This window comes from Embiotoca jacksoni, unplaced genomic scaffold, assembly GCF_022577435.1.
Source record: "Embiotoca jacksoni isolate LCO1_2020_lvr unplaced genomic scaffold, fEmbJac1.0.p SCAF_5, whole genome shotgun sequence".
NCBI classification, from domain to species: Eukaryota; Metazoa; Chordata; class Actinopteri; family Embiotocidae; genus Embiotoca; species Embiotoca jacksoni.
The window spans coordinates 9,166,956-9,227,903 of NW_027185403.1; the positions used below are offsets into that span (position 1 = coordinate 9,166,956).

The 60,948-nt window shown below is 42.5% G+C and overlaps 6 protein-coding genes across 14 annotated transcripts in view; 4 read left to right on the forward strand and 2 right to left on the reverse strand.

Moving 5' to 3' along the window:
- Positions 1–4,953, reverse strand: part of slc43a3b (solute carrier family 43 member 3b) — a 14,124-nt gene extending 9,171 nt beyond the window's left edge. For 3 of the 4 annotated variants that reach the window (XR_011179308.1, XM_069170622.1, XM_069170620.1), the window contains exons 1-2: positions 766–792; positions 95–380 (exon numbers count right to left, since the gene is read on the reverse strand). Coding sequence is in view for 3 of the 4 variants with exons in the window: in XM_069170622.1 (XP_069026723.1) it covers positions 95–260 (166 nt within the window). In the remaining variant the exon portion in view is untranslated. Of the gene's footprint in view, positions 1–94; positions 381–765; positions 793–4,800 lie in introns of those variants that run through there. The other variant, XM_069170621.1, reaches the window with a different exon arrangement.
- A 7,068-nt stretch (positions 4,954–12,021) lies between these two features.
- Positions 12,022–16,413, forward strand: smtnl1 (smoothelin-like 1). The gene is made up of 5 exons (XM_069170626.1): positions 12,022–12,332; positions 13,899–14,530; positions 14,640–14,754; positions 14,887–15,038; positions 15,786–16,413. The coding sequence occupies exons 1-5, from the start codon at positions 12,246–12,248 to the stop codon at positions 16,162–16,164; spliced, it is 1,365 nt and encodes a 454-aa protein (XP_069026727.1). The 5' UTR covers positions 12,022–12,245; the 3' UTR covers positions 16,165–16,413.
- A 1,268-nt stretch (positions 16,414–17,681) lies between these two features.
- On the forward strand, positions 17,682–22,038 carry LOC138211052 (uncharacterized). The gene is made up of 4 exons (XM_069170629.1): positions 17,682–18,037; positions 19,753–19,853; positions 19,930–20,005; positions 20,249–22,038. The coding sequence occupies exons 1-4, from the start codon at positions 17,740–17,742 to the stop codon at positions 21,046–21,048; spliced, it is 1,275 nt and encodes a 424-aa protein (XP_069026730.1). The 5' UTR covers positions 17,682–17,739; the 3' UTR covers positions 21,049–22,038.
- A 757-nt stretch (positions 22,039–22,795) lies between these two features.
- Positions 22,796–42,225, forward strand: LOC138211040 (catenin delta-1-like). 6 transcript variants are annotated; one of them, XM_069170607.1, is made up of 22 exons: positions 22,796–23,095; positions 27,956–28,102; positions 29,598–29,761; positions 32,132–32,200; positions 32,306–32,425; positions 32,540–32,802; positions 33,483–33,764; positions 33,865–34,105; positions 34,223–34,445; positions 34,839–35,031; positions 35,161–35,278; positions 35,394–35,547; positions 35,760–35,777; positions 36,115–36,183; positions 36,608–36,735; positions 36,872–37,022; positions 37,607–37,796; positions 38,126–38,334; positions 38,442–38,483; positions 38,596–38,663; positions 38,859–38,913; positions 40,427–42,225. In XM_069170607.1, the coding sequence occupies exons 3-22, from the start codon at positions 29,603–29,605 to the stop codon at positions 40,483–40,485; spliced, it is 2,811 nt and encodes a 936-aa protein (XP_069026708.1). In that variant the 5' UTR covers positions 22,796–23,095; positions 27,956–28,102; positions 29,598–29,602; the 3' UTR covers positions 40,486–42,225. The 6 variants fall into 6 exon arrangements, with proteins under 6 accessions (XP_069026708.1, XP_069026709.1, XP_069026704.1 ...); XM_069170604.1 differs by lacking the exon at positions 22,796–23,095 and adding an exon at positions 26,360–26,601 and having other exon boundaries at positions 38,859–38,967; XM_069170602.1 differs by lacking the exon at positions 22,796–23,095 and adding an exon at positions 26,360–26,601.
- A 13,364-nt stretch (positions 42,226–55,589) lies between these two features.
- Positions 55,590–58,039, reverse strand: cryba1l1 (crystallin, beta A1, like 1). Its single transcript, XM_069170641.1, has 6 exons — positions 57,912–58,039; positions 57,394–57,476; positions 57,167–57,285; positions 56,695–56,836; positions 56,459–56,601; positions 55,590–56,214 (listed from the first exon to the last, which is right to left on the reverse strand). Exons 2-6 carry the CDS (start codon positions 57,466–57,468, stop codon positions 56,067–56,069), a joined length of 627 nt encoding a protein of 208 aa, XP_069026742.1. The 5' UTR covers positions 57,469–57,476; positions 57,912–58,039; the 3' UTR covers positions 55,590–56,066.
- A 1,564-nt stretch (positions 58,040–59,603) lies between these two features.
- On the forward strand, positions 59,604–60,676 carry crybb1l1 (crystallin, beta B1, like 1). The gene is made up of 5 exons (XM_069170642.1): positions 59,604–59,696; positions 59,822–59,940; positions 60,022–60,154; positions 60,257–60,399; positions 60,505–60,676. The coding sequence occupies exons 1-5, from the start codon at positions 59,604–59,606 to the stop codon at positions 60,674–60,676; spliced, it is 660 nt and encodes a 219-aa protein (XP_069026743.1).
- The last annotated feature ends 272 nt before the right edge of the window (positions 60,677–60,948 follow it).

Below are 60,948 nucleotides of genomic sequence, written 5' to 3' on the forward strand. Positions count from 1 at the left end.
ATAAAATGTCTTCTTTCAAATTAATTTCTAACTTTTTACAGCATGAAATGACATCCAGAATTCAGAGGAGTGAAGGTGAGGACATCAAACTGACCTAAAACCTGCGTTTCATTGACTCCTGTGGCGTTGACACAAAGATAGCTGAAGTATCCCTCCCCCTTGAGGACAAAGACAAGAGAAGCCCATCCAAACACAGCTCCTGCGAAGCACAGACATTCGACCAGACCTGTCGCAAAGGTGAGGCACCGCCGTGTTGACATGCTGTTCTCAAATCCAGGGATGGTCCCACACACTCACACAAGCAGACAATTAACAAACACTGTATTCACACCTGCGTGGATTTACACACACATTCACACAAGTGGCTTTGGTCACTGCACCTGCCGAGAAAGCAAATAAAGATGAGAAATGTTTTCAGTTCTTTTATACCTTTAATCCTGCCACGAGTCTACCTTCACCTGGAAAAGCATTGACTTATTTTCATCAAAAACAACCTGTCATGACATAAAAAAGGAATTTAAAGTTGCATAAGGAAGACATGCCATTATTTCACTCATCCTCTAAAAATCAGATGGGCATTGTAAAAATTCAAACGCTATAATAGCTGACCACAAAACTGCTATTTTAACAGAAAAAGGAAACACATAAATATGGATTGTTAACAAAATGACCTTCTTGTGTTCCCACAAAGGAGAACCCCCTGAAAAAAAATAACACAGTTGTTAAGTTGCACTATTACCCATCTTACTGCGGTCTAGTACTCACAGTTCAGCCTCTGAGGATCTCTCAAACCACACCACTCTGCTCAAACCTCACTGTCTGCCTTTATATGCACCAGCACTTTCTTCTTCTGCTTCTTCAACAGTTCTCTTTCCTCTGCTCCCTCCCCAGAGTTTTTATTTTTCTCAGCAGAGAAAACCCTTCTCCTTTGGGGAACCGATGGCTGCAGAAAATAAACACTCCTGCGTTCTCTGCAAGCCAGCCAGCAGAGCCAGAAGCTACGGGACATACTCCAGATGTGGATGCTGGTACCGTTGGCCAGGCCGGTTTAGCCAAAAACGTCATGTGACTCGCACAAGATAACAACCCTGGTGAGTGCCATGTGGAGACTGACCCTCTGAGTAGTAACTGGGTCCATTCGAACAAAGCATCGTTGATAGGCCTTATCACTCATTGACAGGCTGTAAAAGGATGCTGCAGTAACTCATGACTGCACACGATGCTACGGGCTTCTCCACAGTTAGCTTTTATCCCCTGAGAAACAGATCACATTTTTGCAGAGACAAAAAGAAGAGAGTTAAAAATAAGAGACCTTCTGGTTGTGTTGGGATTTACTCTCCATCTGTACATAAATAAGATACTTCAATTAATCAGAGGTCAGATCTCTCAGCAAGGCCAACAGAAAAAACTGAAACACCTGATAGAGCCACTTTAATTTTATTCTGATGGCTTTAGTTAAAAAAAAAAAAATTAAAAAAAAGAGCTGAAATTAGGGAATGAAAGTGAAAATTGGTGCAGTGTGGGATATTTTTGCCAAAAATGTTTTGCTGACAGAATTACCAGGAAATATCCGTAACCTTTATTTTCTGGAAGGGTCTCAGCTTTTGGTCCAGGTTGATGAAGAAAAAAAGAGATCAGTCATTTCTAAATTGTTCTCTGAGGTTTTCTCCTGTTGAAAGGTAGTTTTTCTCTCCCACTTAGTTTTTTCTTCCTTTTAAAGGTGTGTTTTTTTTTTTTTTTTTTCATCCCAGGTGTAGCTCTTGTGGAAGTTGTTGATTTGGTGGTTTCTTTTCTACAATTTTGTACGGACCTTCCTATGTTAAGTGCCTTGAAATAACCTGTTTTCGTTATTTGGCGCTATATAAATTACATCTATAATGGCCACAGCGATATTACTGCAAAAGGAATCAAGTTGATTGGTCTTGTAGTTGTTTTTAGCACATACAGCTAAAATGTCGTTGCTATGTCACTGTTGCTACGGCAGATGAGCGATCAGGGCACATACGGTTACATGATATTCATTAAAACGCCCAGATACTTAATGCTGCATTATGCGTGCATAATGTTATAAAGGTTCATTCACTTTGATGTTGTCATTTTGTGCCAGTGGGCTCCTGCTGGTGCTGGAGGTTAATGAAGAAGTTGGGAGTTGCTGAGGGCAGAGATGCAACTCACTGCTGGAAGTCTTGCTCATACTCATACCACTTCACAATGTGTGGTTAAACACTATCATCCTCTCATCACAAGACACAGTTCTATTTATGCTCACACACACTTTGAGGCATGCCAACCAGATTCTACACACTTCCTTAAATCAGTGACCAAACGTTAGCACATGTTTGTGTATGTGTAGCTATCTAAAAACTCGATTTCTCTCTTATTACAATCCAGTCACGAGTTTAAAGGAAAGTGCTGGTATTCATTTTTTTTTTTTTTTTTTTACAAAAACAACCCTAATTTAATCCTAATAGAAAGTGTTTTCAGCCCACAATTAGATGAGGTTTGTCCCTCTGTGGCACAGATGTGTAGCTGTAGCTTAGCATAAAGACTGGAAACAGATAGCTTGATTCTGGCAACACATTTTTTTAAATATCCCCCAAAACCTCATTAAATGACATGATACACATCATTTGCTTAATCTGCACAAGCCCAAGGTGTAAAAATCATCAATTCACTGTTTCACATTGGGTTACATGGCAGATTATTTGTTGGCCAGGAGCAGTGACATCCTGGAGTCTCTGCTGGCTGCCTTTTAATAAATTCAATTAGCTTGTGCTAAATTAAACTAGCCACCTGCTAGGGTATAGATTAGTTTTCACAGGCCAGAGATGTTGTCTCATCTGACTCTGCAACAAAGCAAATAGGCTTATGTCACAAAATGCCACACTAATCCTTTAAAGCTAGATTTTGACAGAAGACTAATCATCATTATAGGATCAGGTACTAAAGTACGATGACCCTCCTTATCATGTCAGGTCACACTGCGTTTTACACAAGTGATTCTTCAAGGGACCCTTGAGGGTCCAGAGACTCAGACAGTTTCATTTGTATGGTTAGTGATCCGGCCTTGGGTACCAGGTAGGTTAGCCACGTAGTTGTGTGTGTGTGTGTGTGTGCTTATATTATTTTAGCGTGAAGACTTAGTCTCAGGTTAGGCTTAGGTTTATGTGTAGGTTAAGGAAAGTTTCTAGAAGATTAATGGAAATCAGTGTATTGTCCTCAGAAGGGATGAAGACGCGCATGCATGTCCTTGTGTGTTGCATAACCGGCACTCAAACACACTCTTCATTTGTGCCAACAGGAAAAGTTTTAACGTCAGCAACTTCTGGGACAGCGAATGGTCAGATGTCATCACTTTTTTTGAAAATGAAGCTAAAATAAAGACAAACCATGAGACTCTCTTTCACAATCACACTCATGACTTCTTCTTTCTAAAATGATTCAGGGTGAAGAGGAAAGTAATGAAGTGCTGCATATGACTTATGAGATCATTTCACAACAAAATCCCTTGACAATGTTCAGATTTTTGCTAATAACTGGTGAGCATGTTTGAAATGTAGCATGCTGCATAGTTTTGGTGGATGCTCTGCTTGTTTCTCTCTCAGACCTTTTGACTGAACTGAACTGATTTGTGTAAAACCTAATGTAAAATGTATTGAGCCAAAGGGAACTGCATGAGAACTTGGTTTGATTGAACTGAACTGAATGTGGACGTGCAATGCAAATAGAGATCAATGTTAGGACCTTCGACAGGGTTAAACACACAACTGGTTAATGTTTAGAAGTCCTACGGCAGAAAATTGAAAACCCAGAAAATATAAGAGTCTCCTCACTCACAACACTTACACATTGTGTGCACGATGTGACACATTATATGTTGTTTTAGCTGTAATATCAAAGTGCTGATTTACAGTTTGGCTGCTGTTGTATGGCACACATCTTTATCAGATACAAAATCAAGCAGTGCCTTGCTCAGAGGACCCCAATGCTGCCCCAAGTGCCTGTCTGAGCTTCTATTCATTTTAACCATAAATTAACCTTCTAAAATATTAGTTGCTATTGCAAATGAACAAAGTAACAAACCAAAACAACAAAACTAATAGCCTACATGAGAATAGGGAGTGTCCAGTGTCCAATAAAATATATATTATGTGAATATTAAGCTTCAGCATCATTTTACCAAGTTATGGTATTTTAGTATGATTCCCCACTCTGCACTGGAAGACCAGTGAGACAAACAGGGGATTATTTTTTTGTACCATGAAGACCGAAACTTTGGAAGATAGCCTCTTGATTACTTTGACTATTACAAACCGCTGAAGCCTCCTGGTATCTTCAGATGAACTTTGGAATATATTTACACAGAATGAGTACGGTGGATTTTGTCCGCCATCACTGATATTGAAATAGTCTTGAATAGATCTTTTCAAGGCTAGTGTAAAAAGGAGGAATGATTTCAGAGAGAACAACATGATGCAGTAGTAAGTACACGACTGTAGTTTTCAGACAGACTTGAAAAATTATGAACCTACCTCTCAAGCAAATGAAGATAACTGTATACAAGAATGACGTAAAAGTTGGGATTTAGTTCACATTTAAACAAATCAACATTTTTGTGTCCATATCTGCAGAACATGTGTGTATCAAACACCTGACAAAATATTATTTAATATTATCTTACATTAACAAGCGGTACTGCTGTATAAGAGTCCTGCATTGGTATCTCACAGCAGAGAGACTCTAATCTATTTTCAGTGTATGGCGTCTCTGATGTCTTTGCATAAGAGAATGTATACTTACATGATGTTGTGATCTCCTGTGATCCCAGTGTCTATAAGACCCACACATTAATACACATGCCTGCTCTGCTGCTCACGTCCCTGGACCCTGTTTGTGCTTCCTCCAGGTCCAAATGCCCTACAAAACAAATAAGTCCCTGAATCCTTGTGTAGGTCTATGTAACACACTAGATTTCCTGTGTTAAGTTTAGGACTGTCTTTAGGTCGCTCTGGGAGTGAATGAAACACGGCAAATGTTTGCAGTTTAAAACAAGGAACTGAACTGCAATTTATTATAGTTATTAACACGCACAGAAAATCAAGGGAACAACATAAAAGAAAAATAACAAATTCAAATAATAACCCCAATACCGGTATTTCTCCCACAGTCAGTCAGTTTCAGTCTATTGTCTTTCAGTCTGCTACCAGGTAGTGTATGTCTGTAGGCTCTCAGACTAACTCTTATCTGAATCTTTTGCTCATCGGTGCTCCGGCAGGAGAATCCAAGAAGACCAAATGCAGCTTCACCCACGGAGAAGATGATCAGGGATCGCAGGGTCACTCAGCTCCAGCGCTCTGTGGAGGTTTAGTGGGGATCGTTGTCTCCATCACAGATCCATACAAAAAAAAAATCTGCATGCAGCAGAATTGAATACGATGTCAGTACTATAATTTCTAAACTCTATTGTTGGTGTAACAGTAAATGACAAGTAAAATAGTATTACACACACACACACACACATACATACATACATACATACATACATATATATATATATATATATATATAATATTCACTATGGTCAATATTAACATACCAACATATTTCACACACACATGTACTCATGTCTCAGTGACATCTATCACTTATACTTAACAGACATTATTTAAACGTCTACAGTTACTAAGCAACACACTCAACACTGTTCTAATCTGACCGTTTACTTCTGGCGCCAAAACAAGAAAATGACGTCACCGTTCCCGCTCGCCTCAACAGGTCCCGACGCATTAACCCCCAACGCTTCGCCAGCGCTTACCTAGCCCCGTCACGTACATGTAGCTCCACAATCACAGATATCAACCACGTAAAATAATATTCATCAACAAATTAATATTTATCTCCGACTGGGTTTTTTTTTCTCTTCTCTCCTGATCGGTATCTTCAGCCCAACTAAACAACTGTCCTCCTTTGTAGCTCTACACCAACGGCTAACTGTGAGCAACGCATCCGTCACTCACCGGAGATTCTTCTCAGACTTAAAAGAAACTTTTTCCTTCGGAGTCGGTCTGGTTAACGATCAAATAAATAAAGCTCCTCAAAAGCAGTGAGCAAAAATCAACCAAATTAAATTCTTCGGTGGTGTCGCTCATGACGCTGCTGTTTCATTCGCGGCATAAAGGGTCGTCTCCCGGGAGACGGCTTTGATCTCCCGACGTGCACGACAGCGCCTCTCTGGTAAACGTCGGTATTGCATGTGTGAGTTAACCCTTTAGTTGCTGGTAAAACTAATGTTAGTTACATCTGAATTGAAGCTTTAAAACTGGTTTGCTGTCTTTGCTGTTTTGGAAATATTTTTGGTCTTTTAAATAACAAAATTTAGCCCTTTCTGTGATGAATTTATTAAACTAACCTCATAACCTCCAATTTTGTTTTGAAAGTTTATCTAAATTAATTTATGGCCTGCATCTAACCAACTGACTATTTTCCAGATTTGATAAGTAATATCTTACCACAAGTAAATGTAAACAAAAAAAAGAAAAAGCCCATTGAATTTGGGATAAAAATGTCATTATATTAAGCGGTCTTTGTGAAACAAGACAATCACGCTTCACTTTTTTTGAGTGTTTGGTCTGTTGGCGCCACCGTCTGACCATAAAATAAAATTTCAATGCCTTCTTCGTTTAGTTAAATATATTTACTATATTATACATTTTACTCCACTAAATATTTTCCATTTCTTTAACAGTTGCAGGTTATTCTGATTATTCACATAGGATTAGAAAAACACGTAATATAAAATGTAATGTAAAATCAGACTAAATATGATATAGATCTCGGCATACATGATTGTTCACGAGCTCCACTTCTACCATTTATAACACGAATGATTTTTACAGTAACAACAAAATAAAACAGGAAAGAAATACCTGAATATAACACATAATAATGTGACTTTCCTTTTGATTCTTACATTTTGTTGCAAAGACTTCTGTCCTCTCTCTTCTTGCACCTTTCTGCCTGTGGCCCTGGAGCTGCATGGTCCTCTGCAGTTACTGACACTAACCTGCTCAAAGTTTATGGTTTGTCAGTGTTGTCTCTGTCCTCTCTCCCCTCACCCCAATCAGTCAAAGCCCACCTATGAGTTTGGTTCTATTTTTTCCTTTTGTTGAAGTTTTTGCTCTCCGCTGTCACCAAGTCTTGCTTTCTATAACAGATCTCTATTTTACCTCTCCTTTCATGTGAAATTTCTGCATACAGTTACCTTTCATTTCTTTTATTGTGAAGCTATTTGAGCTGCATTTCATCTATGAATGATGCTATGCAAATAAAATTTGTAACATATTATTAGACAACCAGGAAAATTTCATTTTAAGCAGTGTAATGGTTTTCACCACAAAGACTGTAAAATGGTGGAACTGACTTAAACTGTACATTAGACTACAAAATTGAAGACTCCATGAGATGCATATTTATGTTTCCCATCAAAGTGCAATTTCTTCCAATATCTTCATGTCACAATTAGATTTTTCTTCATAATTTGATGATGTTACAAATCTGTTAGAAAGGTCAAAAAGGTCCAAAGAACAATGCAACGAGAAATTAAACTGGATTTGATGTCCACAAAATTATAAATATCTGCCTGGATAACAAGAAAATGACAACCACAAAGAACACTTGTTAGTTTTTGCATTCAGCATCAAGGCAGACTGAGATTAACTCTTCACACCTGGACTTTGTTTGGACAAATTATTGAAATTTGCTCCACTTTTCCTGAGAGCCTCCCACCAGCAGGTGTCTGTTGTTAGCTCATTAAGCTTTGATTGATCGGGGCTGCTCTCTGGCAGCATTTATAGCCCTTCAACTTTCCCAGGTTCTCTACAGTTGGCCTTCAGTATGATGACTGCACGGTTCTTCTCGGGGTAAATCACAAACTTGCATGTTGACTTATTATTTGACTTGTTGTTTTCGCTGTTCATCGCAAAACTCTTTTTTTTTTTTTTTAAATGGTTTCAGGGCTTCCCTCTTTGTTGTGCTCATTGTGGATACTTGCAGTACACCTGTTAAGAAAGGTAGGGTATATTTATTCCTGTAAATAGACTTGTATGTGTTGGTGAATCCACTTCTGATTTTCCTTTTTCTCACCCAGGCCAGAAGTTCAGCAGTGACCAAAATGTTGCTGCCAATTTTGCCTCTAACCAGGGCACACCGTCCAGCCACGTCTTAACTGGACACCTGCTTCACAATGCTCAGCCTAGCTATGTCTCCATGCCTGTGGCACAGCCCAGTTTCTCTCAGCCTGCTGTTCAGGTAGAGCCAGCAGCATCTGTTGATTCCAGTTATTTGAGACCTGTTCAGTCAGGATATTCTGTCACCACACAACCAGGAGCTGCAGCTACTGCTCCTGCTCACCCTGAAATACCAGGTAACCAATCGCATGGGCTGACAATCAGAAACTTACTTGAATTTTTGCCAATCTATTACCCTCATCACTACAAAGTCCTGGATTGACCCATGTCTTGAAAAGACTCCTTTCATGTTGGCGCTTGTTTAAAATTCTTTCTCTGCCCTCACTCTACTCAGCTGACTGGGTTCTTCCACCCCCTGCCATCTTCTCCAGAGGTGAGGAAATGTCATGTGGCGCTTCCGCCAGTAAACTTGAAGAGCTGAGCCAGTTCCTCCCTCCTCCACCACCAGGACCTCAGTATCAGCCAGGAGAGTTGACCCATTTTGAAAAGAGTGCAGAGACTGGGGACAACCAGTCGGCGACTGACGAACAAGGCTACCCAAATCTCCCTCCCGCCGTCCCACTCAATCCTGGACTTGGCTTCCCAAGTCAGCTTGTACCACAGTACAGTATGGGTGGACTCTGGGGTCCCTATCCTTTTCTTTACCCTTACTTTGCCTTCAGGCTCCTGACTGGCCAGTACCCACCTGGTATGGTCAGTCACTTTAGCGACAACTTTGCGCAGGGGAAAGACTTCTGGGACGACACTCACTACATGAAAGCACATGCTCCCACTACCTCTGGTTCTGAACAGCAGATAAAGACCTTCCCCGGTGACTTTAAGGATCCCAGACCTCGGATGCAGAATGCACAGGCTGTTTCTTCACTCAGGGGCCCCACGCTGCCAGGAGAACGATTTTAAGAGCCGAGCAGGTGGCTATAATCTGTCATGGTATGAGGCAAAATTCATCTGCCAGTCAAAGTCCCAAGTCTTGTAACTTGTACTAAATGTTGCTCTTTTTGTTTTTCAGGCTCTGGTGATGAATCCCAACAGCATGTTTCAACCACTAAATTAAATCTCTTCACTAACTTGTGTTTAAAGATTTGTTACTCTGGGAAATTGTGCAATAAATTGGAAGCCAAACATGTCATGGGTCAAAAGCCTGTAACAAATTAAACTAGTGACTTTGCAGGCTTTAAACTCTTATGCTGTAACAACCATCTGCCTGTGACTCAGACTTACCTCTGCGCTACTTAGAGGTTCTTAAAGTTTAAAACTTGTGCAAAATGCTAAAATTAATTTCCTTTTGACCCACTGGGGAAAAACATTCAATTGACCCAAATATGCTGTAGCTTGACTGCTCTATGCCATTTCCTTGGTACTGAATGTTGAGGAACTAAAGTCCAACAACTGCATTCCCTCTCGGTGGTGCATTATCACCATTTTCCTGTTTTACATGCAACTCTAAAGTAGTGGGTTTCAACTCGGAAACTTTTTATACAGAATATTGAGACATGACTAACTCTACTAGTTGAGCACATCGCCAGAAGGATGAGCTCAATTCTGGACTGTACGAAACCTTCACGGCTTCTGGGGGGGAAAGGTCTCTGACGAGAGCAAACAATGTAACTTATCTGACAGTAAAAATTCAAAAAGGTAATGAAGTGAGAAGCTTAAAATTGAAGCCTGTATTATGCAAGGTTAAGGTTATTAATATGGGATATCTCCTGCAGATCATGTCGAGGTCAAACAATTGTAACTTCAGTACCGTGCATCACGAGCACTGACAACTAAGGAAGGCTTTTCACCTTTGTTTGACCTGCCGACTAAAGTTTCTGACTCTGCTTTGCTCTGTGTAAAAACATTGAGCTCATACCAGGATGTTGCCACTTTTAAGCAGATCAGAAGTAAGAAACAAGGAATAGTAGTTCACCACAAACTGTTATAAAACAAAGTATCCAATGCAGCCTCTGTTGTGGACACACACTTACATTTCTACCACTTCAAAGCACACTCCACCCCATGCCCCCTTCCACCATATACATTGTTATCCATTACAATTTAATGGTAATAGGAGCCGAAATCTGAATAGCTCAATTGCTCCTTATTGTCCCTATTTAAAAGCATCAGGCCCTCTGGTATTCATCCAACATCCAAAGTACAACAGATGAATACAGTGGTTAGGCTTTAATAGTTGTGCTATTAGCAGAGGGAGTCGCAGAGATACACAAGAAGGAGTTGACATATTTATAGCCGCCCAAGACAGAGACAGAAGGGAGGAGAAGATAATGACGGACAGACAAGGAATAAAGATAGATCTTTATTTTTAAAGACATCTGTTTTGTGTTGAATGAGTAGATACAGTGTTTTGCTGAATGGCAAATTGAGACGCTCTACAAGTCTTGTTTAACCATGTTGCCACTATATACTGCATGTATATTCAATTTGAACACTATATAGAATGTAAAGTGAAAGATAAAAGGAAATAGGAAAGAAAGTCATTGGTAGAGAAGCCAGAAAAAGGTGGACAGATAGTCAAATGGAAACACAGATAAAGATAATCGACATTACAAGTGTAAGGTTATATTTCCTAAGAGACTTTATTCTATTGAAGACAAATACATAAGACAAATAGATTATGAGAACAGAGAGATGAAACATTTACATTTCAAGGTTTTTGACATTTTTACTTTTTAGTATTGCCCCCATCTGACGCAAAAACTAAATTAACTATTTTTAGGTTAAATAAAAAAGACTACAATTTAGGATTTTTAGATAAGATAGCCAGCTTCAGCAGGTCTCTAGAAAAGAAGATTATCGGTTACTAGTGGGAGTTGAGACAGATTACAATCCTCCTAATCCAAATGAAAGTTTTGAGAGTTTGACAGGAGATTACAAAACAAGAAGTGTGAAGAAAAGTTCTCGCTATCAATTAAGACTCAAACATAACAACATTTACTTGAGTAGTGTTTACAATTGCACTTTTATATACAGTCAACGGTTCCCAGACATCAAGCTAGGCTAGCGGCTAGCCTATAGGGCTTGATATGTACGACTTGAAACCTTTCTCCTGACTGCCGGTGGATGTAGGTGAAAGGCCGCTGACAATTCCATGCACATTGTTGACGTTTATCCATAGTAATTATTGCAGGCATTGGGAAAAATATGCTGTTGGCGCTAGCATGTGGGACTGCCACAGTGGTCAGCGCAAACCCCCGCCCAAGCCCGAGTAAAAGCAAAAGCAATAAGGCTAAAGAAAAGACAATGCTCTTTTATTCTATATTTGTTTTTATTTTTCCACATTTTTTATTTATTACTTTATTTGTTCCCCTCTATGTTTCCACATTTATTTTCTTATTCTTTTACAGATATATTCTTTTTCATCATTCCATAGCAGGTTCATGTCTACTGTACAAATATGAGGTATTGATCAATTTGATCTAACTCTTGGCAATAAATTGAATAAGAGTATTTCCCCAAATGTTGAACTACTTCTTTTAATTTGACTGCACTCATTTAAACATCTCAGCATTAAAATACTGCATCCAAATCAACGCTTTACATGAAAAGCCAAGGGGGCAGCCAGATTGTATGTATGTGTTGTATAAGAGAGTAGGCATGTTTAATGGACGCCATGCATAGACCCACGTGTGTGTTCAAGTGTGTGTACAACCACGGTTTCCACAGCAGACGCAGCTGTCTGGCCCGTAGGACCGGGCCTATGTCCCTGTAACTCTATTTTGAGAACCTGTGTTGTTCAAAAGGTCAGATAAAGAGGCAGAGGGATCCTCACAAAGCAGAGGGTGGGGGTGATATCCACAAACCAACACATTCAAACACAAGGGAGCCCTGACAGAGAGGAAGAGAAAGTCTTGGAGTAAGAAGCAGAGAGAGGGACAGAGGAGTAACCCTTGACTAAATTAAAAGTTTTTTGGGAAGGCAGAAGAGATTGTTCAAAAGTCTAAAGGTATTAGTTTGACAGAGACTTTGATCTGACCTTTGATCCAGTTTGTGGACATAATGGATGGAGAATCACAAACCCAGGAGACCTCTGGGTCTACAGAGGCGACCAGTCAGACTGACACCAACAACAACAACAACAACCAGGTCTGTGTTGCATGTTCTTATTAAATAGCTGCACAAACGTTTTCACGTTTGTAAAACCCACAATGATTGGCATTATGTTCTGTATACCAGGAATAGGTCGTAAGAGTATTTGCAGCCATGTCAGGTGTTGTATTTGGACAGCAGGGCAGGAGAAGTGTTGTGCTACACCTGTTCTAACTCCTGGCTGAAGAATGACACGCACACACAGACACACCAGGTCAGGCCTTGCGATGGTGACTCATCAGTGGGAATAGGAAACTCCTGTGTGTGTGTGTGTGTGTGTGTGTGCGTGTGTGTGTGTGTGTGTGTGTGTGTGTGTGTGTGTGTGTGTGTGTGTGTGTGTGTGTGTGTGTGTGACATATGCATTACTCTGCATAATCTGTGTATGTGGGCCATTAACAAACAAGCTACATGGGCATATTTATACTGATATATTTATTGCTATAAATATCACTTTGAATTATAGTTGTAGTATTTGGCCATTTAGGCTCTGATTCTGATCTTTGGGCATTCTTTTTTAAAACCTTGATATTAAGATTTAGAGTGAACTATTTTGCATTATGAGCAGTTCTTATTTGGATTATGTTCACTTGTCTTTTCATATGCATATATGATGTGGCTTAAAAACTGAAAAAGACAAATTTTCCATTTAAGGTTTAAGCTCTTCCAGATCTAAATGTGAAACAAATCCCAGACTGGAGCTGCAGGTCTCACATTACAAGGACCATTGATCCTTAGAGTGATGTATGGTCACTAATTTTAGTAGGCCTGCATCTTACGTAATGTTGCTGTTTAAAAAGAGGCAGGTAGTGTTCCTAATTATTCAAATAAGCCAACAGATCAATTAAATCTTCTTTGTGTTTGAAACCAAATAAACTGAAACTTACACTTATCCTGAAGCAGGACAGAAGCCAAATAAGAGCAAAATGTAGGCTTCCACTTGTATATCTTTTATTATTGTGTCGATATCTCTGTTTGATCAATGACAGGCCAAAACATTTGCAAGGATTCTTGACAGGACGATGTAGTAAAACTTTTCTCAACAAGACAGAGCGATGAACAAAACGGCCGTAAATGTTCGCAAATAAACAACTGAATGAAATAAAGATGCTGCTTTGAGTTACACTAATGAGACAACATGTGATGTAGACATCACAAACATGTTGAAAATATTCAATGGTAGAAGCAAGATGTATTATTCACCCAACATTTGGAAAACTCAACACGATTACACAAGTAAATGGTTTGGTTTTCTCTGTAGCTGATCTGTTTAAAGTGTAAAACCAGATGCACAAAGTGGCAAATTACAGTGTAACTGATCGATACCAACAGTGAATCCAACCCTCGAATTATGATATGTTGCTATGATAAGAATATAGAAGTAATGAAGTTGATGCCACAAATATTTGCAATTACTACGGTATAGTGTTGAGGTTTGTCATCATATCTATAGGTCAGTAAAAGATGGTGGTTATAGAGTACCATATCTACACAAATGTGTGTATGTGACTGAATTATTGCACAAAATATACAATGAAACACATTTTAATTTTTCTTGTTGTCCAGGCGGGTGAGACGGGGCCGGTGGAGAGTAAAGAGCCAGCAGAGACAGCAGAAGGTCAGGAGGTAATGGAGGTGGGGGAGAAAAGTGCAGAAGATAAAGCAGCTGAACCGGCAGGAGACGAGAAGACTGATGTTGGAGATACAAACGAGACCCAGACCGTGTCAAAGTCTGCTGAGGGGTTCACTGAAGAGGCTGGACCAGATAATGAAAAAGCATCTACTGCTGTTGATGTGAAGGATACTGATACGCCAGGCGGAGAAAAAGATGGAGAGGGAGAGGTGGCTGAGGACAAGAAGGGAGAGCATGAGGAAGACATCCAGAGTTGTGAGACTGGGAGAGATGGAGGGAAGATGGAGGACAAAGAGATGAGTAAATGTAAGAAAAAGGCAAAGGAAGAAGAGAAAAGTGTGAATGAAAAAGAGGCAAAAGGAGTGGAGAAGAAAAAACAAGTGAAAGAGGTGGATGCAGAGGCAAAAGATAAAGGAAAGATTAAGGAAGCAGAAAAACAAGGGAAGCCCAAAAAAAAGAGTGGTCCTCCCTCCTCTGCTCTGTCCCGACCAAGACCTTCTGCACGCTCTATCAGAGCATCCACTAAAAATGAGATCATGGCCAAGTTCCAACAAGGTGCATCAGAGTGAGTCACTGCACGACAGCCAATACCTCAAAAATGTCTCGAGAATGACAGCAGAATATGCTCTGATAAAGGTTTGATTAGAAACTGTGTGATGTTGTGACTTTTTTAGGACCCCAATAGCTCGTAACTTCAAAATTCAGAGGTCATCTGCTTCGATGACTACAGGGGCTTCGATCAAACAGAAGATGCTTCAGTGGTGTCGCAGTAAGACTCGCAACTATGAGGTGAGTTCAACATGAAATCTTTACCTATGTGTCAGATCTACGTAACTTCCAGATTTTGTCAGGACCAAATAATGAACGAGAGAAGACGTTGATGATGCTGTATAGTCAGTTGCTGTCCCTGGATCTTTTTAGGGCGTCAACATAGAGAACTTCTCGTCGTCCTGGTGTGATGGGATGGCCTTCTGTGCTCTGATCCACCGCTTCTTTCCAGAAGCTTTTGACTACAGCTCACTGAATCCACAGAAGAGGGAGAAAAACTTCACACTGGCCTTCCAAACTGCAGAGTATGGACTATTTTATTATCTCTCTCTCTCTACATCACTTAAATAAATGTACTTGACAAAATATAAGGAACACCTCTCAGTATAAACCACTAAAGTTCAACTGTAACAAAAAGATTCGCTCCAAAATCAACACCTCTCTGAATCAGACTAAATAACAACTGGAAATTATCCCAGTAGCTCCTGATGTCCTACTTACTGATGTCCCAGTAACTCCTTATGAAGCCTCTACCTAATCCAAAATGCTGCAGGGACAGTACTGGTGGGATTTAGCAAGAGTGATCATATTTCTCCATCCTCCATGCTGCCTTCACTTCTTATTTCATGTAAAATCAAGAATAGCATTTGAAATCCCTCGCCTTACATACAAGGCACTTAATGACCAACTTCTATCATACCTTGAAAACTTCGTAGCCCCCCAATTAGGCTTACTTGTGGTTCTTTGAGTTTCCAAAAGACGAATAGGAGACAGAGCCTTTAGCTTTCAGGCTAAAGGCTTTCCTCTCCAGTGGAACCATCTCCCAGTTTGGCTTCAGGACACAAAAACCCTCCTTATTTTAAAGATAGAGGCTTAAAACTTTAATTTTTTGATAAATCTTATAGGCTAGTTAGGGCTGTCCCATATTACCCTGAATCATCCATTATGTATGCTGCTATAGGCCTAAGTAGTTAGTTTGAGTCACTGCTCTGTCTCACCTCAACTCTCTTCTTTCTTTTCCTCCGACACCATGTCACCTCCGTCCCTGCCAGGTCCCTGGCTGACTGCTGCCCTCTGCTGGAAGTGGGTGACATGATCATGATGGGTAACAACCCGGACCCCATGTGTGTGTTCACATATGTCCAGTCCCTCTGCCACGGCCTCTCCAAAATAGAGAAAGAGAGGAGGGACAAAGAAAAGGAGGAGAAAGACAAGGCTGGTAATGAGGGAGCGGAGGATGATAAGGGAGACGGTATAGCTGCAGAGATATCAGTGGAGAAGAATGAAGAAGAGTCTGCTGAGAATGAGACGATGGACAGCCAACAGGAGAAACAAGGAGATGGTACAGAGACAGAGGGGACTGGTGAAGAGGAGGATGCTCCAAAGAGTTGTGAGATGGCGGAAGGTGAGGGAGTGTTAGTAAAATACTGACAGCAAACAAAGAGACTGAAGAGACCAAAAAGATTGATGATACTACAAAGAGTAAGTCTTATCTGTTTGGCGTTGGATCGACAACTGTCACAGTAATGAGGCCTATCAGGTGAAGTTCTCAACTCAAGTGCTGGTAATTTGGTTTTCCAGTTTATGTTTCACAGTTTATAATGGTGTGTGTGTGTTTTTTCATTCACTGCCATGTTGATCCTTGTTTTGAGCACATAAAACAAAAATGCTCACTCCCTCCATCTATGTGTGTTTATTGAAAAAAATGAATGAAATTATGAATTTGTTCATTTAAGTGTTGCGCAACAAAAAAAAAACTTTGTGTTGAAGGGATATGTGATGGCAGTTTGATTTTTCACCAGATATATAGCAGTATGCTATAGTGAACTAATTATATTACTTTATAATAGTAGGCTATAATGCCAAAAGATCATGTCTTGTGATTTCTGTCTGAGAAAAATCATTGTGTAGAGTTTGAGCCAGTTGAGGCAACTACTAGCCTATTTTCTGGCCTGTCAATGATAAAGCTATTTTTGTTGTATGGTGTTCAAGGGATGACCTAGAAAAATAACTCATTGAATAACTCAAGCCCTGCACTCGAGGTAATTGAATATTTATTTTGTGCCACTTGCGACTTCCACAACATTATGATGCAGAGCGAGATACTGTTTTTGTTACTACATTACATTACCTACTTTTTACTTTGCAAAGGAAGTTTTTACATACAAAACAGACAAAGTAGATTCACCTCAACCAACTAGGCCACATGTGGAAAATTATGCAATAATGCATCCATCATAGTTGTTTAGTGATATACTAATACAATATCAATACGGGTCACCAACACAAAATGTAAGTTAAGGTAAATTTCTATAGCTAATTTTAATGAAGGATTTGAATCCATACTAGGAAACGGGAGTAAATGGGATATGATAAATGCCTGGGAATAAATAAATGAATAAAACACCAAAAAAAACAACAGTAAAGCTCAACAGATATAAAGAAGGAAAACAGAATTACAATATATAACAGCCCAAGGAATGAAAGTGCAAAACAGCCTTCAAGTCATGCATCCAACAACATCAATCCAAGCATTGACACCCCAATGGCTCCATCCTGCTCGTTCAAAATTGATTTAAAAACAATCAGTCACAGAGTTTTAAAACTTTCTTCAACATATTCCAGTCCGATACTACAATCAGGAGAGGTTTTTATGAATTGTAATTAATAATATGTAAAATATTGGCTATAAGTTGCCTCTAATAGGCCTATCAATTAGGCTTAGTCAAAATATTTTTGATTGTAGCTGAATAGCTGATTACTAGCGGAAATCTGAGCCTAAATCACGAAAGGATTTATACGCTGATCAAACATCAACATTGATTACACAGAGCAAGCAGGGAAAAAAAAAAAAAGAAATCACTTCAATGTGCCTATTTTCTAGGACTTACGGTAACCAGCGTCATGCTACCAGGAAGGCCATTGTGTTGTCTCTTTTGTAAGCTAAGCCACCGACTGTGTTTCGCTTTTTTTCTACTACAATTCTCGGCGGCAGCGAAGTGAAACATGTCTACAAACATGCCGCCGGGCAGCCTGAACCTGGAGTCACAGCTTTTGTCCATCATGGACGTGCTGGTGAAAGCGGCGGCGGCGGAAATCAGTCAGCTGTTCTCGGAGAGCTCAGCGTCTCTCTGCATGCATTTGACCCAGAGCTTGAAGGAAAACGAAACGCTGAGGATGAGGATGAAGGTGATTAGGAGCGAGCTCTTCTCCCTGAGGCTACAGACCAGGACAAACCGACCGGCGAGTCGGTTTTTTCCGATCAGAGGAAATATCTCCAAACCACGGGCTAAGTCATCACAGGGTAACGATATGTTCACTTTAAAATACTTCATACTCGAGTACGTAACGCTCCCCTCTAAGTAGGTTTAAACGCCCCCTTTCTTCGAATAACAAACTACTTTCTGAAACTATTTAAAAGTGCTGCAATGATTTCTTGAATGAGTTTAAATACAACAATGCAGATGTACTGAATCAATTGCAGCTGCTGATCATATGGCACATCAGGGACTCAATGGGTTCCACTCAGGACATGATCGATCAGTTTAGAAAATATGAACCCCTACATGCCTTATGCATGTTTTAATTCAATTCTGACTAGTTTAAAAAAAAAAAAAAAAAACCATGTCAAAATAACTTCACATTTTGACACGTTCAAAAAACCCTTAAAGATGGATAGATAGATAGATAGATAGATAGATAGATAGATAGATAGATTTTGTGACGGTCCCTATTAAAATAAATGCAGTTTTACATAGGATTTGTCTGATTAAAATATGACAATTCCACTTTAAATTTAAGATATTTATCACTTTTTTTTTTAATATTACATGTTACCTCACAATACGTCATTACCTCACAATTGTATTAATGCATTAAGAACCAAAATTAAGTCAAAATACTAGACAAACAACTTGTACAGGTTAGTAATGTATATCTTGAGTCGATGTTCATTTTTTAGATATTCCTCTCCTCTCTTTTTATCTTCCTGGAATATGTTATATTTTTGTCTCAATTTACTATTCTAACGAAGTGAAATGCAGCTATACATGTTAAACATCATCATTTTAAATCAAATGACATCAGAGCACTAATATAATGTAGAACAGTGGCTCTCCACTGGTAAAGCCTCAGGATCTTCACACCCTCCCAGCATGGAAAATTTAGTGGTATCTAGTGGCTAGGTTACAGATTGCAACCAACTGAGCCTCACCCTTAACTTCAAAGCGTGTAAGAGAACCTATTGAAACATGTTGCACTCCATGAAAGGAGACCTGCTACCTCTGTAGATATGAAGGACTCACGATAAGAAAATCTAATTAAAAAAAAGGTTGTTACTTTCAGGTGATTACACTCCAATGAAAACCTGATTATAATATTACATTCAATTTATGCCAATAGATCATCCTAAATCCTTGACACTGTTACTTTATGTTGCAACAAAATTTTTGGCGTCACTGAAGTTTATTTCACACAAAATAGTGCAGTGATACACAAACCCTTCATACTCCATTAGAATGATTAAACTACAAAAGTGCACAAAGGGCTAACACCAATTAAAATAAACAGGCCGATTTAAACTCTGGTTTACTCCAAATGAGAGCAGGAATTTTGTAGACTTTAAGATAAAAGTTCTCAACTTTTTTTTTTCACAGACACATCTGACTTAAAAACTTAAAAACCAACTTAAAATGTCCCTGCCATTCACACATTTAAAAAAAAAAAAAAAAAAAAAAAAAAAAAATTCTATCTCCCTTAATCCTCCATGATGATAAACTGAGTATCTTTTGGTTGAGGACTACTACAACCAAAATTAGGTTGGTTTTGTGATTTTGCAAAGCTTTGCAATTAAGGTCATGCCATTCACGATATACCTAGGTAGTCCTTTTCTAAGTTGTTTATATGCACTTAATTCATAATTCTGCATTTAAGGACAGTAATAGTACGCTCCTCCTCTTCACCCATTCTACAACAACACTGGTCCTGACTATTAAAATGTCTTTTCTTTTCCTCCTTCAGTTGTCATTAAGGCACAAGTGACTCAAAAAGCTGCTGGGGAAGCTGCCTCCATCACTCTGCAACCAGAAAACAAGACTCCCACCACTGCCATTCAAGTGCAGGTAAATACAGCACATACTTGTATTTACCAATATTTGTATTTGTGTTTGCTCATGCCCAATTGTTTTTATTTGTAAGGGTGCAGATGTGGAGAGTCCGGATGTCATTCTGATCAAAGATGAAGATGACATTGGAGGATGTGGGCCAGTTGAGGGTGAGCAGATTTTTTTAAATAATGTAGCAGCACCGGATTGTCTGTTAGTGAGTCACACTGGCTGATGGGAAATCTGTCGTACTCACTACCTCATTCTGGTCCTTATTCATTTGATCACGCTATTGATTCGATTGCAGGATGTTTTTCCTGCTTCCGAAATACATTTCAGCTCAACTAAAGCTGCTGTTTTATAGACACCAGCCCTCACAACTGTTAATTTGTTGTAGTTTTTTGTCCTTTTAGGTCAGGATGACTTTGGAGACCACAGTATGCGGGGTGGTGTTGCCACAGGGGCTCAAGATTTAGAGGCAGCTGGTTCCTCCTGCTTGACAGGCGATAATGAGGAGCTGAGAATCGTGAGTGTTCACGGCCGAGGAGAAGGGCCTCTGCAGGAGGAGAGTGACGCCCTCTTCTCGCCCTCTGAACTCCAAGCTTTTAGCTCTTTGTCTGACCACAGCGACAGTCTACTGAATTTCTCCTCTGTTGCGAGTAACAGAGCACCAATGAGAGTGATGCAGGATAACAGTGTTGGACTGGTGAGAAACAGCCAACTTGAAAGAAATCATTCCACTCCAATGGCTTCAGCAGCATTGAATCCTGCATTAAAACCGCCATTAGTCGGAGCAGACAGTCAAGTGGGGCACCCCAGTCACAGCAGCCAATTCTCCCAGCAGCAGAACGTCTTCCCTCACACCGTCAAGTCCCTGGACTGCAGCTTCTGTAGCGAGCGCTTCCTCAGCCGTGAAGACCTGATTGTACATCGGGCGACTCACACCGGGGAGTCGCCCGTTCTCTGCTCCTTGTGCGGCAAGTCGTTCGTCAACAAAACCACGCTGAGCATCCACATGCGCATTCACACTGGGGAGAAGCCGTACGCTTGTCCGCAGTGCGGAAAACGGTTCACGCAGAACGGCAGCCTGAAGATCCACCTCAGGACTCACTCCGGAGAGAAGCCATACACCTGCAATCAGTGCACCGCCAGCTTCAACAACCCCAGCAACCTGCGCAGACACATGATCACACACACCAACGGGATGCTCTGACCATGAATGATGAAAAAGATTTAACGAGTTAACATGGATTTTACATTTCTCGGCATGTTGCTTTTAATCTTACTTTCGCTGCCATGTATTTTTTGGGGGAAATGCGTTTGTCACGGGCTACCTATATGTACGCCAGTGTATCTTAACAACTTCCCACTAAAATGAACAAACCAAACACAAACAACCATAATCTCTACTCAACATGATGACCAGAGTCGGGTTCGTTTTCATTCTAGAAAAAAACAGCATTAGACAATAAACGACAACACAAAGCATTTTATTTTTTGTTATAGTAAAGGTTTTAAACTGTGTGAAGAGCAGACAAACATGGATGTCTCATGTAAACTTAAGGCAAATATACCTGAATGTAACTTGAGTACCAGCCAACTCGGCATTTTTCTCACCTTGTGTGCGCAAAAGATGTTGACGCTGAAATGTCACTGAAATAAAGAGGAAATGTCACACAGGTGGGTGATATGGATTCAAGCTTTTGTAGTGTAGGCTGTTTCTTCATAGGATATCATTATACACTGTGATTTTAGTGCATTTTCTGAAAACTCAAGAAACAACATTTATTGCGATTATAGATAAATACCCAAATTGTTCTTCCAATATCTTAAAGCAGTCCAGATTGATTGATCCAATACGAGCATCTGTCAGGACAATATCTCAGTTTATTCTGTTTCTGTGCTTTTGCAGTTTATACTTTCATATTACCCAACCCAGATTATAAATTTCAGATGTTTTTTTCATCAATTTTAAAATTAAAACTAATTAGGATTTGAAAATGTCTAACTTACAGGAAAATGACAAAGGCCGTTTCCCTCTCTGGGATATATGTATGTGTTTCCTTTAAATACAAACTACCTCTACTCTTGTCTCTGTTGGAGCTCTCTTTTTTCCTCTTTTTGTACTTCCCAGATGGTTTCATACTGGGCAATAATTAAGTTAGTGTGGATTTTTATTGTGTATATGCAGTTATGAATAAATATTGGGGTTTTTTTAACAAAAAAAAACAGCTTTCAATGTCTGACAAGTCATTTTGTACCTCTAGAGTGCAGCATTGTTTTCGTTTCCAACATCTACTGTGTCTCAGGTTTACTGGGACTGAAGCAGTGTGGGGGGACTCTCAAGGAAATTCCTTGCATTGTTCTTCTTTCCACCCTGCCCACACTGAAACATCTATCAAACATTTATCAAATGTCTAGTTGCCGTGCTTTGATTTAATCCAAAATGCTAGAAAGTCAGAAATATATATTAAACTGGAAAGAAACTGGATTTAAAGTGTAATAAACCCTGTTAAATTTTAAAATGCAAAAAAAAAAAAAAAAAAAAAAAAAAAAAAAAAAGTAATTTGAATGTTGCTTTAGAAGGGCAGTCATGAGGTGATCTTTAAAATAGTTAAGGTCAAGCATGATTCATGTAAAAAAAAAAAAGGGGGCTGTTTTTCAGCACTGATGGAGCACATGCTGAGGATGTGATGGTCACCGTTAATGGTTTTATGTGCCAAAAGTTTTTGTCGTGTTAGTGTGGAATGCTGTTGTTGTACTTCCCCCATGAAATGCAGCTTCCTCCCAGACTATTGTTCTTGGGCAATCAATGAAATGACATCAGTGAAATAAATGGGAGGAGAGAGGAGGCGGTGGGAGGTAGCTTCTTTACTCCACACGCAACTCAATTTAAATCCCCGTTCTTCCATTTTGTGATTACAGGCTTTCTCACATCAGGCTGTTTTTAATCTGGGCAGGTAATACTTTTGCCCCCCCCCCTTCCCTCCTCCTCCTCCTCCTCCCCCTGGTACGGGTGTGGACCACAGGGCCCGCCTGGGAAAAACGTGCGGAAAACACCTGTACGAGAGAAGGAATCCTGCTCTGCGCCGTGTTTACGGTAAAGCCGCTTGTTGATCCCGCCCTCTCTGTGAGAGAAAACTCGGTGATGTCGCTTCGTCTCCAACGAGTTTGACCCAGAAGTCCAGAGAAGGAGGGCAGAAAACAACGAACAACGGAATAGTCTGGAAGGGGTCGGGGGCAGGGTTTCCGAAAGCAAGGTGAGTCAATGCACAAACGTGAGCAGATATATCGGGGAAGGAGGGAGGGTAGAGGTTTGTTTTTTTTGTTTTGTGTTTTTTTTTTTGGTCACATATAGCGGGTGCACTGCAGCGTTGGCAAGGAGTGGTCACATCATCGACAACACGACTCCCCCTCGGCTAACCTTAGCCACCAATGCTAACTTTAAAGTTCAAGCCGCGCCTCCTCGTGATTCAAACGAGCCTTTTAATGGCAGCAGATAAACAAGACAACGTGGTCTAAATTAGATTTAAAATGCCGCCGGGCTTGAACGCTCGTCCCCCCCACCCCACCCCCCCGACTCCGGCTCTCGCGGCTAATCTTTGTGTGCTATGCTAACGCTAGCCCTATGTGGGTTATTGTGATGCTAACGGAGCAGGACGGACGAACCAGGTCACACGGGAGCATTCAAGCCCACCTGGGAGGAGGAGGAGGAGGAGGAGGAGGAGAGAGGAGGAGAGGGGGGTGATCTGATCTACAGCATCCTCGTTTATCTGGCCAGAAGCGTTTTAGCACAACTCAAATGCGTGTTTCTTTGTTCGCGGGAGTAATTTAATAGCGACGGGGCATTTTGTTTTGTGCCCCACAATTATGATCTTACGTTAGCGGGAGGAGGAGGAAGGAGGAAGGAGGAGGAGGGGGTGCTAAGTGTTAGCTGCTCCAGATGGTTCACGGACAAGATCTCCAAAAGTTGACAGGACACCGTGACGGTCAGGCGGGTTTACACAGTGGTTCCTCAGCTGTGTACATTTACTGTGCTTGGACCTGGTTACTGACACAGCTGAAGACTCATCGGACGGTTTTCATCAGCTGGAGGAGGTGAAGAGATTTCATCACCTCGCTGGGAGGAAAACCTCCAGGGAGCTGGGAAAGGTAGTCGGTTCCCTCTCCCATTACAAAGCTTAGGTGGAGCACTTAATGAATGCAAATGAATGCGAGATCCTATTGGGAAAAACGTGGGAAAGACTTTTCCCACTAAAACTATACATGGGTGTTGTTATTTATTACTTGTTCAAGCGTTTAAACATTTTTTTTGGAACATCCTGCACTGATTTGGAAATAATAATGGACAATTATTTTGTGAAATTACTTGTTTGTGTTTTTATAAAAACGTGTAAAATCCTCCCCCCTCGACCTCCCACCAAACACATGCACCTTCCAAGAAACTTGGGGAAAACACTGGACCAAACATGTGTATTGAGTCTTACTTGTGTATTTGACTGGTGGTCTGCCATTTGTCGTCTGTCACAGCCTGAGATTATTAGCGTGCCCGCCCCGTGAACCTGTTGGGTTGGTCCTGTGTGAACTTGTTTTGTCAGGGAAATGCCTGGGTGGGGATAACTGTCAGCCAGAGTGTGAACAAGTAAACTTGCTTTTCCCTTGTTGTAAACACTGGTTTCATGGAGTGTGATTAAGTGCCTTCATGACAGTCCTGGTTTATGTTGTATGTCTGCTTTTGGTATTACTAGATCCTGTCTGCAGCTGATTTTAAGTGCCACAGGTGCCCCTTTCCTGTGTCCAAGTCATTGTTTGATAGTTGATGCATGCTCCCAGCACCGACTTCAATTGTGTCTGCTCTCTTGAGTCCGTAGGTTAATCCACAACGGGCCTAATGTGTGTGTGTGTGTGCGTGTGTGTGTGTGTGTGTGTGTGTGTGTGTGTGTGTGTGTGTGGCGTTAACATCACGTGTGTATGTGTTAGGAGGTAAGTGGATTAGGGGGCTAAAGCTTCAATCCCATTACAAACCGTGCTCATCTTGAAGAAGCACCGGCGTGCCTTTACACTGATCAGCTACCTTGGATGTGCCAACAGATGTGCATTTGAACAATGAATGTGTTGTTACTGGTGGAGTTTTTGCTGCTGCTTGCAGGTGTAGACGCTTACTGCAGTAGCAAGAGTTTTCATTAAGTCGACAAAGGCTGAATTGTTGGTTACATGTGCGTATGATCGCAGATGTCTTTCTGACTGGGTTGAGTGAGTCATGCTGACTGATGGCAGCAGAATCAGATGGAGATATCTGACTTATGGTGTGTCGGGGTTTTTGGTCAAGTGTTGTTGTTGACCTTAATGATGCTTGACATTTTGAACTTATGTTACCGGGACGGTAACATAAGTTCAACAGGGCATGACTGTGTTTCCTCACCCTTTCAGAGAAACCAAAAAAAAAAGTCATTTATTTTTCAAAAATAAGCGAAAATGTGATCCATCGGCTGTGCAGATTCAGAGATTGCTTCCAAAAGGTAATGAAAGCAGAATTGTAGCTGGAGAGCAATATTAGCAAAATGGGAAGTGGTTTGTGGTCATATGATCTCCATATTGCCAGTGGGGGATTTTCACCACAAAAAAAGCACTCTGTTAAATGGAGCACCAGTGTTCATCTTATAGACTCTCATGGTTTGTGTAAAAGCAGTTATGTTGTGGAAAAAGGCTTCTGGTGAGCCAAAGAAGCCATCACATCCCTTTACTCATCTCTGATGTTCAATCCATAACATCCTGTTTCTCAGGAAGTGGGTAAGGGAAAGGGGAAGGGGTCTGGCTACAGGGCGACATTGATTGTTTTCATTGTTCAACGAAACTCACTGCTGACTTTCAAGGCCAAAAGTAACAGCTGTGAGGGGGGGGCGGGAGGGGGAGGAGGAAGACGGGTGGAGGGTAGAAGTCATGAGTATGTGATGCACACACACTCAAATGTGTCCAATGATGTTCTCCGTGCTCTCCAACTCTTTTCACACTTGAGCTAGTTGCTCTCATTTGCACAAACTTTTCATTGTTCCACCAACCTCCTGGACTGACAGCTGCAAATTCCCTCCTGAATGCGGTCAAACCACAGACACCCCCACACACACAGACCCCCCCCCCCCCACTCACACACACACACACACACACAATCACATTCTCATGTACATTTGCCAATGAATATCAATCACAGTTTGCAATTTATCTTGTCTAAATGACAGTCGTGCCCATTAGTGAAATAAGATCGCTTATAGACCATTAATGATTATGAATTTCTGCGCGCGAGATAAGCGGAGGAGTTAGACTGTTTATGCGTGGAATAAAATTATGGGAACATACTCTCTGAGGAGAGATGGTTTGTTTTATTGTGTTTGGGGCACTGTGACCCATCAATTTACCTTGAAATGCCACAAAAGGACAGTAAACACTGATATCTGAATGAGGATTAGCCAGTGTCTTGCTAAGGTCCTTTCACAGTGGATGAGTGGGGGGGGGGCTGCTGTGATAATTTGGCAGGAGACAATGCCAGGAATGCAAGATTAGCTTTTATCTTTTGTTCAGCACTCCTTACCTTATCTCAACCCCTCTCTAGCTCATGCTTACCCTCTTGTTACCTCTCTTTCCTTAGTCCTTATTTGTTTGGGGCTCTTCCACTTTTCCCATCTCTGTCTGCAGGTAATATCAGCCATGTACTGGAAATGACCATATATAGACATGTGTGGTACAGCCCAGCAGTTTGTAATTTCCTCAGGTAGGAGGTTATGACTCCGGGTGAGTGTGTCTATGTGACATCATGTCTCCCTGTCAGTCTGCCTCATCCTGCATGCAAATCCTGGTTTCGGTTCTTTCAGATTCTTTTGTCTTGGGAAATGCACTTTGGCCACTCCTCGTTTTCTCATCAGGCCATTCCCACTTTTCCTCAGTTTTTTTTTTTTTTTTTTTTTTTTTAAGAAGTAAAGTCATTTATGTGGAAGTCTCTCTGTGTGTGTGTGTGTGTGTGTGTGTGTGTGTGTGTGTGTGTGTTTGTGTGTGTGTGTGTGTTAGTCATTAATGTGATGGACACACAGGCTTCATTTTTCCAGCTTAAAGAAGCTGGTAAAATGACCTTTTTCTGTCATAATAGTCTGTGTATGGTGATGTAATTATGTCTGTGTCTCTTTTTTTTTGGGGGGGGGGGGGGTTTACACAACCTCATCCAGGTGAAACTATGAGTCATTCATCACCATCTCCGGAGCTCATTACTGCTATGCTCGTCTCTCTGTTAGCACTTGCTCTACCTGTCACACACACACAAGAACACCTGCTGCCTGAAGTGTAAATGCAGGTCCCTGTTTGTTGCCCAAACTCTGTGCTCTCTGAAAAGTGTGTCTGTGCATGTTGGCCAGTTAGAGGGAGAAACTGATATTTGGTCGCCCCTCCTCTACCTTGTCCAACCGGTCATGCAGGTGTGTGTGGCAATGTCTGGGTTTATTCCCCTCTCTAGCAAGAGCTCATGAGGAGCCAGGCTGCTGCATCAGAGGGTGTATCAAGCAATAAGAAGATCTGAGTCTGTGCACGTGCGTGGCTCGGCTTTAACAATGTCTTTTTCTTTTTTTTGAGGCCAGATAACAAAGGGATATAGGTATGAGGACTAAAGGCAGTTAAGTCCAGAGAACTGGGGCAGTGTTGGACCCGAGGTAGATGAAAACTGATTACACAGAAAAAGCTGGAAGAAAAACAACAAAAAACCGGAAAAGTTAAGCTTGAGAAGACAAACAAGAGTTGATAGGAGAACATATGGTTCTTGAAGGCTGTTACTATCTCTAAAAGCTTTGTGTTTTTGCTGACAGTGGATGTTCTCTGGCCCAGAGAGAGCTGCAGGTTGGTCCACTTCCCACAGCTGGCTGCTGTACACAGGCCAAACGCTGAGTAAATACAGGGTGTGTCTGAAAGGCCGGGGCTACTGTATGTCTCTGTCTCTTGCTGTGCTTTTCTGCTCACAGAGCAAACGCAACCCTGTTGACACACTTGTACAGTTTTCTAACTGTTTTTCAAACGGAGGTGTCTTCACTGAAACACCTCTCTCTCTCTCTCTCTCTCTCTCCTTGTTATTCTCTTCCCTCCAGCCCTCTTTATCTGTCTCTGCAGTTCATCCCTCCTTGTTTCTGAGCTTGGCTGTTCGGTGACCTTCCACACATGCACAACTAGAGAACCACCTCTGACCCTTGGCGTGATCTCTCACCTCTTCTACCAAACCACGCCCACAGGTGAAGGTGTGTATTTTGGATTTTCTGGCCTGACTTTTGAGAGGTTGTGCTTTGTGCTTAAACCATCAGGAGAAGTATGCAGTTCTCTTTTATTGAATGTTGTGCTGTGGTGTTAAGCTTCCTGCTATCGTGAAAAGCCATAAATGTTTGTTCTCTTTTTGTGAAACAGGTTTCATCATCTTTCTTTGAAAGGTTTTTTGTTTTGTTTACTGTAGATCTCTTTATCACCGTAATTAATGCTGCAGATGCATGAATGCAAATAAAATTAGGGCACAACCAAGGTTTGCATTTTGACTGTCTTTTCCTGTTGCGAAATTTGAGATTAATGAGATAATTATGTACGTGTTAGCAAGACATCACATATCCTTTAAATTTAAATTTACATTTACTTTCTAGTGTAGGATCTGTGGGGGTTAGAAGCCCAGTGGACACCTCCATGCATGATAGGGATGATGCAGTGTTTTCTTGAAGTGTTGAAGACTTAGACTTGGGTGCCCATATTTGGTGGGAGTTTTGCCTCCCGCACACACAAGAAATTTCAGAATATGCAATTAATTGATTGATTATTATTATTATTACAATATTTGTAAAAATGTTCTAAATTTGGAGAAACTGGGGCAGCTAAATTAACGGCATTCAAAAGGCTTTAAGACAAAACTTGCTAAAGAAGTCTATTGTGGAGCAGCAATAACTATTAAATCTGGAAAAAGTAATTTAGTTAGTTTTGATGCTCTCCACATGAGGTGATGCCCAGAAAACAGCTTTGGTGCTGCACCCAAGTTCTAATGGTAGGAAAAACCCTGTGATGTTGACAAATACGATATCAGTAACTACCTTCACATTATAGGGATTAATATGTTGCTGTATTTTTGGTCAGTACAGGAACCAGGGTTTCAAAGCGTCTGACTCTACCCTCTATCATCATTACACACTTTATCTTGTATTGTGTCGACCTCAAATTCCCAACATTGGGTAATTTGACGTATGCTTTTCGATGGCACCAGTTGGGTAGATTTTCCTTTCACACACTACAACCCTGGAATGATTTCACTGTTGTGACTTCAGTTGTAAGCGATGCACGTGGGAGAAAAGAAAAACCTGAATGAGTGACTCAGTCGTTACAGTCTTTCCAAGCAATAGATGTTGTGCAAACCCTCAAGTGAAATTTAGGAGTGATAGAAACGTGTCTTTACAGGTCAAAACAATCAACTTTAACATTTAAGATTAAATATTGTGCTTTTCTGGAAGACATCTCGGCCTCGGTTACCAAAAAAGATCTTTCAGTGGATACATTCAATAGGTTGAAATAACCCTTCCTGCTTACTATCAGCCTCCAAAATCCTGAGTTCACCAGATCTCACTCTACTTTGTTTTGGAGGGTCTGTTTTTGTTAGACACCCCCCCCCCCCCCCCCCCCCCCCCACCACCACCACTCGCTGTGCTTTAGTGTGTGAGTATGGATGTGTGTAACACCCCGCTTTCTCCCCTTGGGGCCGTGTAGTGTGTATGGAGCAGTGTGAGAGCGCAGCGGCTCTGCTGGAGTCGGTCAGGGAGCAGGAGGTGCAGTTTGAACAGCTGACCCGGGCGCTGGAGGAGGAGAGGAGGAGAGTGGGCCTCCCTGCCACCAGCCCCTCGACCCTGGGTCATCCCCTCCCTCACATACAGGTAACACTCCCCGAAGAACCAAAACAACCCCATCTCGAGCCTCTTGGAGCCTCCATCTTTTACCTCCACCTACATGGCTCATTATTCCCTCCATCCAATCCTTCCAGTAAATTCATGCATCATTTTCTACATTCGTCCATCATCCTGTCTCTCCTCGGCTCGGCCTCCTCTCCACCAGCGCCTGGCAAGTTCGTGTGTGCGTGCGTTTGCGTTTGCGTATGTTATCATTAAAGACACAGAGTCGGCGAAGACGGTTAGATACCATCTGTTCCTCAAGCTCTCATCAGCAAATATATCAGCTCATGCCTGCACGTACTTTAACTACACTACTGTTACTAATAGCATGCCTGAGGGAATCGTCACACTTTATGCATGCCTTTAGTGTCACTCACCGGATGCACTCTGACACACGCGCACACCTTTCGTTGCCCCCCGTTGTAGAATTCCAGTCATTTTCCTGTCTGTTCCAGTATGTCACAATGTGGAACGAGGTCATCTGTCGTGCATGTGTCACATGGTCCTGCATCCAAAAGAATCTCTTCACTCTGGAGTTTATGCTTTCATTTTCATTTAAAGCACATTTATCTCTTTTGTTGTTCCTGCTGTACACTGCATATTCTTTTGCATGCAATTATCTTTTGTGTATTGATGGATTTTTGTTTTTGTTTCCATTTATGCAGTTATGTTGTAAAATCACTGGTATTTGTTCTTTCTGCTTCACAAGTCTGCCCATGTGTTGGGTGTTGTGATCATATAGAATATGAGATTATACAAAAGTTTTTAACATCAGAGACTTTAACATGCTCTTCAGAGCTGCATCTATTTTATTTTCATAAGCGGATTATTTTCTCAATTCATTGTTTTGTCCTATAAAAATGTCCATCACAACTTCCTGAAGCACATGCTGATGTATTCAAATTGTTTGTTTTGTCTGAATCCCAGGAAATTAAAATTACTACCATAGAGAACTATTAACATGTGGGCAGTGACAAAGTTTAGGCATGTTTGCTTTAAAAATTGCATCAATATTTAATTGAATATTAAAATAGTTGTTGGTTAATTTGTGGCAATTATTATTCATATCAGCTTTAATTCCACAAATACTGTTTGTTTGACTGTTAATGGCAGCATTGAGCATTTTTGTAAAGGTACTTAATTTGATTGTAAACTAAAACCAATTTTGTTCTGGATACAAGTCATTGAATTGGTCTTGCTAAAAATGACTTAATGTCTGTTTTTAAGTTTAAGATCAGTTCAGCTGTCTGGAGAGGTTCAAGACTCCCACTGTGCATTTTTATTTAAAGTTGGACACGTTCCTAATGTTGCCGTCTTGTTCCATTTTGTAGTTTGATCGGACCGTAGTAACACAGAGCTATCAACATTATTCTTTCAGGAAACATTCGTTCAAGGGTAGAAATGTTAACTACGTTTTCAGCTTTTGTACACTGACAGAGTAAAATAGTTTAAGATCTGTCTCTGACTGCTTTCCTTCCTTTGAGGGCTTGCTGACATGGATTAGATCTTATGTTTTGTCTCTTTTGAATCCTTGAAAGCATAAAGACTAAGAAAGCATTATTTTGTGTTCTTGGCCTTGTGATAACAGTCCAAGTTTTATATCCAGAAATATTAACGATGATAAAGACATGTATGCTCTGCCAGCTCTGTTCAAATGGTTGCCTGTAAATGAGGACGTATTGCAGGAAGGACTGTAGAGCTGTAGCTAGAGAGGAAGTAAGCCCTTCTTGTTATCTAAGCACAGTCCACACTTCCCCTTGCTTTTTAAAAACAGCCCTGCCTCCTTGTGGACATAACATTAGGTGCGGTGGTTTCTGTTGCAAATAAGTTGTGACTCTGTTTTTGATTAGACGCCTAAATTAGTTTTCAGTTATTTTAGTCAGAAGTATGACACTGAAACTGGTACAAATCAAGGCAGAGGGACGATTGCGGCAAAAGATTTCCAAAGCAGCCCGATTATGCAGTGCATGCATGTGATTGCTGATATCTTAAGGCAGTTATTGCATTAAGAGTGAACGGTACTCTTGAGTTTGGTGGAAAGCGTTCAAGTCATTCAGTGTGACAGTCATTGATTATATAAGAGTTTAGTAAGAAGTAGGGTGTGAGGAGGAGTGGCTGCGTTCCAAAACGTCCTCCTCCTTATCTGGCATTGATTCACAGACCATAAGCATGCAGGGACGGGAATGTGCTTCTCGGCAGTAATATCATCTGCGTGCTTGTCAGAAAGTAGACAACACTGACTACCAGGAAGCATGCTTTTAACCTCACGTCTCATGTTGTTTCAGCGAAATGATATGATATTTAAAATGTCTGCACCGTGTGTTTCACAGTTGTGTCTTTTCTCTCTCATCCCAGAACGGGCGTTTAGGGGATGCAGACATAGAACGACTGAAACTAACTGACTCGTACATAAACGGCACACAGGTACGTGTCTTTGTATGTAGTCGATCATACAAAATTAATGGGTTTTGTGGTCTGCAGTAAATGACGGAGATTTAAACATTTACATGTGTGGCATCTCTGCTACAGTACAGGATGGTGGACCCTGCACATGGCGCTCAAGATGAGAGCTACACACCAGAAGACGACTCCCAGGAAGTGCACTCTGTCTTTTCTGACGAGGGAACCACACGGCGGTCAGACAATGGGGTAAGTTAACGTGACGCATGTTTTAGCTTCGTTGACATCATCAGACTTGATTGAGGTCTAAAATACCCATAAATGTTTTTGATACATTAATCTTGTGATCTCACCGTCCCGCAGATGAAGAAACCAATCTCGCGCACAGTCCTGCCCACTGACTCGATGTCCATTGATGGGGGAATGTCGATGCCCGGTATGGGCGTCTACAGCGCCACACTGGACCGTCCTTACAGGCAACCTGGCGGAGGAGACTACCCCACGGCCACAGTACCCCGAAACTACCACTATGGCCCTGTTGGAGGTTACGACGACTACCGGGGAGGTCCGCCTTCAGAGGCCTACACTAGTCTGAGCAGGGGCTCGCACATGGACGAACGTTACAGGTACAGGGGCAGAGACAGTTGTACTGATTGTTTTGCTGTACATCCAGGAATATGTTGTCTTAATGGGTAGTTCATCCGAAAACACGACATGGTAAATGAGATTTTTGGTTTTTATCAGTGAGTAAAGTCATAATTTCCTATTTTGCTTCATTAAAATGAATGCATCACAGTTATATCATCACTACACACAAACTCTGTGCTTGACAAAAGCCATATGTACACATTTTGTTCCCATTCAACCACTCAAACCATAATATCATAAAACTGACCTCTTTCAACCACTAACCTTATTTTTTTTGTTCTCTAAAAGTGGGCATTCAAATATTTGGTGAAAACTTTCAACAAAAATTGTGGTCAAACTAGTTTAACCGTGATTTCCTTCTTTTATACTCTCTTTTCATATAACATGTTCTTATTCAGTCAGGTACATCCGAGACTGAAAGAAGAGAAATTTGTTGTCGAGAATTTTAGAAGATGACGCCATATTAATCTGACCGTAGCCTGTGAACACCTGTTCCTCATTAATCCTCAGACCCTGACGTGTCAGACCTAGTTTTGACTCTGGTCAGAAGCAGGGTTTTGAAACTACCAACACATGTTGATCTGTACCTTTTTAACAGCGCTTATCCTACAGTCTGATTATACTTCAGTGGCTGTTTTTACTTCCCATCATTCCTCAGGCCAGTTGATGGCTACAGAACTCTGGACTCTGGCTACCGGGCTCCGAGCCGTCAGCAGCTTGACCCATATGCAGCGCAGCCCCAGGTGGGCCGGGGCATGAGGGCCTTGGGCTCTGCCATGGAGATGCGGTATGGCCACGCCCACTACGGTCTGGAGGATGATCAGCGCAGTGTGGGATACGATGAATATGGCATGGGGCCTCAACCCATGCACCCTGGAGGCTATGGGACCATGCCACGCCTGGGGCCGGGCCCCGGGGGTATGGACAGACGAAGACTCAGGTAAAACTCAAATGTGCTGTTCTGAAGTTAATATGGATTATTTAGTCTATAATTTGTGACGTTCTTAACAAAATGTTTCTCTGTCTGTTGCGCCTTGCAGGAGCTGTGAGGATACTTTGGATGGTGACATGGGAGGAATTGACCCTTACACATGGGGCGTTTCCATGGCAATGGAGAGGGGCAGCATGGCTTCCCTGGACAGCACATTGAGAAAGGCTCCTCCCACTTCATGGAGACAGCCAGAGCTACCGGAGGTGATCGCCATGTTGAACTACCGCCTGGACCCCGTCAAGACCAACGCTGCTGCCTTCCTTCAGCATCTCACATTCAAAAATGACAAGGTGAAACAACCCTCACAGTCACATGCAGAATATTAGCATTTCTCTATAATTTCTCTGTTTGTGTTGGAAATCCCAGTGGTCACACAGCCAACCTTTTTTTTTTAATTTTACGTTTAGGTTAAATCAGAGGTGCGTCGCCTGAAGGGCATCCCTTCCTTGGTGTCACTGCTTGACCACCCCAGCAAGGAGGTGCACCACTCGGCCTGCGGGGCACTAAAGAACATTTCATACGGGCGAGACCCAGACAACAAGATCGCCATTAAGAACTGCGACGGAGTGCCTGCTCTGGTCAGGTTGCTGCGGAAAACCCACGGCCAGGACCTCACCGACACCATCACAGGTATCACGGCTCATATGATGCCCGTTTAAAATATTTCGGTTATATTTTCTGACGTGTAGCTTCTCGTTGAACCCTTTAAGTTTCTCTCATGACATAAAACGCACACCTAGTTTGGTCATTAAAAGCGTAAATGTAATACATAAATTGAGTTAAAAGATATCAAATCAAATGTGACATACAAGTTATTATGGTGTGCTGTAATAAATAAATATGACTCGGAACATGACATGATCACGCGAAACGACTTGACAAGTCGGAATACACAACAGGGATGAACGAAGGAGAGGAGATCTGACTTTTTGAGAACTGTAGCACGATTTATTTATGTGTTGTATGTTCTCATTTTTAAGGGATATTGCCGTAACAGTGACGGTATATATTGTTTTGTCCCAGGCACCTTGTGGAACCTGTCCTCCCACGATTCAGTAAAGATGGAGATCGTGGACCACGCCCTGCACGCCCTCGCCGACGAGGTGGTAGTTCCCCACTCGGGCTGGGAGCGAGCGAGCAACGGAGGAGAAGAAAGCTGCAAACCGCGCCATCTGGAGTGGGAGACCGCCTTGACCAACACTGCCGGCTGCCTTCGGTATGCAAGGGATCAATGGACGGGAAGCAAGAGGAAGTTGAAGGAGGAGAGAGAGTGGCTTATTTTGAAAGGAAAACATGCAATTATGTGCTCAAGCTTCTCCCCCCCCCCCCCCCCCCTCTCCAACAGGAATGTGAGCTCGGAGCGCAGCGAGGCCAGGCGAAAGCTGAGAGAGTGCACGGGACTGGTGGATTCACTTATGTACATTGTCCAGTCACAGATCAACCGCAAAGATGTGGATAATAAGGTAACTGTCAGACAGTCACGGATTCTTACGCCTGGCATGTCTCATCTCTGGGTTTTGTACCCGAGATGAAAGCACTTTTTCTCCGTGTTTGATCGTGTTGTCTTCCCTCCCGCAGTTGGTGGAGAACTGTGTCTGTCTCCTGCGGAATCTGTCCTATCAGGTTCACCGTGAAGTCCCTGGCTGGGAGCGCTACGCAGAGACCATACCCCTCAGCCAGGGCCCGGCTCCAGCTAACAAAGGCGGCTGTTTTGGCTCTCGAAAGGGCAAAGGTCAGTGTCAGACAACCATCGCATCTCGGCGTTGCACTGCGTCGGAGAGATTAGCCGTTAAAAGGCAGGCAGTTGCTGGTGGGTTTGAGCTTGTTGCTGGAGGAAGCACCTGTCGCTGTTTTTCACAGTCTACCACTGTTTCCCCCTTTTCCTCTTCTCCCTCCTTTCTTCCCACCCTCCTTCACTTCGCCCTTTCTCTCTGCCGTGTTTAGATGAGTGGTTTTCCAAAGGTAAGATTCTGTGTTGTCATGAATGTCATGAAATACTGACACCCTCTCATCACTTATTTTACTAACCCGCAATAAACCTTCCCCAGAGACACGTCTAATAATGTTGACTCCACATGCGTTACGCGGGCATGATCACTTGATGTCACACAAATGGCGTTGCATGCCGACGGTACTTGTTCCACTGGTTGCATGTTCGCATTTCAAACAACAATGTGCCAAAGTAGAAGACTGAGGATATCTACACGCTCATCTCACCTGACCTCAATTAGTCTTTGTTTTTTCTGCTCAGTCTCTGTTCTTATCTCCTTTTTTTTTTTTCTTTTTTTTTTGTCTGCAGGAAAGAAGGACGGAGATGATGGAAGTGGAGATCAGGTTGATATCCCAAAGAGGACAACACCTGCCAAAGGTATGTGTGTCTTTTAATTTATCAGTATGTAGAAAAACAAAACAAAAATCCCCTAATGTCCTAATTAGTTGTCTCAGTGCTGCCATCAGTTTTGTTGTTGTTGTTTTTTTTTGTTTTTTTTTTGCAAATGATGAAATCAAGTCCAAAACGGGCCGACTTTTTTCGGTGGATGTTTGCACAAGTTTTGCATCCGTCTCAGAAAATCTCTTCTGTTTGAAAGATGAGACTGTTGGTTTGTCTTCTTCAGTCCCATTATTTAGATTAAGATGTTTCAGGTCAAGTCTGAGAATTCCCGCAATGCCACGCTCAGCTGGTAGCGAGTTGGTTGGTGGAGTGAAGGTTTTATCTGTGTCCAGCGAAAGTGTTGATGTTGGTCAAACTCGGTGAATTTAAGCTTTTATTCTTCTGTTTCTGTGGATTTCAGGTTATGAGCTGTTGTTCCAACCAGAGGTGGTCCGTATTTACACATCGCTGCTCAGCGAGAGCAAGAACCCCTCCGTGCTCGAGGCTGCTGCCGGTGCCATCCAGAATCTGTGTGCTGGCCGATGGACTGTAAATACCATTTCTTATAAACAATGTTTCCAGGAGAAATGGAATCTTTTAAAGTGCATGAACCTGCTGTGATGAGGTCTGTGGTTCTTTTTCTTGAATTTAAACCAATGTTCATCACGTCCTCTCTTTGCTTCAGTATGGTCGCTATATCAGGGCCACTGTGCGTCTCGAGAAGGGTCTCCCCATGATGGCAGAACTGCTGGCTCATGGCAATGACCGCGTGGTTCGAGCGATGTCTGGAGCCCTGAGGAACCTCGCTATCGACAACCGTAACTGTGAACTGCTAGGTGAGATTGTCGGTTTCATAACATGCCCGGATATCATTTAAAAACATGCCTCAAATGTCTCATTTTGCTGGATATCATAATCGATGCACTTGGACAAGTTTGTGTGTTTTTTTTTGTTTTTTTTTTAAACAAAATTTTACAGTTTAAAATCATCACATCTTGACATGCGCAAAACTGCTTAATATCGCATGTATGTGATCGCCTTAATTTTTCCCACCCACATTCTGCGACGACCCACATCTCCCCTGACTCTGATTGGCTAGTACTTGTTTTTTTTTTTGTGAGGTTAGTGAAATGGTTTGAGTAGGAATAGTAGGTTCAGAGCCAATCAGAGGCAGAGTAGAGGTGGGCCACTGCAGAATGCGGGTGGGGAAAAACTGTCTATCGTGTGTTCAGCGCATTATTTGCCATCATTGTGCTGCTTTCAACAGCAGTAACAAGAGTATCCAATAATGTTCACTTTTCTGTCCTACTTATGCTGAGTTATGCGTTTTATATGAAGCATTCTCACTCTTTGTGTTTTTAGACTGGTTTTAATTTGCATCTTGGGCTTCGTGGAAACGCGGCTATTGTTTCTCTTGTAGGTTTGCATGCAGTGCCTCACCTCGTGGCCAACCTGCCCGAAAGCCAGAGTCAGTCTGGCCGCGCTCTATCAGAGGAGACGGTGGTGTCGGTACTAAGCACGCTGGCTGAGGTGCTCGGCACCAGTATGGAGGCAGCAAAGACCCTCCGAGCCTCGGGCATAGAGAGGGTGGTGCTCATTACCAAGGACGGGTACGTGTGTTCTCAATAGAAGTAAAAAAAAAAAAAAAATAGTGCTTTCAGTGTGTTTTCTGTTGACCAGGTGCTGTTGCGTATACAACAGTGTGTTTTATGATGGTAGGGCAGATAAAATGGATATATTTAAAGAAGATATCTCTGTATTGTACTGATAAAGAGCCACCCTTGAAAATAAATATGCCAATGCAGTATTTAAAAGCTAAATGATGATTTTGATCTATATATTCAACAGAAGCTGGACTACCGGTGAAGTGTCTGACTTTTAGTGAATTTAAGAAATGAACACGTGATTAATGTGAACGAATGTCTTGTGTGTCCTGCAGGAAGCGCTCCGATCGTGAGGTGCGGGGGGCGGGCCAGGTGCTGCAGCTCATCTGGGCTCACAAGGAGCTGCGACGGCCTCTCGAGAAAGATGGCTGGAAGAAGACGGACTTCATGGTCAACCTTAACCCCAACACCAGTACCAGCAACGGCCCGAGCCCCCGAGCTAACGGCACCTACGAAGACAGCACCACACCCTTACTGGGCAGAGGTCGGTGGGACGGAAACGATTTATGCTCAAAAGCATTTTGAAAGTGTTTCCATCGTATGGCAAGTTTTTATTTAGCTTAACTTGTGACTGTTTTTGCGTTATCGTAGGGGAGAAGAGAGATATGATTCCACTGAATGACCTTGGCCCTGGTTAGTAATTCACCTTTGCTGCTTTTTAAAAAAACATTTTTATTAAAACAAAATTGTGTAGAAATGATGTTTTTCAGGAGTAAAACTGTGGTCATATTTTTCATCCACTCAGAAGCCTACTCTACACTGGACCAGAGGGAGAGGAGACACACTCTGGATGAGACCACAGACACTTTACCGGTACTTTTAAATCGTTGGCACGCACCTTCACAGTTTGGATTGCTGACTTCATAACTACACTAATCCCTAACCACCTGCACAACTGTAACTATTTCCTGACCGTAACCTTTTAAAACCTCACAATTACTGACACCTTTTCTTTTTTCACACTCACTTCCTGTCCATGTTCTTTCTCTTTCTCTGGTTGTCTCTCAGCGAGGGGTTTATGGGGGCAGAAAGGGCTCCCTGCCTCTGTTGGACTCCTACGATGGTTAGCCCTTCCCCCCCCTCCCCTCTACCCCCCCTCTCTGCATGTAACAGCATGGTATGTCCAACTGACCTCTAATCCTGCATGGACTCTCTCAGCTCTTTTCCTTTTGTCTCTTATAACTTTAAGCCCCCAGTGAAACCTGGTCTGTGTCTATGATGGTGCACTGAAACACAGGCAGAGGTCTATTGTACTGGTGCTCAACTATATGACTCCCTGATGTGCTGTGTACATGCTGGTATAGTATGCTGCAAGGTGCTCCTTGTCCATTGTGGTCCATGCAGTCTGTCAGTGTAGATTTGAACCCAGGCTGATAACTAAAGACTTAAACCCCAGAATAATAACTGCAGTTTGTGCAATAGTGTTGTCACAATACCAGAACTTTTGACTGTTATCAAAGCTAATTTTAATATGAATTAATAATGCAGTATCATTTGGCGTTGTCTTAGAGTATCAGTAACTGACGGAGAGGACTTACACTCCCTTTTAAGAAGGTAGTTTAGTGTTTCAACACTGTCGTTTTGTTGCTTGATGCCAGTGCGGCATGATTTATGCCCGAAAGCACGTCCTAGTGGTTATGCAGGGTACTACAACAACACAAGCACCAGAATATAAGATTTAATTTATTTGATTGTTTGAAGTGTGCCATGGAACAGGCAACCTATTACTAATTGTTTCATGTCAAGAAAAGAATGGGGATTAAACAAGGAAAAATTAAACGCATAACAACAAAGACTGAGAGAAGAAGGGGAAGTAATGAAAAGAAAAAGAAAGGCATACGAGTTCCTCTGAAAAAATAATTGATAACATTACAGTCCTGTAATTGTACTTCTGCTTCACTTTAATGAACACATGACCAGAGCTGGTGGGATTGGTTTCAGTATATGGAAAAAATGCTCAGGACACAGTTCAGGCCAACACATGACAAACCACACACTGATAACATGAGGAGCACTTCCTGTGCTTACATTTATTTAGGGTATTGCAGTTATGCATTTTGAAAGTGCAGTCAAAAATAATAAAAAAAAGTAATGGTTTGAATACTAAAATAAATAATGGAGCAACAGGCCAAAGTGGGTAGGGAGCATTGTTGGGAAGTGGTCAGTGGTCATATGAACTTTCCTCTAATTATAGATTTTATGCAAAAGAAAAGTCTGACCTCAAAACAACTTCAGATAACTGAATCTTTTTCAGTGTGTCATTAAATGTAAATAATTTCCCGACGGCCAGAAACAGTAATTTAATTAACATACACAAGCACAGTAATATACACACAGTAGGATGTACAAACAAGGTTTTTCTGCATTAAAATCGTATCTGTACTTCAGCCTGAGAAGGATGCCACAGTATTATTGAAGGGGTCGATCATTGTGACAGCACTAGTGTGCAGCCTGCCATACTGATGCCGCATAATAAGTCTGTGTGTTGCCTTTGTGTTATTTATGCTTTCATTTTTATTTCTGCGCTTGCGTTCTGATTCTGTTTTAATCGATGTGTTTTCGCTCTGTTCCTCCAGAAAAACTGATAGTGTGCATCACCCAGACTGGGCCTTCCCTGCCCTACCACTGCTACTGAGGAGAGAAGATCCCGACTCTCTCCCCTCCTCTCTCTCTGTCTCGCTCTCTCTCTCTCTCTCTCTCTCTCTCTCCTATCACCACACAGATGGTATCAAAAGATGAGGGTTGGCATCCAAAGAAAGCGGCTGTGTTGCGAGCAATAGAGCAACGCGCATGTACAGAACACGTACTACTTTTTACCAATTCATTCAACTGTAGCAGCAGAAATATATTCCGTTTATAAATTATGATTCTTCTGTAAAGGCAATCACCTTTGTTGACAATCATTTAATTCTGGTGTTGTCATCCTGCTTGTTTTTACTTCATCTCGCTCTGGTCAACATTCTTTGGTCAATTTTGTCATGGTCGACATGTTGCTGCCAACACCTGCATCCTAATGATGAATTTGTATTTAGACATCCATGTAGGGTATATACTGTATATAAAAAGAAAACTGGGATGACTGCATTAGTTTTGGCTCATTAATTTAAATTATCCCTTCACTGGGATTGTTGGGAGGTCGGGACACGCTGACAGTCCACCCTGTAGATTGAGAATGTTGTTTATATAGGAGTTATTTTCCTGTCTAGAGTTATTTTCTCTCTGTTTGGGATGAGCACAGGCATAGACCAGAAAGGGCAGGAGTGTGTACATTTGTTATACAGTAAACCTATGGCCGTGCGCGTGTGTGTGTGTGTGTGGGCGGAAAATGAATATGGACCTTTTTGGGTGGGTTTTTTGTGCGTGTGTGCACGGACCAGACCCATAAAACACCACATGTTAATTTTTCCATCAGTCATGCTGCCTGTTTTTTTTTTTTTAACTGTGTGCCCCTCTTCCTATGATAAAAGTTTTTTTTTTTTTTTTTTTATGTACCTACTGCCTCTTTTTTTGTGTTTTGATACTTTAATAATTTTTACTCCCCAAGTGAAAAAAAAAAGATCATTTCAGCTACTTTGTTTGAGCTTTTCTGTCTGGATTTAGCCGAGCGTACCACTACAACACATACAATCTGGTACTGAAATGTGAAGCTGTGAACAAACACTACTTAAACCACTAAAATATGTTGACCTACATCTTCAGAAACAAGAAACATTCCTGTCTCTCCTGTAAAAGATTTATGCTATAGAAACAACCTGCTCAGCAGGTTAGTTTTTGACAAACAAGAGACTATTTGGAAGAATTATCTGCTATTGAAGTCTTGAGTTTTATTTTAAATTTTTTTTAAACCTGCACATTTCATTTCAGTTTATACCGTTGTACATGAAAACAGTTTGGGAGACTTTTTCACTCGGAGGAGACTCAAGTTTTAACAAACAGATCGGGGAGAGACGCTGATGTTTTAATTTAAATTAGGAGGTGGACAAAAAGCACATGTTAGTGATGATCCATTTGTTTTTACCTTCTTTTTTTTTTTTTTTTCTGTTCTACTTTCTTCCCTTCGTGTCCGATTTGTTTGTATTATTTTTTGGGGTTTGTATGTGTGGAAGTGGCGGGTGAGAGCATTATGCAATTTGTTCTACTTTTTATTCCCACTTCTACAACCAAGTTGTTTTTAAAGGCAAAAGAGACCAATCATGTTTTTTTTTTGTTTTTTTTTTACTCTTCACACACATAGTATATTTGTACTGTTGCCTATCCATGTAAAGTTATGATGTACCATTCATACCTGCCTTGGCTCTGAGAAGTTGCTTTTTTCAGTGAAGTATGTAACTGGTAATACTGTTGTTTTTATAAATAAAGATCTTTTCTTAGACCAGACTTGGTACCGTGTGATTGATGTGGCTGTTGGATGAGGTGAGGAAGGACTTGTGTATCGTGTAGATAAACTTGTCTAATTAAAGGGGCAGTCTGTCTGTAATTTCATCCCCTCTTCTCCTTTTTAATGCAAATGCCAAACTTTCTAAAGTTGACGCCATGTTTGATATCCACTTTCTAATATCGGTGTGCTCTATGAAGGTAATTATCAAAGGCTTGCTGTCTGCGAGTGTCACCAGACCTTTTTAAACTCAATACCAACACATTCATGTTTTAAGACCCCAAACTGTCCTCTGTCGAATGCTCATGCCGACAGAAAGCCGATTTAACTCTCAAACATAATGTTAAATACACTTAACATCGTTCATATTCCCAGCTTTGATGTTGTCTTCGGTTGCACACTGACCTGCACGTTGAACTTCTTACGGTGTCGTGTGTTTGTTTGTCAGGCTCCTGACATGCCACAGAAATACGTGGGGGTTGTTTGAGGACATGAAAGTTGCATTTCCAGCATGCAGCACATCTGGCATTCATCCCAGACGGACTGAGAAGCAGCTGCTGGATCACGAGTGCGTTGAGTACATGTCGAGGTGTGAAAGTTTGAAATTAGTCAGGCTATGTTGTGTATGCGTCGGCCAAAACGTCCCCTTTTAATTTAATGAATAAGATTCAGGGCTGCATAGCTACTGAGATCATGTCTAGCTACATGATGGAGTTTAGTTAAACAAAGTTAAAGACTTTCACATTTGTAGATAGATCAACCTAAATTTTACCTGCAGCTATTATCAGTTGATCGGTTACTTATCTTTGATTAGTTAAGTCTACAAAATATGACATTGTGGGGAAGAAATTGATTTTGTTCAGCAGTGAAGGAAAGAAGTTATTTTCCATTATTTTTTACTTTCTCTGCACTTTTATTTTTGCTGCCGTTTCCTCTGAAGATTTTACTCTCAAAGTGGAACATAATGAGTATTGTTTTCAAGGAAAGTTAATGAACAAGATGAAAAAGAGAAAACCCAAAGACATTAATGAACAGCAAGAAGAGAGATGTGCATGAACACTGTTGCCCTTTAAATGTCTTGCGTTGAGCAATATAAACACTGTTTCACGCCGTTTTACTTTTCAGAAATGTTGAAAGATGATTAGTAAACAAATCCAAAAATCTGACCAAGCATTCAATAGTAACTTTCATTACCTAACCACTTTAAATGCTAAATACAATAGACACATTTGTGTTGGTGCTCGGGTGAATAACAAGGATAGTTAGCACCTTAGTAAAAGATTTAACATTTTCGTTTCGATGCTGAGGGAACCTAAAACAAAGAGGGAGTCGGCTATTACAAACGCCTGTTTGGGATTAGGCCATTTGATTTGTCCAACTCAGACAGCTGACATTTTAAAACTGTGTATTTTGTCTGTGATCACTTATCACATTAGCAAGCACTTTCTTCATGGCTAATAGAGAAAAAGACCAATTACAGTGCCATATAACTCCTGAATTGTACATGATAGACATCTGAGTGTTGTTTTAAGTCTTGGGAAAAAAAATGTGAATCTGTACTTTCAACAATCGACACTGTAAAGTTTCACTGCCATAATAATAATTCCTTTGTGCTGGGAAATGTAACTTAAAGAAACCATCATTGGAACAATTGGCTTAAAAAATAAAAACGTGAAACATGTAAGTATCTAAAACCTCACCACAGCTCTGATTAGATGTGAAGTGTGAAGTTTACGTAAACGTCCTGTAGCTGCACCTGCCACAGAACTTCTCGGTTAGAGTTGTAATATTAGAGCTCTGATATACTGCAAAGAAACATAACTACATAACACAAGCAGATATCTAATCACAGCTGTATATATGCTAATCAAATGGTGTGTAATGTTTATAACCTGTGGAGCTGGTACACACACACACACACACACACACACACTCACACTCATTAAACCCGAGACCACTAAATGCAGCAGATTCTCGACCCCTCCTTCCATTTGGTGTCATATCTATTTAAGTCTCCCCTGCCGTTCTTCATTTCCTCTCCATCTCTCCGTAAAGCTCAAACAGAAGCAGCGTCACTTAACTTCAACATTATGTGAGCGAAAAGGGCAGTAAGGATCAAGAGGAATACAGCACAGGAAAAGGAGGGGAGTGACTGTTGTGTGGAGTTCAGCACTGGGTTCATCACAGCGAGCCAGAGTCATTAGGGAAACCTCCGTACACGGTAAGGTAGGGGAACCACACCACTGGGAGATTATGTGTGGCTTTCTGCGTCCTTCCTTATGACCCCTCGAAGAAAACGAGTACAAACAGATCATTTTTGGAGCAAAGGAACGTCTTTGTCTTGACTTATAACTCATGGATTCACTCGGCGTGCCAAGTTTGTTCTCTTCGAACTCGGATGACGAGTCACCTAATCGCACCCCGGTGCCAGATTCCTCCCGAAACACCTCCCACACTGGCAAGCAAAATGGACTCAGCGGCCTGGGCTACGGGGTCGGGGTGGTCTGGCACCACCTGAGGCCCTTTATTCCATTCTTCCTCATCAGCTTCATGGTGGTGGTCCTCATCTACCTGATGCAGGCCATCATCTACGGGGGGCCCTTCAAAGACCCGCTCTTCTTTGTTAAGTTTAATGAGCGCTGGCCCCGTCCGACTCCACGCCAAGAGGACTCTCCGTCCCCTGCCAAGGTTTTCAGCCCGGTCCCCTCGTCGCCATTTGATCCAGTCCTTGCTTTCCTGGACAGAAACAATGAGACAATGTGAACCGGATAAAATGCTTCTTTTCTCTGTGAACATAAACAACAAGAGCGCCCCAAGGATTACACCTGGTCCATTAACAGAGGATATACTGACATTTGACCGGGGGACATTTATTCTTCCATATTTAAGTTGTAAAATAACATGCAAGGTTGGGTGAAAATTGATTTTCTTCCAGCATGTGCAGCAGGTGCTTCTCAAATCAGTGTGCTCCAGTGTTTTAATATCTCATAAAACACAAGATGGCTGATGGTGATAAAACATTTTCAGCAGCACTGCAATTTATAAATATAGTCTCTGTAGTAACTTGTGTGACTTTGTGCGATGTTGTCAGTCATCTACACTGAAGCTGCTTACACAGCAAAGTTGGTCAAAAATGTTTAAATCCGTATTAGTTTGATGAATGATTTTATAAATAGAAAATGTGGTTGGTTCATATTTACTGTCAATGTCGGGCCAACATGTTTGTCTGAGACAGCTGATGTTAACGCTGGAGCAAAAGCTCGAGGTAAATTCCTGCTTCGTGTGATACTATCCCACCTCCATCGTGGCTCAACAAGCAAACATTGACCATTGGAATTCTGTACTCTAAAGAATGTAACTTTGGAGGCTTGATTTGTCTAATTCAGACTGCTGAGGCCTCATTTTGTCCCCCCCATCACTTCAGCTGAAACATGTTTAGTCAGGGATCACTTTGCAGCTTCGATGGACTAAACAACCCTTTCATGTACATTAGGGACACGTGAGCGCTGTGTCACCCTGACCTTTAACCTTCCCTGCAGTCAACACTGAAAAGAACAGACAACAGTGGCAGACTCAGTTTTCTCCGACCTACTAAGTTACCATTAAGATGCAATAATGTACCATAACATATGCAGAAATCATTAATTATCGCTCACAATAAACAGGCACATGACACGTACTGAAACTGGATGATATGCTTAAGAGTACGGTTTGCTTTGTTCGCTTCACCTCTGTTTTTCGCCATCTTAACACTAACACAGCGACATCTGATATCCATACTGTGTTCATTATTATCACTCTAATCATAAATTTCTGGACAAATGCTCAAACAGGGAGGCTGGGATTGACAAGCAGACTGGAAGCTGCGTAAAAACAGGACAGCCTACAGGTGGGTAAAAATACTATCTCGTTTGTTTATTCGTATTACTCAATGACATAGTTTCCAATGTCACTCATTAAAAGTGTACAGCCCAAATTAGACTGTGACTGTGTTTGAGTGATAACTATTAACACAGGATTATCTTTTATTGTGTCCCTGCATCTCTGTCTCTGCAGACATGGTACTTGTGCTATTTATAGCACCAAAACATGCTTCACCATTATTTACGAATGAAATGAAAGGAGAGACTGAAATGTGATGAGCTGACAAAATATTACCAACTTAAGTCAGAGAACACTGCTGTTATGTGACAGCAGAGAACTAAATTAGACTGACATTTTGGGGGGGAAATACTGTATTTAATCCTCCTTTAAAGAAGGTTTGAATTGCTGGGAAGTGCTGAACCAAAATAATTGTGAATTTGTGGTCAGTTGTGCTGATTTTAACAGCTTGAGGACTTTTTAAAAAAAAATATTTTGTCTTCCTCATTTATATCAATGAAGGTGGATTACATATTCAACACTCTTAAGTGTATTGCAATACAATTCAGCAGTATCTCAAATATATATTGATGCATCAGTCACTTCATCAGACACTTTAACCCTGAGTTAGTAACCTGTCTCCATATGCCAGGTCCTGTTTCTAATATTATGTTTTATATTATAGCTCCGTATCTTTTATATTGGCTATTTACTGTTCTTATCTATGTACAACAACCAAATTTAGCCACTGGAAACCAATAAAGGTTTGGGTTTATCTTATCGTAGACTCCTGGATTACTTTAAACTAGGTGTGTCTAATTAACTGCCAACTAAATGAAATGTAGATTTTTGCAAATACGTTTTGGCCTCTTCACACGACTCTGAGGCCACCAGCCAGGTCGGTACATGTAAACACAGTCGCCCCCTAGTGGCGCAGCGACGGACAACACTACCGTCCCGGGGCTGCGGACCATGCTGACCTGTGGTTGACCTCACTGAACCGGACAGAAAAACGAAAAAAAAAAAAAAAAAGAGCAAAACAAAATACCGTCCGTTAAATTTACTTTGAAAATTAGACATGTCAGGACGAGCCATTGTATTTTTTTTGACGAAGGAGCGGATATAAAGAGTATTTTGGGAAACGCAGCAGGTGAGTGAAGCGACTGTCCTGTCACGTGTCCGCCTTTGACCGTAACGTTAATTAGCCAGACAGGAGAGTGTGGTTCAAAAACAGCCTCGGTACGCTGGAAAGTGCTGTTAAACTACATCATGTGTTGCTCGTGATATGTTAATCAATAGGTGGTCTGTCATGACTTGCTTACGTTTCTCTGGGCGGTCTGGGTGAAGCTAGTTGTTAGCAGAGATGCTAACCAACAGGTGGGCTTCAATTACTTTGAGATGAGCTGGGCATGCGCAGATTGGATCACCTGCGCTCGCAGCACAGTCATGCCTGTTTTTTGTTTTTTTTTAAAGTGTCGGTGCTGTTTATATGAACTGGATTCTCAGAAAAAAATTAATGAGTATAACCGACAAGTTTTATTCAGAATAATAATAATAATAATAATATTAACAATGCAAGCCTGTTTTGCACACATTACCATTATAAATGAATGCACGAGATGACCATGAGCCTGTAAAGCACTGAGCAAGCATGCATTATTCATGCGCATACTGTTAAACTTGTTTACATATGTAATGACTGCAAGTGCCGGCCTCTACCACAAAAATCTGTTTGATTGTGTGTGTGAAACGTGAAAGATTATCTCTTTATTTTAAGTGTAAAACCACCTGCAAAATGGTCCCAGAATGCTTTACAGTCACAAGATAACACATTAGTAAGGAAACAAATAATTAAAAACACATTAAAAGATTATTGGTAAAAAAAAGAGAAAAAAAAGCTGCTCAGACCTTAAGCATTATGATTATATAGGGATGGTAAGATTAATCAAATAAAAATGCCTGATTAGCCCAATGTTAAAAGTAGAGAAGGTTTTCCTTCCATTCTACTTTTAATAATCTTTGAAACCCCAAGTAAACCTGCAGTCTGATGTGCTCTTTCCAGATAGTAAGGTACTATGAGGCCCTTTAATATAAGATAGCGCCTAATCATTCAAGGCTTCACAACTCATCTCAGCCACATTAAAGTCCAACTTTTTTTTTTATGTCCCTCATATCCCTTACATTTCTGACCAGCCACACATCTCTTTCTCCCTTAGTTCACCCGCACTCTCCTCCTCTGTGCTCCTATTCTGAAGTGGATGGAGAAATGTGGCGCTATCAAAGACCAGGATTCGAAGCCCTCCTCCTCGCTGAGCTGCAGAAACAGCAGCAGTGCGGCCAGTTCTGTGACACGCTACTCAGGGCAGAGGGTATAACACACACACACACACACGCACACACACACACGCACGCACACACACACACACACACACACACACACACACACACACACACACACACACACACACACACAAAAGCAAAATTACACACATTAAATGCTATCCTTTAAAGTTTGTTATTTTGCCATGTGTGTTCTGTTAATTAGCGCTTATTGTGGGACGTATGCATATAGATAATATTCTAGCTTCATGTAGTTGTGGAAGCCTGTGTCATTATTGACATGTTCCCTGTCCTGCAGGTATATCAGTGCCAGCACACAGTTGTATTTTGTCAGCTATCAGCCCCCAGATCTCCTCCGCTCTGTCCTCTGCACCGGCGCCCCGAGCAGGGCACAGCCACGTCTTGGAGCTTCAGGCTCTGGGTCGCTGCAACCTTCTCCACATGGTCCGACTTCTGTACTCCGGAGAGATGTCAGGGGAGGGGGAGAGGGAGAAACAAGAGGCTATTTCTGCTGCGGCCAACATGGGCATCCACGGGCTGGTGGAGGTTACGGAAAGGGACCGTAAAAGCAGAAGCGGGGAAGGAGTCATCCAGTCCACAGAGGCAGGAGTGCAAACGGAGCCTCTGTGGACTGAGAAGAATGAGAGGACACAGCACAGGTGGAGGAGAGAGGTGAGGGATGGGTGCACTTTTCTGTGGAAAGAGACACTGTCAGATGGCGGAAAAGACATGTGGACTCAGACAGAAGAGCTGCAGATAAACACAGCTCCCTCTATTTACCCAGACTCCTCCTTTGAGACCATTGATATGAGTGCTCTCCAGGGTTTAGAACAGATTGATTCCCATCTTGTTCCCCCTCAAATAGTCCCCGTGTCCCTCGTCTACCCACCAAATGAAAACCAAACACTCCAACCTTTCTCTGCTCTTTCAGCCTCTGTGCAAGAATCCACAGCAGCCGGAAGCACATCTGTGACTGTTGTGGCACCGCCGTACACATCAGTCCCCCCATCCCTCGCTCATCTTTCCAGCCAACCAACCCCATGTGCCGTTGACCCTCAGAGCTGCTGGATTGGTCCTCAAAGAGACAATAAAGGCGTCGCAGCAGATGAAGAGTGCGAGCAGGAGCGGTTCGAGCAATTTAAAGACAACATCCCCGGATTCATCCTCCACTTTGTGAACCGAGACAAAGAAGAGGGCTCCCGCAGGGGGAGAGCAGGAGGGAGGCGAGGAGCAGGGGTGGGAGGTGCCAGGAGAGCCGGCACAGGTGAGATGAAAGCCAGGAAACCACGAGCAAGACCAGGAGGGAGAGGACAGGGGGTGGGGGTGGGCAGGCTGCAGAAGCTGTTCCTGCACAGGTGGGGCATGAGAGCACCCAGGACGGGTCAGGGTGGAGGAGCTGTCGGCAGGAAGCTGTGCCTGAAGACCAGAGAGCTTCTGAAACCAGCCAGCAGTGGTCCGAGAAGAGTGCGCAGCAAAGTGTGGGAGATCAGCCAAAGTGGAGCTGTGCTGCTGCGCAGTGGGGGAGGAAGACGTAGCACCCAGCGTGGACAGAAAAACACTCCGCAGCATGTGAACCAGGTGAGCGTGCTGCAGTGTGCCATTAGTTGCAGTAACAGTTCAAAAGAGCTCCAGCTCATCCAACTGCAGCAGTTAAATCCTGCTTTAAGTTTAATGCATTTTACTAATTTTCAAAAGGTAGAACTAGGCTCATGATTAAGCATTTGTTCCAAAAAATAACCTCCTGTTTTCATTCTTTTAGGAGTCATTGTAATGTATAATAAATATAATAATAATAATTGTGAAATACCCTATATTGGGATATTTTCTGAGATGTTTATCACACCGAGAAAACATCTTGGAATAATGGACGTTTTGCCAGTAACAGCCCTTCCAGTGCACGTAGCTATTGTTAATTTTGCTTGCCAAATGGGCCTTAGTGTCTGACAAATCATCAGATATGGCTCTTTTATATTATTTGTTACACAAAAAAAAATGCAGTATGATGTACATTATAATGCTATAGAGCTGCAAGTAACAATTATTTTCATAATCAATTTGTTATTTATAGAGGAACTTAATGATCGGGTTGTGTTAGACAAGATAAATGGGTATTTATGGCTTCACCTTGTAGTAAAATGACAGTGATTTATTAAATGGCTGCTTTGGCATGAAGTTGGTTCCTCTGCAACCGATCCATTATTTATAAAAGGTCGAGCTCTCTGATTGTTCAATTAAGTTGTACGAGCAAAGTTTGGACCAATCATTAAAGAGGATAATAACAGCTCTGTGATTTGTGAATTTACTCAGATTATTAACTCAGTGAAGAGTCATTGCTTTAAATACATGAAAAAACATTGATACACTTTTCTATTTCCTTGTACCTGCTGCACTCTGTGTTGTTTAGTATTTAATACACTTCTCTCCTTTGTTATAGGACAGTCTCCCTGTCACCTTGGGTCAAAGTTCGAGGGCCAAATCAACAACATCAGTTTCCTTTCCTTTCCCACCCATCCACTCCTGCAATACGTTATGTGCCTCCAGTCCCTCCCTGCAGCCTTCTCCTTCTCCCAGCCTGCCGTCACCTGCTGCCTCCTACGTGTCTCCAGCATCGTCCCTCCTCCACACCACCTCCCTCCCTCCTCCGGCCCCTCCACCTCACGAGGAACAGCCCGAGCACATCGACCGTCTTCTGGAGGAAGTCATGAAGGGGCTCGACATTTTACCAAAAGACGCCAGCGCTTCACATTCTCAGCATCCTCTTCCAACAAGTACCAGCAGCTGTACCTTGGCCTCCTCCGGCAACACTTCAGCCCAAAACAAACATCAGTGTCTCGCAACTGGCCTCCACAGGTCCACGGTGGCTGTCGCTGTCGTAAGAGGAGCGGATTGTAGTCGTTCCGCCAATGGTGAGGTGCCTCTTTTGCAGCAGCAGTGTGAGGGAGAGCTGAACGAGATGCTGGAGCAGTTCCTTCAGTCGTTTGAGCAGCATGTCGAAAGCTGTAGTGCCACGGAAGAGAACGACACGGGTGGCGAGAGCTCCACAGAGGCAAGTCAGCCTTACACTGTCCTGAGAAAACACAAAAAAAATAAGAATCAGACCGCAACCTCTGACGCCCCTCACCTACAAAATATACATGAGCGGCAGAGTGATGAAACGAAGCAGAGCCGCTCCCAAACAAGCAAGGCTTCTGCTCGCCGTCCCGTTTCCCCTGAACATACTGAGGGAACCCCGGGGGACGTCAGAGCAGCAGCCAGAACACAATACAGGAAGAGACCAAGACAATATCTGTTCTCATTAGAGAAAAAGAGGAGGAGAAAAGTAGTGTCATCAGCGAAGACCAAAATCATTCATGATCTTCAAGACAAGCAGCTACGGCAGGTGCCTGTGGTGAAACTGGAGAGAAGTCTGCTGCCAGCCATAGTGACACTGCAGGGACACCGCTTACAGAGTCTGCAAGACAAGGTGACGCCCTTTTCTAACTTCTCTCCACTTTTTGATGTTTGTCTGCTGTCACCAGTCCAGCAAAACACAAACAAGTTAGCATTTCCCAGCATGCCCTCTTCCTTTGTAACCGGTGGGGAAAAAAAGCAATCAAATTCAAGAAATATATTAGTTAGAAATACTATAAAGTTTTAATAGAACATTTCAATAAAGGCAGATAAAGCTAGCCCACTTGAAAAAAAAGCTATGGCTCAAAACTATAAGTGCATAAGGTAGGAAAGTGGCATATTTCCCTATCAGAATACATTGGGATTGAAGGCGAGAAGTCAAGTGGACATTTTGTGGATTTAAATGAGCAACAACCAAAAGACCTTACCCCGAAGTCATACATGGGCTCCTAACAGCTGACGGCTTGGCATCACTGTCAGTGGTGAAGCCACCACACGCATGTGGTTGAGGGAAACTTGATATTAGAAATAATGTTTAATTGGGTGGTCTTGTGCTCACGAGCAAATGTAATTCTGCCGGCGCCACTGACTAAACAAATATTAATATGATGGTGAAACTGGACAGTGACTGTCTCAGAATGTAAACAAAAAAATTAAATAATTTAATGGTTCTTATGCGTGTGTTTATTTTTCAGGGTGTTGCAAGAACAAACACAGATTCATCATCAGTAAAATACTGCTGCGACGGCCTGTCTGGAGAGAATAAGCCACTGTTGTGGAGCCTACCCAAGTCCTACCCAATTACAAGCAGACTCAGAGACACACATATGATGGTAAGCATTGACCTTTTTTAGGAGATCAGTGACCTTGTGTGTCTTCTGATTTAATGACAGAGGCACCAAACTAGCGGGGAGGCTCTATGAATGAGATGTCGACTGATTGATTGGTCCAATTGGTTTAGACTGATTGCCATGATGTTTTTTCCTAATAAACAAATGTTTTAAAGTGTACAATATCGATTGGCACGAAACTATGCAACGGTATTTATGGTTTCCAGACCATAAATACTAATTCTTTTTGAAATCTTTTACTTTTTCATGTAGCGTCATCATCTTGTCCCAACTTTGCTTTGTTCCATTCACTCAGTTGTATTTTGTGTTTGGTGCTAAATAGCATGCTAACTTAATGATATGAATGTGAGCAGCATTAGTCATTGTAAACACGTTAGCATACAGCTCGGGGCATCACTGATATAAGTTCAGCTTTGCAGAGTCACCTGCGTGGCTGTAGAGTCATCTTTTTTTGTATTTGTTTAATTTAATGAGGTTAAATTGTTTTAAAAAACAATATCACCTTTCTTTAGGAGCCCCGTCAACACAAGCAGTCACCCTCAGCAGACCAATCAGGCTGTGGGGGAGGCAGGCCCAGGAAAAATGAAGAACTTCTCAGTTTATCTAACAGCGAGAGTACAACGCCACCGAGTCAGCCGCAGCCTGTGGATCCCAGCGGCACGGATGAACAGCAAGAAAAGAATCGAGCCAGACACGAAGAAGCGACTGTCCAGCTGCAGGAAGAGGCAGAGGGACCTACAAGGACGAGAAAAAAGAGGAGCGCAAAATCAAACGACAACACAAGTGGCGATGCCACTGTGACCAAGAGGGTTTGCGTTGAACAAGTGACGCTGCCAACGTGTGCACCGTGCACACCAAGCGCTGAATCTGCAGATTTGGTCTCCAAACCAGCAACCAGAAAGCCAGAGGAGGTCATCGACGTAGAGACCGTTTCGCTGACCAGTTTACAAGAAGAAGAACGAAAAGAAACACCGGTGGGAAGTGAAATCAATCTCGGAGAAACTGAGGAGAGTTTGATGGACGAAGAGACGGAGAACAGCGCTGATGAGATAATTGATGTGGAAGGAGACGACGAAGACGCCGAGCCAGAAAAAGACGACTGCCAGAAGAGAACAGCACCGACTCCCATAAAGCCTTCTGCTTCACCTCCACATCCTGCTGAGAAGTCCAGCCTGGAGTCGGCAGGAAGCTGGGGAGTGGGCAGAGACGAGGATGTTGACGTGATCGGAGGCTCCAGTCCCGGCCTTGATCCGATGATCATCAGCTGGACAGAGTCTTCAGAGGGCGAGGAAGAGCAAGGAGACAAGGACGTTGATGTTGTGGGAGAACAGACAGACTACTCTTCATCAGCGATCGTCACTGCTGTGAGTAAAGGTGAGCTCGTTGGCAGAAATTGCCGGACTGAGGTGGTGTTACACTAGCGTCTGTGATGTTCCTTTTTTTTTATTTTTTACCCGTGTCCTTCTGTTTGTGTCGTTTCGTTCGTCTCCCAGAACACATTTCTGAGGTTGTTTTGTTTAGCTGTGAGATGCGGGGCAAACGCGGTTTCATCTTAAATGTTTACAAGTCATGTTTTAATTGTCTTGTGTTTTTATTGTGTTTGCTTTCATGTGCAAACACACTGACAATCGCGCAAAGGATTTTTGTTTTTCTATCCCAACGATGTTCAGGAAAAAACATGTCAGCTGTTTGTTTTCAATAGGAAAAAAAGACAATGCACATCATGGTGCATAAAGACACGAGAGTGAGTTTAATCAACAGAGACAAACCAACAGGAGGCTCTAGTTTGTGTGCAGATATTTAGTTTCAGTGTACAGATTATTGTCAAGCTGTCAAAGGCGGCTGGGATAGTTCTGAGATATTTAGCCAACGATTTTATGTACAAGGTTTCTCCTGCTAATTCCTTACGACTGTTAAGCAGATGCGTTCAGCAAAGTTTGTTTTAACTGTGAAGTGCTGAAATCAACACGAACCCGAACAGTTTACAGAGCGTTTTGCTGCAGAAAGAAATCAGGAGTGTTTTATTAGTTGTGCATACAACTATGACTTTGTTAGCTGTGAATATGATTCATAATGTCAGCCTCTGTTCTGCCAAAAATGTTCCAGGAAAATATTAGTCTTCCTTGTTTTAGTGTCGGGTTTTGTTTGGCAACGTTCCTCTTGGCACTTTTGGTTCTGATTTCTACAATAAAGATCTCTCAGTTTTCCGTGTGTTGCACAAGTTCTGCACAGTAGATGAGCTGCTCGATTGTTGTGGCTCCTCTTCACATCCACGTCACTGAAAGTGAGGCTCATCATCAGTGTGCATGTTGGTTTTAAACTTTTCTCCCTCAACATGTGTTTGGAATTGAAACCAAAGACCCAAATAAACAGTGCTTTGAAAAACGGACGTACAGCAGTCTGATTGACAGCATTGATCACTTATAACCTAATATTTTTCAAATATCAACACAGATCTTGTGTCTAAACATTTTTCTTAATTGTTCTTACAGTCAACTTTACGTGTACTTATAACCCACAGTTTGATTGCCTACATAGGTCTGCACTCTTTAAAATCCCCTTCCACTCAAATTGTGTCTGGTCATTGTTGCTCCTCTTCGATGTTTTAGCTTCACCGGGCAGATCGATGTCTTTTCAATCTTGTTGCCACCATGAATGGTAAAGTCTGCACTTATGTCGCCCTTTAAACCCTGCCCTCTCTACATTAGTTCTCACTTCCCTTTATGCTGTCTGCCTAATTCAGTCCCTTATGTTAGACTTCAAAATGCAGAACAGCATCAGATAATTCATAGAAACGTATCAAACCAGTACTGCAACAACTATAAGGAACACAAATAACCATTCATCCATCCTCAGGCTGTAATGAAATCTACACACGGACTTAAAAATGATAAAAGAAGACTACATGAAGTGAAAATGAGTTTATTAGTGAACAACCTGTGGATCAACCTCCTACACACAACAACAAAACCCATCTGAGCTGCACCACAACAAAGTCCGCCGCAACTGACGAGGAGGAGTGCCGCTGGGGAGGTTTTCCCAGACATGGCGCCATCGCCGAGCTCAGGTGAGAGTACAGCGCAGGTGTGTGTTTGTGTGTGAGCGGGTAGGGACCTCTAAACCAAATAAAAAGACACTGTGCGAGTGTCAGTTGTGTTATGTCAGTGTGTGCGTGCGTGCGTGAAGTGTGTGTTTCCCTGTGCTTTAACAGTGCGATATTGTCTCTTATCACACTCTGGCAGCGGCTGTGAATCAGTGGTGGTGTTGTCGGGGCGGCTTAAGTCAAGAGGAAGGAAAGGATCGAAGAGAGAAAGAAAGAGAGGAGAGGGTTATGGGTAAGGGGAGCGGTGGTCGAGGGGAGCTGCTGTCCGCGGGCCTCAGTCTCAGTCTGTCCTCCTCTCAGTGCTGGATGCGCCTGATGGACTGGATCTGGGGAGTCTGACAGTGGGAGCCCCAGTTCTTCCAGTGCTGGTAGTCTCCACTGTGTCTCTCACACTCCATGATGTACTGCTGGCCCCTGTAGCCAGGGAACTGGTAGCACACAAAGCTGTGGGACGGACAGAGAAGGCCGCAAGCGTTAGGAGGACTATTTTAGGAGGGTTGGGATTTAGGGCTTTCAGCTGGTTTGTCTATTACATTCAACAGATGTTGATGAGGGATTACAGGGATTCACAGTGTACAGTTTAGACAATTAGAACATTTAGACACAGTTGCCAGATTTGAAATGGATAATTAAGCCTCACATACATACGCCGTCATATTTACATAGAGAAATGGATAAAAAAACTTACGCGCCACACTGCACGTGCATGGAGCCAACCTCGGGCATCATCCAGCCCATGGCCTGCAGAGAGGGGTAGTCGTCGCAGATCTCCACGCTGCGGCCCATGAAGTTCTCCTTTTCGAAAATGATCATGCGACTGCTCTGGTGGGACTGAACGAGACAAAAGAGACGTTGGATTTCAGAGCTGGTTGTTGATTGTCAGCTGGACGGTGGAGATCATGCACACTGAGAGGTGTCACTCACGGCACAGTAGATGGGGCGCAGAGACATGAGGCGCTCCACGTGGTAGGAGAGGGAACCACTGTAAGCGTCCCAGTGGGGGTACTCTCCTCTCTCCAGGATGAACTGCTGGCCCTGGAAGTCATGGTGCTCGAAGCCCACCCAACTTCACAGAGAGACAGAGAGAGAGGCCTGGTGACATAATCGAACTTCCAATCTCAAGACCTTACTTTGCTTCTAAAATGGGATTCGTCGTAAACTAACACGTCTTTTTTTTTTTTCCATTGACCTACATAGAAATATAACACACATTTAAATTTGAATCTTTCTTATCTTCTGTTTCAGTGATGTATCATGCGTAAATCAAAAAGGTGATGATAATTTTACGCAGATTTACCTCATCAGTATGTTTAATTAATTGTAGGCTACATTGTGTCAGTATACTGGGTCTTATTTTTGTCTTCTTGTTACCAGAGACAAAGCTTGTGAGACTTACGCTCCGCTCTCCACCCTGATGGAGCGGATGTTGTCCAGACCGCACTCCTGGATGTTGCAGCACTCGGAGGTGAACTCCAGGCACTTGCCCTGGAAATGCTCCTGCTCGAACACGGTCACCTGCAGAGACCGGAGGAGTTAAGGTTGTATATCATTCACCATCCTTCACATCAAGCAGAGATGCACAGATCATATCAAACATCTCATATCCATGAGTGTGTGTTTTACCTTGAAGAAAGGAGCCATGCCCATTCCTGAGTTGACCAGCGGCTGCATCATTGGGGATCTTGTAGTTCTGTACATCTTTACTCCTGAGGTGGCAAAAAAAAAAAAAAAGCAAGAAGAGGGGACATGAAGGAAAGGGCGAGAAGGTGTGTAAGAAACAGTGTTGGAGAGACATATCCTTCAGAGATGAATTTAGAGAATCAGTGATTTAACAGTTCAAGAGTATTTGGCACATTGCCTCAGTGTAAAACATGATGTTCACTTTCTACAAGCAGGAACACCACTAATCCTTGTGAATCATTCAGGCTTCAATTATTCTCACAACAGTCTAAAACATCTGGAGGGGGTCCGGCCAAAAACAGTTAATTCACTTTTTAAAGTTTTAAAATTCTGTCTGATAGCGATACGAGTGTGGAACAGGTTTCAGAAAGTGCTTTTGGATTTCAGTTTCAGTGTGAAAGCACCTTGAGCAAACCTGTCTGTGACCCTGAGCTGAGTTGAAAGCAGAGATGCAGCCTTACCTAGATTGGCACTTTACTGGAAGAGCTCGGGAGTGGTACGCGCCTACCGCCTGCCTCGCGTAGAGCTTTGAGAGAACCTGGCGCTTCAGTTTTATACCGACTGTCGGGGAGCGCGCCTGCCACTGCGCGTCCGCGTCTCTGGCTCGGACCATGCTAACTGTCCATTTGGCGCGGTAGCAGCGGTATCCAGGCGCGCTCCCGGCGTCGCTGCGCGGCCGCTGGACGCTGTTGTCCTGCTCCGGCGGCTTGCTCAGCAGATCCCATAGTGGTGCTGAGGCTCGGAAACAATAGGCGCTCCGGTGTGTTCGGACCCCGGTCAGCAGTCCGGCGCGTGCCCCGGCACAAAGGGCCGGGATCCGGGTGGAGAATGTGGGGATTAACGGCGCAGTGGAGAGGAGAACACTGGGTGGCTCTGAACGAATGTATAGAAATATTAAAGGGACAGTAAAAGTTTCATTTTACTCGTTTCATACAGCGATATCTTATTTTCAGACGCTGTTGCGCGCGCACTTTTACCTGTACTGCTGTACACCAATGGTTTAGCAGATTGATGCGTTTCATAAGTCCTAAAGGCCCAAATTTCATTTATTTTTTAATCTTTACAAGGCAGTGCAGCATGATGCCACAACATTTAAAGCTTCACGTGCAGTCTTCATCCGTCCTCAAATGAACCTGTAATAAAGAACTCAATAACAAATACATAACACAAAATAACCCATAGATACATCTATTAAAAACACAAAACTCAGAACTTACTGATCAGGATCCGTTTGAAGACAAATAAAATACATTACATCTGTTTCCCTCCAGTTACAACCCCATTTGACAGTTAACCATTCATAATCTCACAGCTGGAATCAACCAAATATCACCTCAGACTGAGTTCTGATATAAACTTTTGAAACGGGGCCCTGTGGTCTGTGGCTCTACACCTTAAGGTCCTCAACATGAGAAAGTTTGTAAATCTTTGACACTTCACAATACACATTTGTATTTATGTATCAGGTGTGAATGAAAACTGGCTGATCAAGATCAGAGTGAAAACAAATCGTCAATTAAACATCTGACACTTCATCGCATTGTTGGAAATACTGCCAGATGTTTGATGCTAGTCAGTCACAGATTTATACATCATTACACAACATGCAATCATAAGTACTTGATTATATTTGGAACAAGTGAAAGAGAATTATAAATTACTGCAGTTTAAGTCACACCGACTATTTTGAATTGGTCAGTCTGTTACTGGCTTCTGTCAGTGCTCTTCTGCCTCCACCCATCCCCTCTGTCAGTCCCTCTCTGATGATGTGGGGTTTCTTTTGTCTCTCATCTCTGACCTCAGCGGGTTTGTTTCTCTCCCCATAATCCCTCTCCTGTGGGCGCCAGCGTATAAAAGGGAGGGGCGCACTCCGAGCCGCACACACTCTGAGTGAGTCTCGGCACAGGCATCGCACACACAGGCAGGTAAGGTACACACACATACTGTACACCTGCAGGTGCATGGGGATGCAACACCAGCGGAAGAAGCAAACATTAGACCAAAATATACAGATTATTCCGTTCACATTTTTGCATTTAATTCTATCTTTGCTTTGATTTTCTGAATTGCCTCACATTAGTAAACACAGGTTGAATTTGTCACATGAACAAACCCTGTCTCTGTTTTCTCCACTCTCTTTCCACCCAGTAATCATGTCCACTGGAGATAAGTCCAAGACTTCTTCCCAGACTGATGGGAAGGCTGCTCAGGGCAAGAAGTCTGAGATGGGAATGATGTCCTACAAGGTGGGTGACTTTCTCACAGGACTCCTGCTTCGGAGTCAGATAACAGTGGCCACAATGAGACATGTCATGTCACAGACTCCTACTGTTGTTGTACTGACTCATGTATGTCCCTTTGTTCCCTCCAGATGTACGTGTTTGACCAGGAGAACTTCCAGGGTCGCATGATCGAGATCAGCAACGAGTGCATGAATGTGTGTGAGATGGGCATGGACCGCGTGCGCTCCCTGCGTGTGGAGTGTGGACCGTAAGTCTCTCCCCTCAAAAAAAGATATTTTCACATGTAAAATGTTTGTGTGGATACTTCATAATGCCTTCTCATCTGCAGCTTCGTGGGCTTTGAGCAGATGAACTTCTGCGGTGAGATGTACATCCTGGAGAAGGGCGAGTATCCTCGCTGGGACTCCTGGAGCAACTGCCAGAAGAACGACTACCTGCTGTCCTTCAGGCCCGTCAAAATGGTAAAAACATCCGACGCCATCCGTTCACTCCTCCCTCACAGGTTCTCCTTTTCATCTTTCCTCTCTAAACAAGTGTTTCTCCGTGTTTTTCCTCCGCTCTAGGACCCTGAGAAGCACAAGATCTGCCTGTATGAGGTTGGAGAGTTCAAGGGCCGCAAGATGGAGATCATGGACGACGACGTTCCCAGTCTGTTCTCCTACGGCTTCACCGACAGAGTGGGCAGCATCATCGTCAGCTGTGGAACGTGAGTGTCAAACACCAGTGGAGCTCAAACATCAGCTGTAAAACGAAAAAAAAAAAATCCCTTCTATACTGACATGTTTCCCCCTTCTTTTTTTTTTTGTCCCAGCTGGGTGGGATACCAGTTCCCTGGATACCGTGGCAGCCAGTACCTGCTGGAGAAGGGTGACTTCAGGCACTTCAATGAGTTCGGCGCCCGCTGTCCTCAGTTCCAGTCTGTGAGGCGTATCCGTGACATGCAGTGGCACCAACAGGGCTGCTACACCATGGCCAGCAAGTGAGGCTCAGGGAAGGAGAGAAAGAGAAAGTGTGGAAGTGAGGGAGAGGGGCGGAGAAAGAGGGAAAGGGGGAGAGATGTCTGAGGCCTTTACCTCAGCACTTTAAAAAGGTCTATGATCTAACGAAGTGAGGGGAAGGGTGAGGATCTTTATCTGCCCCTAATCGGAGACAACACCTCAGTGGAAGGACCAGCTGGACCTCAACAAACCGCCAGACCACCCTCTGTTCCTCTCTGTCTCTATGGTTCTCTTTCTCCCCTATGGGCTGAGCTTTG

What these genes read in the sequence shown, in the direction of transcription:
- LOC138211052 (XM_069170629.1), top strand. Translation starts at nt 17,740, where the DNA reads ATGTCTACAAACATGCCGCCGGGCAGCCTGAACCTGGAGTCACAGCTT. An exon ending in ACGGGCTAAGTCATCACAGG is followed by an intron (nt 18,038 to 19,752) that starts GTAACGATATGT and finishes TTCCTCCTTCAG; the next exon opens with TTGTCATTAAGGCACAAGTG. An exon ending in AGGATGTGGGCCAGTTGAGG is followed by an intron (nt 20,006 to 20,248) that starts GTGAGCAGATTT and finishes TTGTCCTTTTAG; the next exon opens with GTCAGGATGACTTTGGAGAC.
- LOC138211040 (XM_069170602.1), top strand. Translation starts at nt 26,565, where the DNA reads ATGTGTGGTACAGCCCAGCAGTTTGTAATTTCCTCAG. An exon ending in ATCCCCTCCCTCACATACAG is followed by an intron (nt 29,762 to 32,131) that starts GTAACACTCCCC and finishes CTCTCATCCCAG; the next exon opens with AACGGGCGTTTAGGGGATGC. An exon ending in ACTGAATGACCTTGGCCCTG is followed by an intron (nt 38,484 to 38,595) that starts GTTAGTAATTCA and finishes TCATCCACTCAG; the next exon opens with AAGCCTACTCTACACTGGAC.
- cryba1l1 (XM_069170641.1), bottom strand. Translation starts at nt 57,468, where the DNA reads ATGTACAGAACTACAAGATCCCCAATGATGCAGCCGCTGGTCAACTCA. An exon ending in ATCAGGGTGGAGAGCGGAGC is followed by an intron (nt 56,837 to 57,166) that starts GTAAGTCTCACA and finishes CTCTCTGTGAAG; the next exon opens with TTGGGTGGGCTTCGAGCACC. An exon ending in ATGCACGTGCAGTGTGGCGC is followed by an intron (nt 56,215 to 56,458) that starts GTAAGTTTTTTT and finishes TCCGTCCCACAG; the next exon opens with CTTTGTGTGCTACCAGTTCC.
- crybb1l1 (XM_069170642.1), top strand. Translation starts at nt 59,604, where the DNA reads ATGTCCACTGGAGATAAGTCCAAGACTTCTTCCCAGACTGATGGGAAG. An exon ending in CTGCGTGTGGAGTGTGGACC is followed by an intron (nt 59,941 to 60,021) that starts GTAAGTCTCTCC and finishes TCTCATCTGCAG; the next exon opens with CTTCGTGGGCTTTGAGCAGA. An exon ending in CCTTCAGGCCCGTCAAAATG is followed by an intron (nt 60,155 to 60,256) that starts GTAAAAACATCC and finishes CCTCCGCTCTAG; the next exon opens with GACCCTGAGAAGCACAAGAT.
- smtnl1 (XM_069170626.1), top strand. Translation starts at nt 12,246, where the DNA reads ATGGATGGAGAATCACAAACCCAGGAGACCTCTGGGTCTACAGAGGCG. An exon ending in ACAACAACAACAACAACCAG is followed by an intron (nt 12,333 to 13,898) that starts GTCTGTGTTGCA and finishes CTTGTTGTCCAG; the next exon opens with GCGGGTGAGACGGGGCCGGT. An exon ending in CTGGCCTTCCAAACTGCAGA is followed by an intron (nt 15,039 to 15,785) that starts GTATGGACTATT and finishes CGTCCCTGCCAG; the next exon opens with GTCCCTGGCTGACTGCTGCC.